The sequence below is a fragment of the Spermophilus citellus genome (genome assembly GCF_964194105.1).
Source record: "Spermophilus citellus genome assembly, chromosome: 15".
NCBI classification, from domain to species: domain Eukaryota; kingdom Metazoa; phylum Chordata; class Mammalia; order Rodentia; family Sciuridae; genus Spermophilus; species Spermophilus citellus.
Window position 1 is genome coordinate 56,835,527 of NC_138195.1, and position 61,411 is coordinate 56,896,937.

Genomic DNA, 61,411 nt, shown 5'->3' on the forward strand with positions numbered 1-61,411 from the left:
GAAAAGTGGGTGTTTGTTGGTCTCCACATTCAGAAACGGATGTTCCCAACCTTTCCAGAAGTAACACCTTTCCTTTGTTGGGAGACCTTCTGGAGAGGATAAAGTTTAAATCCCTTGAAAACTCTCTTTTTACCTCTCTCATACTCACAGCACAGCTCCTGATGGAAAAGTCTAGTGGGGCAGAGGGAAAGTATTTATTTTAACTAAAAATAAACATATTCCCTTATATTCTTGTTTCTGAATTTTCTCCACTATAAGTCAGCACTTCCCATGTAATCAGCAGGTAAAGAATAAGGAAACAACAATCTATAAAAAAAAAAGTTATGATGTGATATTCAACACTAGAATTCAGGATTTGAGCCTTTTTATCTCTCCTATATTCTAGACCTTAGAGGCTGTGGATTTACAATTTAACACTACCTACAGGTTTTACTTATCTACATCCCCCACATCTCTATCTCCTCTATCCTTTCTCCAAATTAATGGTGTAATTATCTGCCCAATTTCACTCAATTCAGAAAAGAGAAATTACCAAGGGTACCTCCCTCACTCTTATCAACTATATTCTATCAGTCATTAAAATCCTGTAAATTTAACCTCAGCAACATTATCTCTGTCATAAGCCTTCCCTCTGTCCCTCTATTGTCTTATTTCCAGACTTCATCACCTTTTGCTGGAATTATTACAATACCAAATCGGGGAGTCAAAGAAACCTCTCTCCACACACAGTGCCACTGAGCTATCTTCCCAATAATGGGTCCAGCTTCTATCCCTACTTCAAAATATTTCATGCCAGTGGTAACAGCCTCATACTTTAAAAAGGAAAATAGGAAATCAGAAATTTGTCTTCCCTTACAAAGAGAATAGCAATTTTGAAGGAATCCTGAGTCATAGACTTCAAGATTCTGTTTATTCAGATATTGTGTTGTAAATTCCTCCTTTTTGCTGATAACAGAAGCTCTAGGAAATGGAATATCACTAAAGGAGCTAAACAGAGATCCTAGTTGCTAACTAATCAAATCCGGTTAAGATCTAAAGTAAGATTAAATTGCTCATGCTGGATCCGTTCAGTACCTTCAGTGACAGATTTCTTTAGTGTTTGCCTGCCATTTTCCAGTAACAGATAAGAACTCTGTTATTGTGTAATTGTTTTATTAGCCACATTCAAAAAAAAAAAAGCAAAACTTTATGTTTGTTAGTAATACAGGGTTAGGAGATGATCATAAATCACAATTAGCAATTGCTTAGTAGGTAATAAAATTTCTTGTTGTTAATGACCTTATCAATAGTATCACCCCTCTAGTGCTTTACCCTGCCTTTTCTTCATAGTACTTATCACCAGCTTAAAGTGTTGTATTTGTCTATTTTGTCTTCACCAGAAACTGAATGGCTTAAAGGCAAAGGCTTTGTTTCACCAAACAGGGGTACCCAATGCATCTTAATCAGTTGTACACATCTATAGCCCAGAGCCTGGTTCAAAGCAAGCTTCCAGTAAATATGTATTTAAGGTTAAGAGAGAGAAAGTAATAATAAAAAAGGAAGGGGGACTTCCCCCTAGAAACCAGAAATGGCTTTTACATAATGAATTACTCTCAATGAAAGCATCTTAATAGTCATCGGAAAAACCCTGGAAGGAGGAACAGTCACTTGTATATGCCCTATTACACGGGTACAGACTGAAACTTTTAAGTGCTGTCTCAAGGCAATTTAAAACAAGAGAAAAAACTTCGAGACTCAACAATCTTAACTCTTTACGTCAGACCCAAGAAATGGTTTGGCTCCTGTCAGAAATTACCACATTTGGCATGATTATTTCTCTCACAATAAAAGCACAAGAGGCGGCATTAGGATAGAACAGAGTGAATGAATCATTTTCGACTGTAACATTACACTCGGTTTTTTAAATATTTGTATCAGCTACGAGGATAAAGGTTGGAACAAAATAGAAAGCACCACTACCAAGACCAAATATGGCCGAGAGGGCTTCCCAGCCCGCACCCAAAATGGACGCTGACTGTGACGTTTCCAACCACAATCCTCCACTGGTCCCGCCCCACCAACCGGAACCCCGGCTCCCCACTATGCCCACCCTTCCTTCGTAGGCTTTCTCATGATTGGTTGTTTGTACTATTTACATCTTCTCCGGATGTGGCGTCACTCAGTGAGCCTCGGAGACTGCGCGCGCACAGGCAGTAGGGAGCGGGTGGAAGGCTAGGTGGTGGGGTGTGCACGTTTCGCAGGCCCGGAAGGGGAACTGCGTGGAGGAGGTGACCGGGAACTGAGGTACTTCTCCTTCGAACCGACTTGAGACCCTCTCAGCACTCTTTAAAGCCCGCTTTATGGGGCGTCTGGGCGGTACTGGGGGTGGTGCGGGCTGGAGGCGGCGGCTCCATTGGCTGTCACAGCTAGGCTGCGGGTCAGAGTCGCCGTCCTGTGGGTGACCTCCATGAATGAGCAGCAGCCTTGGGGTCCCCGACCAGCGTACAAAAGCCTCTCTTTCTGGTTGGTGCCGCTTGGCAACCAGGTGCCGAGTCATCCAGCCTCCGAGCCTCACTGCCGCGGCCTTGACAAATAACGGAGCGACCAACACGGGGGCGGGGTGTCGTAGAGTGTGCGCTCACTTTGGAAGGTCGGAGGTTTTCCGTCGGGTTAGACCGGGCGCCGGAGCTCGTGCCTTATGTAAGGGGCGGTGGTGGTTTATACAAAATTAGCTAAGGTATTTGTGTAAGAGGCCTAATACCTGTTCAAGGTCACTTTTAACTTGTGGTAGAAGCGGGATTCCCACTCTGGGTTGTTACAGGTCACCGAAGCCATCCTGCCCCAGTCAGTGGGCTGAGGAAGTTAAGGGTTGAGATGATGTAATGGCATGCAAGTACCAGAAGGTCTTGGTATTTTCCCAAAGGACAGATGTCCAGTGTTGTACACCATTCATAGGTCCAGTGGCAGTGATGGAGACATTCATCTGTTCTAAAGCAAGAGTTTTTACCTTTGGGGGGCGGGGGCTAGTTAAATCATATTACTAGTTCATTTCTAGAAGTAGACCCTCTAGAAGCAATGTAGGACCCAGGAGTCTACATTTTAAGATGCATCTTGACAGTTTCAAAGCGTGTAGTCCCAGGATCAGCTATGTGGTCTGAACACTGTTTTGGTCACGTTTTCTTACGTTGAAGATGAAGAAAATGAGACACAGAAGGATGGTCACTTGCCTCAGATTCACTACAGATGATTGGCAAAAATGGGCTAGTAGCCCAAGTTGGCTTACACTTCTCGTTGCATTCTTACCTGTCTGTCATAATCATCTTAGCATTGCAGAAAGACATTTACCTGATTTCTTATTGAACACTTTTCTGGTGTAATCTCCCTCAGAGCTAAGAGAATCAAAATTTTAGCATGCTTTTCTTTGAAATCACCATTGTAACATGAGGAAAACCTGAGTAACTGAGTTTGCTTTTAAAGATTAATTGCCCTTATTGTAGTTGTAGAAAGGCATAAGTAATAAAGTCAAAATTACATATTTTAAAAGTTATCACAGACTTTAATCATGTTAAAAATAGTAACATCCATTTTGACTTACAAATAACTTCTCAGAGTCATACATCCTATTATTGGTCAAATTGGAATTAAAATCTAATTTAGTGGTCCATCCCAAACTGGGTTCTGTGGGATAGATTTCTTAAATTAGAAGAGGCAGGCAGAGGCCTCCTCATTGAAAATTAGAGAAGTTGCTTTATTCCATATTTTTTGCCCTACTAAAAGATAAGTTATTCCTTCTATCCTCTTTCTCTTCCATGTCCTTCCCTTAATTAATGGATTTTGTTTGGGGTTTTCTGTTTTTTGTTTGTTTGTCTTTATAACTAGCAGTTAGATCTGCTTGGTAAACCTGGTGTGTCACCATGCTGGCTGCAAGGTTTGTGTGTCTCCGGACACTACCTTCCAGGGTTTTCCATCCAGCTTTCACCAAGGCCTCCCCTGTTGTGAAGAATTCCATCACTAAGAATCAATGGCTTTTAACACCCAGCAGGGTAAGGTTAATTTGAATGTTTTCCTATTGTCTTTTTCTGTTTTTTTAGTGTTTGGCTTCTCTTGATGTCCTGAGATTGGTTTGGGTTGGTTTGTTTGGGGAGATTTTTTGCTGCTTTTAATGGTTTACAAGTAACGATTTACTAAAAATAATTAATAGTAATAGCCAGCAGGTGGTGCACTCCTGTAATTCCAGCAACTGGAGAGGCTGTGGTAGGAGGATCATAAGTTTGAGGCCAGCCTAGCAATTTGGCAAGGCCCTGTTTCAAAGTGAAAAAGGATGCGGGATGGGGCGGGGTCGTGTAGCTCAATGGTAGAGTGCCTGCCTGATATGCACAAGGCCCTGGTTTTAATCTCCACATGGCAAAAAAAAAAAAAAAAAAAAAAAAAGGACTGAGGATGTAATTCAGTAACAGAGTGCCCTTGGGTTCATTCCCTATTACCAAACAAAAGCGAATAAAAAAAACAGTAATGTCTCTAATTAGATGGTTTTCCCCATCAATTTTCTTTCGTCCTGGTTCTTTTTTATTATGTATGAAAAAGGGCTCCTATAGCTTTTCTTTGATTTACATCTCTTGGGGTTTCTCACTCAGAAAATTGAGAGTAAATAGTAAGGGATCAGTAGTTACATGGTGGGTGCAACAAGGAAATTTTGAGTGGTGCCTATAACCAAATGCTTAAGAACCCGGAGATATTTTCAGTGAGCCAATGTTATCTTCTTTTTTTTTTTTTTTTTTTTTTTTTTTTTTGTAATTGTAGATGGACAGAATGCTTTTGTTTGTTTATTTTTATGTGGTGCTAAGGATGGAACACAGGGCCTCACACATGCTAGGCAAGCTCTCTGCCACTGAGCTACAGCCTCTGCCCTCCAGTGAGCCAATGTCTTATTAATAAGTTAGTAAAGATACTATTTAAGCTCTTATTCAGAGACTGATGAAATCTATCAGGTTAGAAGCCCATTTTCTTTTACAACAGAGTGCTCCCCTAGTAATCAAGTGAGTAGGAATGTAAGTTTTGAACTGTGAGGTAATTAAGGAGAATACACAGTAGCTAGAAAGTCAATTTTTCCATCTTGGAGTAACTGTTCCAGCATTGCAAAAAAGCCAAAACAGAAACAGTAGTCATAGCTTCCCTTGACTTCATATTCAGGAGAAAGACTTTTTTTTCCTTGAACCGATTTTTCAGATAACAGAATATAGCTAATGATTTATTTGTATTTTTTAAAATACTACTAGATTCTCATCTTGAGATTTATAATAATTCTAGGTATATAAATAAAATATGTAATTTATGAAAGGAAATAATTCTGAAACTCAAACCAAGAAGTGTATAATAAATTAGTGAATCACCATGAAGAGGAAGCACAGTTTGCTCCATATTTAATTTGGTTGAATATTATTGACATTACATTATAGAGAGTATCAAATTTCTTTTAACTATAGAGTTTTCTAGTGTAAAGAGAGCCTCTATTTTATTATTAAACATACTGTTTGGGTATGGATAATATATCTTTGTGTATATATATATATATCAGGAGTATGCCACCAGGACAAGAACTGGGATCCGCCGTGGGAAAACTGGCCAAGAACTCAAAGACGCTGCAATGGAACCATCAGCAGAAAAAATATTTAAAAGTAGGTAGTAGTTTTTAGTTTTTAACCTGAAGTATATGATGTTTTAAGAAGTCCACGAATAGCTTTCTAAAAATATCTACAAACCTGTATATATGTGCATTTTCTGAAAGAAAGGTCATATTTCTGTCAAGGATCTGATGATCCAAAACACATTAATACTTTGCATTGGATTCAGTGGTTCCAGGTTACATGTATTTCTTCCAGTAAAAATTTTACTTCTACCTTTTTTTTTTTTTTTTTTTTTAGGAAGAAATATAAAAGATTATTAATATGCCATAATTTTAAAGGTATAGTCTGTTAAGGAAGTTCATTTAACATTATATAGAATCTTCATTTGAGCATATAATGTTAAGAATATAGCACCAAAACATACATATTCGGAAAAGCCTAGCTATCTAAGAAGGGACCTCAAACTGCCCATTTGGGACCTTTCAGAAATGCATTACCTTAAATAAAGTCACTTCAGTTCACAGTTTGGATTTCAGCTTTGCTAATTCCATAACTAGATTGTTAATCTTCCCAGTGCTAAATAGTCTTATAAAACGGCAGTGTATTACAATGGGAAAAAGCCCTAGTCAATTACTAGGTTGATCCTAGAGAACAAAAAATAATTCTATAGCAACAGCATAGTAACGTTCTTAGTAAACAAATTTAAATTGAAGGGAAAGATACTCTTTATGAGCATCTTTGTCCATTGAGATAGAGTTGACAAGTTAATTGTTGGTACTCTTAACAAGAGCATCCTCTCCCTTGACTGTACTGCATAAACACTGATTACATTTTTTTTTTTCCTTTGGTTCTCTTTCTAGATGCCATGTAAGCTTTATCTTTGCTAATACTACTTTAGGACACAGTATAGATGATTATTTATAAATATTTTCTTTTTATCTTTTACTGTCTAAAAATTCCATGAGAACATACCCCCCCCCCCCAACTCCTTTTAATAAAGTGTTTCACAGAGTCATCTCCACAGCGGTAAACATACTGGCAGACCCCACCAAAATACTGTTGGAATGAGGTTGAAGGCTAATAAAATCTGCCTCCTCCCATTTCTAAATAGGAAAAAGCTTTTTCCCATTTCTAAATATGTTGGTCTCAAATTTCAAGTTCTCCTGCCTCAACCTCCCAAGTAGCTAGGATTGCAGATGTGAGCTGTAGCACCTAGCTCATCCTCCCCCCCCCCCCTTTTTTTTTTTTTAGTGATTATTACACCTTTGTTTCAGGGTGTTCTTCAGTATGGTCTCCTGACCTTGAGAACATTTCTATATGTCCACACAAGATAATTCTAGCTATTATGAAGAAATACAGTATATCATTGATGCCCCCCTAATAAATGTCAAGAAGGCTTTACCTCCAGCACTTTAGTGTAGTTGAGACATGACAGTATTAACTTATATTTTCTCCTGTGTTCTGCAGTTGATCAGATGGGAAGGTGGTTTGTTGCTGGAGGAGCTGCTGTTGGTCTTGGAGCATTGTGCTACTATGGCTTGGGAATGTCTAATGAGATTGGAGCTATTGAAAAGGCTGTGTGAGTAAATTTGTTCCCAGATGATCCCAGAAACCTTCCATAAAGATTCCAATTCTCATTCTTTAATCTTTAACCTTTAGATACTAGTGGAATGTTTTGTATCCAGTCTTCATCTATGTATATACATGAATAAAAATAGAATCACTTTTTGCTTTTTTGGCCTATATGTATTCAAATCCAAGTAAACATCTTTTACCAAGGCTGTACATGTTTAAGCAAAGAGAAAATATGTTGCTTTTTAGGTGTGCCAAAAGTTTGTTTTATATTATTTAATCTTTATAGTAACTTCAAGTTATACATAATTACTTTCCATGATAAATGAAGTGAATACAATTGAGAATTATTAAAGTGATTTATCCCAATGTCACTGAGCCAGTGAATGATTCAACCAGAATTCATATCCCTAACTAACCATGTCATGTTTCTTACAGAATTTGGCCTCAGTATGTGAAGGATAGAATTCATTCTACCTATATGTACTTAGCAGGAAGTATTGGTTTAACTACTTTGTCTGCCTTGGCAGTGTCTAGAACACCTGCTCTTATGAACTTCATGATGAGAGGCTCTTGGGTGGTAAGTCAGCTTTTATTTTTCTTGTAAGTGTAAAGATCAAAAGATTAGATGAATCATACTGGGGTAGTAAATGGAAGTATACAGTTTTAGGAAAGTTGTAGTTCAAATGATTATATGACTTTTTAGTACAGCTGAGATTAATAAGGAAATACATTCTTAGCTGCTATTCTTTGTTGAGTATAAAGCATTCTGTGCTATTAAGAGTAGGATAGTGCTGCCACTGTTATTCCTAAGCTTCTTGGCCTTATGTAAGATTTTATGTTCATTGAATATTTCTTGAACGCTTGGATTTTTATACACACCAAAATAAGATTTCAGATGGGGGCCTCTTCACACTATTTAGTGTACGCTGAACTGGACTCCATGGTATGGGATATGTAATAAAAAGTAGAAAGCACAAAAGTTAATAGAAGGACTGTTTCTATCTTGGACTCTTAGAGCAGTTCTGTGAAAGAGACATTTCATCAGGGCTATTGAAGGTTAACATATTTATTTGATTTTTAGAAAAAGGTAAGTGTAATCCAGCTTTACCAAACAACTTGAATAAAGAAGAGATAGGAAAATCTAATTTGAAAAGGGGCTTACAATCCCAGTAAGAGTAAAGTTTCATGTGTTTAAGGTGTGGAGTGTAAAGAAGACATGGTTAGAAAGAGTACGTTTGATTTCTAAGCTAAGGTGATTACCTAAGCCATTGAAGGCCATTAAAGAGACTAAAAAAGCAAAAATATGGTTTGTATTTGAATGTTCAGATTGATGTGGAAGAGACATGAAACAGGTATACCAACTGTGCCTTTATAACCTCTGAAACGTAGGATAACAACCTTAACTACAACAGTAAATGAAACTAAGGGAAGAGGTGAGAGAGATTATGTAGTACTTAACCAGTTCCCTCCGTCAGGAACCCAAATCCATCTAACTTTCAGATTTGTGGTAGTTCCATTATATTCTACTTTCTAAGAAGAGAACTATCTATGGTATCATTACCATTTGGACACTTAACATAGTCTAGGATCATGCATATCATGAAACTCTCAGCCTAGAGGTTCATGAATGCACAGTGAACGTGGTTATTCTCACCAGCAATGTCAGTTTGAATCAAAGGTGAATAATTTAAAACAATACTTTTGTAATAAAACACAAAATATTTAAATGTACATAAAATTTTAGGCCTTAAAATAAGCCTTAAAGAAGTTTTGAGCTGCAGCTGTACCCTCAATCCTCTTTGGTCAAAAGATTATTCTACTCTGCTTTCAAGTAAGTTAAGTAAAATCCTTGGGCAAATCAAACACAGGTGCTACAGTAATGAAGATGTAGCCTTTTGGAGATGAGATAAAGTGAGTTTGCCCCAAGTGCTTTGGAATAGAGAGGCATCTGGCACTGCTTTAGGGCAGTCAAAGTGCCTAATAGAAAAAACTCAAGATGAAAAGTTCAGAAACTCAGCCTTATAGCAAGGAGGTGTGCGTAGCCCAGTAGACACCAGTCAGTGTACCTGGAATGTAGAATGTAGAAAGGTAAAAGGCAAAAAATGAGACTGAATCATGAAGGACCTCTGAAGAAAATAAATGTAATTTTAGTAAATACCCTGAAAATGTTATGCATGGAGGCAGTGTGAAGTTTTTGGTAATTGTCTCTCCATCGGAAAATTTTCTTCATCAATTGGGGTTTTTTGGTCCTTTTGAAAAAAACAGCTGTTCTGCTTACCTGTACTTTATATCGTAGGCTGAAAATTCTGATGCCCTTGGGTTAGACAATACAGAAAAGGATACAGATAAGGAGGCCTGGTATGGCCCATGGGATTATAGGCATCTAAAAACATTTAGATTTTAGGAATAGTTGATCAAACAAAGCATATCTGCTGTCTGATTTTATCCAAAGACTGCATGTTTGCAATCTCTGCCTTAAGTTCCTTGAAAATGGACTCACTCTTATTCCTATCACACATGTTTCTTCTTATCATAACACAACATTTAAATGTTACGACCTTGGAAATTACCTAAGATAGGCAAAGAAAAGGAATGATGACAAATTCAGCCACAAACCTGCAGGTACAGAAATGTGGGGTCTTATATCTCATTGTTTTCCACATGTTATGACATTCACCTTCAGTTTTTCAGACTCTTTTAAAAATTATTTCAAGGAAATGTGACACACACATATATATGTGTGTGTGTGTGTGTGTGTGTGTGTGTGTATAAACAGACATGTATGTTGCATGGTAAATATATGCATTTATAAAGATAGACATGTATATTTCACATGCTATTTGTGTTATATTAGAATATATATTTTAATCAAAAATAATTATTCTGTGGTTTTTGAAAGGATTTTGTTAATTGTTAAAAGATGTTGGTGCCAGTCCATTCTCCACTTGTATACTTGAAGCTGCAGAACCTCATATATAGCAGGAGGAGGCACTTCTCCTAACTTAACCAAAACTGAAATAAACCATTGCCTTAATGTGCTTGGAAAATATAGAATGCCATTTATCCTTTATAAAAACTGGTTTATTAGAAGTGCCTAATTGTATTTGAAACTTATGGTGTCAGATATTTATAAACATCTTTATTTTTATTTAAAGATCTGGTGTTTCTTTGTTTGTGTGTTTTTTCTTCAATGTATTTTAGACAATTGGTGCGACCTTTGCAGCCATGATTGGAGCTGGAATGCTTGTACACTCCATATCATATGAGCAAAGCCCAGGCCCAAAACATCTTGCTTGGTTGCTACATTCTGGTATGTTCTGTTTTTAAATTGTTACTGAACAACCTTGAAAACTGTGCCCTTTTTAAGTGGCTCTTCACAGTTGTAAATGATTGTTTTAAATGTCAACACAACTAACATAAGTTAGTGAAATGGTATATGTGGAAAACAAAATTTTCTGTAGTCATTACTGGTTACATTATTGCTTAACCTTTGCTTTGAAAGGTTGTTTCTGATGCTAAGACTTTAAGCCACCCCAATATTAAATACGTTCCCTGTAGCAGTCTAGTATGTGCATAGATTTACCTTTGTGTATCTTATCCAGTGTCAGGAGGATTTCAAATCTGATACATGTCTTCTGAATCTGCTTTTGTCTGGTATCTTTAGAAAAAGGGAAAAACTGAAGGTATGGAAAGTTGCTAAAATGTTTGTTGCCAATTACAAAACTGATGGGAATCCTAAGAGAAATGTCACAGGTCGAAAATTTTATCCAGTTATCTTTCCTAGAACAAAAGGTGTTTTTAAATTAGCCATCATCATGAAATACAGTATGCCCTATTACTTATTCATACCTTATTACTTGATCTAAAAGTCGTGCTCTTGCCCAAGAGACATGCTAGTTTTGAAAATTCAGCATGAAGATAGGTAGCACTTGCCTGTTCTATGTAAGATAAACTACATTTAACAAAAGGGTAACTTCTTCTCAGCGCTTGACTAATGCCTTATCCAGGACTTTTTTTCTCAATTAAGGAATTACATTTGCATCACCTTTGTTTTTTAAATTAATAATGCTTTCCACTATAATTTTTATGAAGATGTTTATAAATATCTGACACCTAAAATAATTTTTATAAGCTGTGATAGCATTCTCTAGTACACAAATAACAACACTGTCCTGTAAGTTCCTGTATTTTCCATTTTCCATCTTCCATCATAACACTCTTGCTCTTATTTTATTGTATTCCCTTTTGGCAGCACTAGTTTTCATTTTTGTTTTAAGCCTTTTTACTTTAATTCTTGAATCTATAATTTTGTAAAAAAAAAAACTGATAGTGGGTTTATATCCAAATAGTGAGCTACTTGGAATTTTTATAAAGTTACCCAAAATTTAGGTTAATGTTTGTTATAGGTTGTCACTGACTAGGAAATAATGTTAATATAATAATAGAATTTGGATAGCCACAGGTGTGGGTTGTGGAATTTGGAGGGTAGTATTATCTAAAGGGAAAGCTTTTTATAATATTGCTTAAAACAAAGGCACAATATTTTAAGATAGTACATTCAATATGGCATTTGTTCTTTGGTGGTTATTTAGTAAATACTTAACAAAAACTTGCTCTTCCTCCAGGTGTGATGGGTGCAATAGTAGCTCCTCTGACGATATTAGGAGGACCTCTCCTTATTAGAGCTGCATGGTACACAGCTGGCATTGTGGGAGGCCTCTCCACTGTGGCCATGTGTGCCCCCAGTGAGAAGTTTCTGAACATGGGAGCACCCCTGGGAGTAGGCCTGGGTCTCGTCTTTGTTTCCTCACTGGGTAAGCTGCTATGCTTTAACATTTTTAGTACTTGGTTCTTATGTCCTGAAATATGAAACACTCAAATATTATAATTAAGAGTCATTCTTTAAAAGTTGTTTTAAAAGTTTATGCGAATTTGGTTGGGTTTCATTGATATAAAAAAAATCTTATTGGTTTTATAAGATAAAATCTAAAATGGTTTAGAGAACATGAAAATTGCTCTGATACAGGAATCTTCCTATGATATGGGCAGGAGACCCATTGGAGGAATGAATGCCATGGATTTTTGAACAAGTATAAGTAACATTAGAACATATACTCACTTGTCTTATTAGTTGTTCAGTATACCAAAGATATTTGAGTAATTAAATTATTAGTCCAGTTATAAGAAATACGTTTTTTAACAAATCTTAATTTATTTTATTATTTTATTAATTAATCAATTTATTTATCTTTAAATTTTGGTTTCAGGATCTATGTTTCTTCCACCTACCACTGTGGCTGGTGCCACTCTGTACTCAGTGGCCATGTATGGTGGATTAGTTCTTTTCAGCATGTTCCTTCTGTATGATACTCAAAAAGTAATCAAGCGTGCAGAACTAGTACCAGCATATGGATATCAAAAATATGATCCCATCAATTCGTAAGTAGTCTTTACCATTGTTACTGTTATGGGGTTTTTTTGGGTTTTTGGGGGGTTTTTTGTCTGTTTTGTTTATGGCTTTGTTAGTTTCTTAGAGTTGTACCATAACGAAATATCACAAGCTGATGGCTTAAACAACAGAAATTTATTCCAGAGGCCAGAAGTATGAAATTAAGGTTGGTACCTTTTGAGGCCTCTGAGGGAGAATCTGTTCCATGCCTCTCTTAGAAGACAACCAGTCATATTTAGAGTAAAGGCCCATCCTAGTCCAGTATGGTCTCATCATAACTTATATCTTGGTTACATCTTCAAAGACCATATTTCCAAAAAAGGTCATGTTCGCAGGTACCAGGATTGGGCTTCAACATATCTTTTGACGAAACACAGTTCAGCCAACATCAATGACTTTATCAAATTTTACCATTTTATTTTTGTTGCAGTTTTATCTCCTGTCTCTTAATAAACTGTGTGTGTATCCAAAAAACTAATCATTTTGCAACTAAGTGTAATATCTATATACTCGTCCAATTCAAAGTATTTTACCTATTTTTGTTAGTTAGGCTTAGGGTGCAACAATGAGCTCTTCATCAGTTTTTTGGATAGTATATATTTGACAGACTTTAGAACTAAAGAAAAGGTAAGTATTAATCACATATTTTTGGAAAATAATCGACTTGGAATTTTTAAAGGATGAGTATCATTCTAAAAATTAGATATTCTTCAGCATACAAGTTGTATTTTGAAGATATTGAACTTTTGTTGACATTTAGTATTATATATTCTCTTTTTCCCCCTTTGGATTCTACCAAACTAGTTTATTTTATTTTTAAAATTTTTCTAGAATTTCATGAAGTCTGTCACATTCTTAAAGTAATTTGTTTTTCTGTATCTAAAAATAAAACAATGTAACGGTTTAAAAATTGTTGCTGTAAAGCTTACAGATTGGAGCAATTTTTCTTAGGGGATTAGGGTAGGTATGTTATATTTTAAAATGCTAGACTTGTGTCTAGCAAGTTTTTAAAATAAAGGTGTTTTTTTGGTTTTGTCTTGATTATTTCATTGTCTGTCACCCAGCCTATTTTGCAGTAAGCTGTACTCCTAGCAGATGGTCAGAGAATAGACTAACGGTTTTTAAAACGCCTATAATATTTTAAAAGATTGGTATATTACAAGGAAACCTTGTATTTCCTAATTTAGGGCTTCTGTAGTTGGCAATTAAACATCATATTTTTAACAAATTTCTATTTCATGTATTTAGAACAGATAATGAATATTGCTTTTTCTATTACATATTAAAAAAGCTTTAGAATTGCATCATTTATAATGGGCATAATTTTCTTTCCTAGGATGTTGGGAATCTACATGGATACACTAAATATATTTATGCGAGTTACAAGTATGCTAGCATCTGGAGGCAACAGAAAGAAGTGAAGTAACAGCTTCTGGCTTCGCTACTGAATCAGATGTCTTGCTTGTTTAACAGCACATATTTGTCACATAGTTTGTACAAGCAGCTTTCTGTGATGTTTAGAAGTTAGGAACATATGTTGTCAATATGTTTAAAATGTTCCAGTAATGTGATCCTTCAGGTTTGCTTTTTCTTCTAGAGAATAAATTCAATAGTTCTCTTTCAAATAAGCACATACATTTCCAATTTTCATTTTTAAAATACTATAACAAAATATGAAATCTAAGGTTTGTGTTATAAGAATTTAAGCTTTTAAGTTTATTAGGTTAAGTTAGCAAACTCATGTTTGCCTGTATATTTGGGGGGGATGCAGAATGTTGAAAATATGGGTTTTGGTATAGAGACCAGAGAGAAGTAAAAGGTCGTCTGCAGTCTTTTGTTGAATACTCATGTGTCTTAGCTATGTGATCATGGGAAGCCAGTAAGAGTCATCTAGGTGTTTGGAACAGTTGCTATTTTCCCATGTGTCTATGAAACAGAGGTGATTAAATCTGCTCTGCTTCTCATTGCTGTCTTTACATTGTGGATATAATGATTGGCTTCTCATTGTTAGGGCAATCCAGAGTGTTAATCATAAGGAGAAATCCTGATAGAATTATGTGAGTTTTACTTTTGAATCTTTTGTTTCAAGATAAAATATTTATTCATAACATGAAACTTGATGCTTTTTTTTTTAAGTACACAAAAGATGTGTTTATAATTGCTTATCTCTTCAAACTCAGGAGCCTTTTTCAGAAAAGTCTGTTGCTTACACTAGAGATTATGAAAGCAGTTTTCTCATAAAACTGATGGTTTCTTGCATTCCCTCTGAGACTAATAAGCATGTAACAAGCAAAGCAAAAGTAGTGTTTGTGAAACACATGAATCAGACGTATAGTAGGGAAAGTGCTTCGTTAGTGTCCACTAGCGGTTTTCTTTCTGTCCTGCATAAACCACTGCTTAGCTTTTTTGTGATTATAAGTTTTTTGATACAAGAGTTATTTTTGGAAGTCTTTAATGAATGGAAAGAAATATGTATGATTATTGAGATGATTGCTGTTTTTGAGAAATATTTATTACAGTAATCCAGAAATAACTATTTTAACCATCTCAAAGTATATAGGATGCTTATTTCTGAAATAATAAAGGTTTCAGCCAGAAGGTAATTGGTCTGCTTTTTCCAACTAAACCACACCATTTTAATAGGGATTTATTTGTTCAAAACAACAACTTAGGCGTTTGCTAATAGTACTTGTACCTCATCTGTCTCTATTTTGCTATCGCAGCTTCTTAACCCTTATTTCTTATGTGACTTGACAAGTTTCTTAACCTTTCTTTGTTTAGTTTTTCTCTGTTAAATGAAGGTAAAGCCTGCCTCACAGAGTTAAGGTTGTGCACACACTTGGTAAGCATTGTATAATTATTAATGGCTGATGCTAGTTTGTTAGTTTGGGAAACAAAAATTATAAATTATAAAAATTATAGATGCCAAATTTCCCTTTCCCCATCCAATATCAATGTAATTTTAAAGTGAAATATCAAAGGGCCTATTGTCTTTAGTCACATTTTAGAACGGAAGTTTACATCCTTATTTTAAAATCCAGATGGTTTAATTTCAACAATGATAGCAGGCAAAAATTGATGTAGAATGTATTTTTTTTTTGTTTTAATTTAGCGGCTTAGTATTTTATTACAGTACTTTTTGTAACTTTATCAAGACAGTGAAGACTATATAAAATAGAAAAGTGAGTGATATAAAATGTGATTATATATCATAGCTCTAAAATGATAACAGGAGTAAAGAAGCCAGATTTTTTTTTTAGTTAACATGCAGAGTTCATTTCCCCTCATCCACAGGGAAGAGTATATAGATCTGAAAATTGATAGGCTTTAGGCAGAAAAATAAAATTAGCATTTTACATTTTCAGACATGTCTTTTGAAGTGTTAAAGGATAACTGAGATCTGTGGTTTAAAAGTCACACAAAATATTTGGTTGCTTGAAGGGTGTCTAATGAGCATTCAGTGGGAAGACATGAGTGTGTAAGAGGGGAGGCTTATGAATAAAGTAACTGCCTTCTGAAGCATAGCAGCCCCACATAAACAGCCACAGTCCCGGCCACTGGATGAGTGTCTTGGCAGTGAGCACTATTAAAATGACATAAAGATTCAGAGGAAATTTTCACAAGAAAATACAAACAAGCTAGCCACGCCCAATTACCTATACACATGTTGACTAGGCCAGTTTCAGCAGGGCAGAATGCCTCCCAAACAGGAATTTACTGGTGGGCAGTAACCAGGTGGGATTTACTGTTAGAACACAGCTGGCCCTGCTGACCTTTGGGAAGGAAGTGTTGGAGACAGAAACAATGTAAGGTGGGGAATCTCATGCCCTAATAGAACACTGGTAATCTTCACCCGAGTCATCCTTGAGAGATCAACATTTATTAGGCACTCTATTAAGTAATAGTAAACCATGGAAAATAGCAACAAATGATTCCATGAATCAAGGCAGTCATTGAGAAACTACAAAAGGATTATTTGGAAAATTGCAACAGGACAGAGGAAGAGGCAAATGTGCCAAGAGCCCTTGGGAACATTATGTGTCAATATACAGCACAGAAGGGAAGGGTTGATGCTTGGGAAGGGGAATGGCGGCCAGGCCCTACGTGCAGCATGATAGGTCGTGTCCTGACCTACTTCACAGCTTACCCCCTCTAAAGGACCCTGACCAAATTCTGTTATTAATTGCTGATTCTGGTTTATTAGTTTGTTTCCCTAAATAAAAATTATAGATGCCAAATTTCCCTTTCCCCATCCAGTATCAATGTAATTTTAAAGTGAAATATCAAAGGGCCTATTGTCTTTAGTCACATTTTTAGAACCGAAGTTTACATCCTTATTTTAAAATTACCCCTTCCGAAGGACTCTGACTAAATTCTGTTTGTGCTTGAAAATGCCCTCCAAGACTGCTTATACATAAGCTCTAGTCGATTAGTGTCACCCGCAGAAATCACCTGCCTCATTTAAATAGAGCAGTCAAAACTGGAAAAATTATATTTTTCACTGTGGTAAATTGTCAGGGGAAACTCTGTCTTTGGTTAGAAAATGGAGAGTTGTGTATCTTTTTCAGTATAATATAGCTGCTGTTAAGTAAATTTTGTAAAAAAGGAAAGTACATATGGAGAGAAAGTCAAAAATCATTAAAACATTATAACATCTCAGATTTGCTGGGCAAGGTAGCACACACCTTTAATACCAGCAGCTCAGGAGGCTGAAGCAGGAGGATTGCAAGTTTAAAGCCAGCCTTGGCAGAAGCAAGACACTAAGCAACTCAGTGAGACCCTGTGTCTAAATAAAGTAAAAGACAAACTAGGGCTGGGGATGTGGCTCAGTGGTTGAGTGGCCCTGAGTTCAATCCCTGGTATCCCCACCACCACCACCAAAAGAAAAATTTCAGAGTTGAGCTTATGGAAAGATCCAGGAAAACAAAATGTTGCTCCACTGTGACACTGGACCCAGAGCCTTCAAGGCCCTACCCTTATTCCTCCAGGGGAATAGAAGTTTGCCAAAAAACTACATAGTTCAAGCTGCACTACACACCTCTACCGCCCCTGCCTGCTGCCCCCACACCTGCTGTGGGGATGAGAATAGGAAACAAAGCAACACTTCTGGGAAGCCTGCTGCCAAATAATACAGCATTAGAACAGTCACTGACAAAAAGGGTCCATTCCAAACCTTGCTATTGTCCAGCCCCAAGTGCTGGCAGAAGCAGAAAACCTTGGCACCCAAGCTCCTGTCTGCACACCCTCCCTTCTGCTGGGCTATTGCAATTGGTGCGCTTGTCCTCTCACCTTTCTCCATCCAATAATTGGATTGGCATCAATTATTCAGACCTGAATTTCAGTGTGTGCGCACACATGTGCCCCACACACTTTTCCTTTTAACTGTGACAAGGAAGTCATTCCCCACCAAAGAAGTATCAGATATCCTTGAGCACAAGTAGGTGGTTGAGTATTTTCTGGAGACAGGTTTTCATTGAAAAAGGGAGTGAGATCCAGCATTTCCACTTCTGGGTATATATCCTAAAAACTTGAAATCAGTATGTCAAAGAGGTATCTTCATACCTATATTCATTGCAACATTATTCACAAGCTAAATGTGTGTCAGTGGATGAAGGGATAAAGAAATTCACACATACAATGGCATATTACTTTGCCTTGAAAAAATCTGTCCTTGCAACAACATGGATGGCCCTAGAAGACATGTTAAAAGAAATAAGCCAGTCAACAAAAGACAAAAGTCATATGTCCTCTTATATGCAAGATCTAAATCAAACTCAGAAACAGAGAATAATGGTATTTATCAGGAACTGGGGAGAGGATAGATGAAGGCATTTTGATTAGGTTGCAGTTAGGAATATGTTAATTAGTTTGATTCAATCATTCCCTCACTGAACCTAATAATTACATACAATCACAATTTGTTGTAAAATAAAATACATTTTTAGCATATTATAAGAGAATTAATTCTTCAGAAAATGTAAATCTAAGTCAATGGTGACTAGAAAAGTTTTTTAAAAAATCAAAATATTTTTAAATCTTGAAATGGTATTGAATCTTGGATAGGAATTAAATAAAATATCACTATAGCATCTCGGGGTCAGAATGACTATTCAGCATGTTGAAGTCTTTTATCCTGAACTGTTATGATAATAAACATTCTGGGGTTGGCAAAAAGGGAGGGAAAATCTCGGCACCCTCCTTTCTGGAAATTGACCACATAATATTACAAAATAAATAAATTTCCCTACAGTCAACATTTTAGTATTCCAGTCTTGTCATCTAAAACATAGTAGCACTCTGGTTAGAGCCTGGGTCATGTGACTGAAAAAGCTGTGCTTTGCACAAGAATAGGGGAGGCAGGGAGACAAAAATTGTCTTATTACCAGCCAAAAACATGGGGTGGAGTAAGGGGGAAAAGCCCAAAAGCCCCAGAAGTAAAGGGTTATTTCTATCAGGGAGTCAAAGAATATGGCTTCACAGGTGCTCCAACACCAATATGGAGTGGCCACGGAAGAATGGAAAAGCCAATCAATGCTTTCTAGTCTCCCCACAAGCCTTTGCGATATAGTGGAAATCACGATGTTCCACCTGTAGGTGGCCACCAAGGCCAGGCAGAATAACCCCACAGCAAAGGCTATAGGTGGACAGGGTTAGGGGGAAGGGAGATGTGAATAACAGTGGGAAGATTTAAAGCTCCAGTGAAAGCAAAGGGGTCAGCAAGGGGCCAGATGCCTCATTCACCAGCCTTGACCACACAGCAGGATGCCCAGAGGCAAGCAAAACCCAGTAGATTGGAGGTTATGAGGAAGTTCAAATTAACTGTAAAAAGTAGAGGACAGTCTCCTCTTTCAGGGGGGTGTGGAGCACAATATGGGGTGGAGTGTAAGCTAAACATCCATGTTGTAGGTTATTTCCTGGAACTCAGGGGAGAACCACGGTTTTGTCATACACAGACCTGGCTGCAGTTCAGAAATTCCCAAGACCTTTTTTGCAAAGTGAAAGGAAACTTCATTTTCCTTAAGACAAAATAGAAGCTCCTGCCTCCCTCAAACAGGAAGGAAATTCAGTGAGAGGACAAGCAAAGGATAGTGTCCAGGACCTAGTCCCACCCTCCCTTCAGAGCCGATCTGCAGTTTGCCAGGCAAATAAAAGGAGAGTAAACTCTGGTCCATTATAGGATCCATAAAACACTTGGATGGAGAGTGTTTCACTCGAAACTGCAGTGTAGGACACGGGGCAAAAAATGCTCTAACCTTAAAGGGTGGGAACATTACAGGCAGCGTCCTCACTGGTCTTAGAAATGGCAAATTTGCCTTGAACTGTTTTCCTTCCTTGTAAAATCTCTAGAATTTTAAGTGCTTGTCTGGAGACTTCTTTCTCAGGCTGACAAATTTTCAAAATCATCCTTGGAAATCATTCAAAACGTCAAATTTGAGTAGCTTTTTGGTACCTAAACTGCATGTGCTTAAAACTAGCAGGTGTTCCCATTAAAATGCTTCTCATTTTCACCTCTCCCAGCTCGACATGAGATTCTGAATATTCTAAAAAGCCAGAGGTGTTTCTTCCTTTTTAAAAATAAGAAGTTGACAGCTATCTTTGAAATGTTAATCGCAGGTGAAAATCTGTGAACATCGATTGTCCCTGAGGAATGGGGTTGAGCATGGAATTTACACTTTATACTCGGTGTTCTTTAAATTAACGTGGGCCTGGATTGCTTCAGTAATTTTCTGTGAGCCTTTAGAAAGCAGAATTCTGACAAATGAGTCCCTTTTTCCACTGAAATGTACGGTCCCAGAGAAACCTGCAACTCTGTGACTGGTATGTGTGAGTGTATGTGGACTAGAACCCCTGAAGATAACTGATTTCTCCTGCCCTTAGTGGACAGTGCCCTTAGCATTCTGTTCTGTAAGGAGGAAAAAACCTGTGGTATGAACCCGAAGTCTATTTCCAATTCCATAGCTGAATGGCTGCCAAATACTAGGAAAGTTATCCAAATCCCAGTTTAGTTGGTCAGTAGGTTACAGACAAATCTCTTCACTTGCCTAAGAGTCCACTCCTAATTTATGTACTCCCCAAGAGATTAGAGTTCATGTTTAGGAGCTGGCCTTAAATTCTTGGCTGCCCCCTCTGCCAGCTGGACTGTTCCCTTCCCCTCTAATGATGGTTTGCCAAAAACAACAAGGGACTCTTCCAGTAGTACCTGTTACAACAGGTGACGATATAAGTGGCAGCCCAAGGTATGCGGCTACTCAGGGAACTCAGTGGCAGCACTCCCAAACAACCCCAGATAAAATATGAAATTAGTAAAATAGTAGTACTATCCTTAATGTGGATCATGGATATAGTCCTGATCTTAGAAAACACCATTAGGAAACTGGCAGTTTATTGCAATCTAAGAATAGAGTGTTGGCAGGCACATGCATCCTCAAGAGAAGTCCCACCTTCTGACTCTCTCTTCTTCCAACAGTGGCTGCCCCCAGTATCTCCTAGACACCAGCACTGGTTCTGTCCCTGGTAAATTCCCAGGTTCTTCCTGCTGGAACCCCCTGGCATGGCCACTGCACATTCAGCACAGCCATCAGAATTCAGATAACAGGCCACAAAGGGAATCAGGCTGGGGCAGGGGTGGGTAACTAACAAGGATGAGGTCTAGTTCGTAAGCTTAACTGCCCCAACCAGTTTCTTTGTGTGGATTGACTTTAAAGCTTTGCAAACATATAAAAGCATACCAGATGGCTGCCAAAATTGCCCCTAGCCATTGACTTGCCCGTTGAGCTGTTAAGCATGTGGATTATATTGCTTCTCTAATCTGCAGCAAATGAGGAGGAACAGGGAATAGAAGGGCCATAGATTAGGCTCCAACAGCAGGAAATCATCTGACTTGGCTGCCAGGAACCAGGGAGATCCTGGAGATTTGAACAGATGATGCCATCTTCCCACATGCTTTTCTAGTCTGGGAATCACCATCATTTCCTTAGTTAGAAGGACATGATTCTTAAGACAAAGGACAGATGGCCATCCCAAGCATAAACGCAAATATGTGTGTGCACTCATGCCAGCTATGTGTATGTCTTCACTTGCTGGCTTCCAGAAAGGAGCTCCTGCAGGCTGGCCCATCTTCTCTCCAGCCACACAAAATTTATATTGCTTCTTCAGCCTGGGACAGCCTCAGTTTACTGTTATTCCTCAGGGATCCTGCTGTCCATTCACCAGGCCCTGTATCACCATAGTCTCTGCATCTGGGGGAAAGAGCATGCTAAGAGGTAACAGTCACAGCTTATGTGACCACTGCTGTTCTAGGTGTCATTGATGATTCACAAGGAGGAAACTCAAGCTGGATCTGGAAGGACAGGCAGGAGCTGGTTCAGGAGTAGGGGCTAGAGTACAGCCCAGGCAGAGGCTTGGCAAAGTGCATAAGAGACACCCACTCACTGTATGTTATAGGTGCAGGGGCACCCGACTCTATCTTTTTAGGGGTCTGGAGGTACTGGGGATTCAACTCAGAGGAACTCAACCACTGAGCCACATCCCCATCCCTGTTTTGAATTTTATTTAGAGACAGGGTCTCACTGACTTGTTTAGTGCCTTGCTGTTGCTGAGGCTGGCTTTGAATTCACAATTCTCCTGCCTCAGCCTCTGGAGCACTGGAATTATAGGTATATGCTACCACACTGGCAGCACCCAACTTGCCCCTTAATGCCAGCGTCTTGCATATTCTCAGGCAACCATGCACCATTATTAAAGGGACATCCAGAGACCATTCCTGATGGAAAAGTAACTCAAAGCGTTCACACCATCAGTCTCTCCCCAGCTGAAAGATCCCTATACCTCCCCTTTTCATACCTTAGCCAATCCAACACCTCACCTCTAGCAGCCCACCATGACCTGACCCATCATGCTAGCCCGCCCCCATCCCACTTCCCACTCAATCTAGCCCATCTCTACAAAACTGCCTCCTCCCCAACTCCCTCACTGTACAATATCCCTCACTAGCCTTTGTCATGGACAGCACTTAGGATCCAGTGGCAGTCACCTGTCTGCATGGCTGCCTCCACCAAAGAAGTCACCTGAGGCCAGACACAGTGTCTCTGTGTCCCTGAGGCCCAAAATGTGGCCCAGCTGGAGGTACGTGTCCAGTGAATGGGTAACTACTGAGCCTCCTGCACCCATGGCCAACGTCCACATGCCAATCCTGGTTGGATGTTTCCCTCCTCCATGCCTTTCAGGCTAGCCCTATACCTGAAGTACCCTTTCATTTTATCACCATATGAAACAATTATCCAGCACCTGAATAATTTAACAATAGTGCAACTACTCCTTGGTTTTTTGTTTTTTTGTTTTTTGGTTGGGGGGTACTGGAAATGGAACTCAGAGGCATTCAGCCACTGAGCCACATCCCCAGCCCTATTTTGTATTTTATTTAGAAACAGGGTCTCACTAATTGCTTAGAGCCTCACTAAGTTGCTGCGGATGGCTTTGAACTCTCAATCTCTGCGCCCATTTTACAGCTGGATGCATACTCAGAGACATTCAATGACAAGTTCAAGGTCACACTGCTGATAAATGAAAGAGTAAGGATTCAAACCCAGGTTATTTGGCCATCCCTGAGGCATTGCAAAGGGTTTTATGGTCCTTATCCCAGCTTCATCTGAGGAATGAGCAGGAAGACATGCATATGATTATTCCAGATACTAAAAGTTAATGTTCAACCCTAGGAAGTGGCTCTCCCCTTATAGCAGGAGTTTCCTGCTCTGACCACTGAAACCAGATCAGGGAGCTCAGGGGGCTAGGCATTTACAGCTGTTTGTGTTACAGGTCACTAAATGCTCCTGACTTCTCAAAAAGCTGATAGTTTTCCTCTTGGGAGGAGCTGATTGTACTCTTCAGGACTTTCAGCGCTGCTGGTGCCCTGCTGGTGCCCTGCCCATTGGGAAACGCCTCTCCCTGTCACTCTCTATAAATGCCGTAGTGGCCCTGAGGGAAGTCTTCTGCAGCACAGCTCCGGCTGAAGACTTGAGACTCCAGTCACCTCACCATGAGGCTTCTAATACTTTCCAGCCTGTTCTGTATCCTGCTTCTCTGTTTCTCCATCTTCTCCTCAGAAGGTAGGGCTGCCCCCCTGGGGTGCTAGTACCTGAGCTACTACCTGTATTCTAGTTTCTAGGAAGTTTCCAAACAGGAACTGTTGGAGATCAGGCTTTGGCAGGCAGTCCTGCACAAGACAGGCTCTTGCTCCTGAATCCATGCAGTGCCTCTATCCACAGTTAGCACCAAACAGGTGGCTTTGGGGCTTCAGGACCTACAATCTTCATCAATAGCTCCAACTCCCCCAAAAGAGACAGCCTAGGTGAAGCATCGCGCTTACATGCAAGCCAAAGACCTCTCAGCTAGATTGCTGCACGTGAGTCCAACCTGTCTAGAAAATCTGGAGCCACTCTGTTGGATCTGTAGCATGGCTGGGACAGAGTAAATTACTGTTGAATGAATAATTAATTAGTTGACTATCTGAATTTGAACATCCCAAACATCTTGCACAGGCAGATGGGATGAGGGTATGTATGAAATGGGGATAGATATGGGGTACATTTATACATGTTCAGAAGTGGGGAGCATGGTCTTTCCACCCTTGTGGATGTGACTATTTAGCTCCCCTGCCTTTCTTCATTTAGATAGCTGAATATTTGGGGCTTTTTCTCTTTCCTAATACTCTAGAAACTACCAACTTTTTTTGTCTCAATGGTTATGGTTATTTCAACATTTATTAGAGCCAGGGATGTAGAAATATATAAAGGAGAGAAAAACACCCATGATTTCATGATTCAAGAATAACCATGTTCTGGCCACAAATGGTGGTGCACACATATAATCCCTGCAGATTGGGAGGCTGAGGCAGGAGGATTGAGAATTCAAAGCTAGCCTCAGCAACTTAGTGAAGCACTAAGCAACTCAGTGAGACCCTGTCTCTAAATAAAATACAAAATAGGAGGCTGGGGATGTGGCTCAGTGGTCGAGTGCCCCTGAATTCAATCCCCTGTATCAAAAAAAAAAAAAACAAAAGGTATAACCATTTCAATATTCTGTTTATTTCTTTTCAGTCTTATGTGCATTATTTAAAAAAATTGCTAATGTCTCTATATGGTCAATATTTTGTCTTATTGTATTATAAAACCTCACTGTTTATTAAGACTATATGTGATGTTACCTCACTGGGAAAAAGCTTAAACCTTTAAAATACAAAACTAAGAAATGTATGAATGAGCAAACATGAAAACTGTGGCTGAACCACAGTGGAGAAATAACAGAAAACATAGCTGATGGCATTTGTTATAAATGATGGCCTTCAAGCCTTCAACTTAAAATCCTATTTCTGACATAAGCAGAAATATATTTTTGGATATCTTAGAGGTCACCAATGCTACTCTAATGGCAACTCAATAAGGATGAATATATTTCTCCATAAAGCTTCCTATTATTCCATTTAGGACTATCTATGTCAGATCCCAAAATTGACATTATTTTCAATATATAATATAATATATAATATAATATTCTCATGTATAATTTGCCATCAAGTGAGTGAGATAGCACAAATTTATGTGCTCAGACATTTAGATGGTTCAAAATGTTGCACTGTAGTAAGTATATGTAAAAGAAAAAAAAATGTGTACATAAAATATTTCCTATACTTAGGATTCTTAGGCTAGATTGCCAGGGGAGACTGTGTGGAAGGGCATGGACATTTCTGGGCCACAGAATGGTTCTTCGGACAGGAAAATGAGGAGGACGTATTCTGAGGGCATAGTCATCTTCCAACATTGACTTTATTATTTCTGAAAACTAAAATACAACAAAGTGCACCCTTTCCCTCACATAGCCTGGCTCATCCTGGGTTTCCTGAACCTGGGTCTCCCTGCACAGAACCACCCCAGGGTACCCCCAAGTGCACTAAAGGAGTGTCTGTGCTTTTTTGTATCCACCCTCAGGGAAAAGGCATCCTGCCAAGTCCTGGAAACTCTGCTGCCACAGAGCTCCTGCTCTCAACCTGACAACCCAGAAAGGTAAGTGCTCACACCTGCTCCATCTGGGGATAGGGAATAGCTCCAGTGGGTCACGGAACAGGCCAGACACGTTGATCAGCCCCCACCTGAGCCTGGTGTGAGGCCCTGGTACAGAGGGGGCCACCAACAGGTATGATCTTGGCCTCCTAGAGCTTAGAGGGAACAAATTAACCATTTCAAACTGAACACATTCTATCAAGGAAAAGCAAGACACAATTAAGAAATGGCATGGGGGTGTACCTGTCCCTTGGATGGGAGGTGTCAGAGGAAGTGAGATTTATGAGACCCCATGAAAGGCCAGGAACCCTGCCTCAGACCATGGAGGTTGATGGTTCAGAAAGAGGCAGCAGGCATTGAAGGCCTGGAGTGGGCTAGAAGAAGACATAGAACACAAAAAGGAGCTGGGAGGTGGGGGGGAAAGGTGCTTATGGAATCTACACACCAAGAGTGCCTGACTGCAGCAATGTGGACCTGACGCACAGGCCAGCAGTGCAAGCCACCTGCGGGTGGATGGGGCATGCAGGTGCCAGGAGCTTCAGCCTGGAGGGGCACATTGCAGCCCCCAAAGATGCAGACTGCCAATATCCAGGCTCCATTCCTAGGCACCCAGATGGAGGCACCCAAATGGGCTCCGTGCTCAGGGTGAGGCCTGGAAGAGCAGATCTACCCCCATTCTAGGGCCCATGTTTTGACTCAATACCCTCCCCATAGAGTCCAAGGAGGCCCCAGCCCTTTTTGATTCTCTGAGGCTATAGTCCCTAAAGCCCATGACTAACACTAGAGCCTCATGCCTGTCTTAGCAACCAAGAGTCCCACCCACCCAAAGGGAAGCTCAGATATGGATAGGAGTGTGTGTGTGTGTGTGGGGGGGGTATGAGACAGGACAGCTCCAACCTCAGGCTACTTCTCTCCAGATGCTGACAACCTCTTCTTTCCAGCTGGCATCACACCCATCTGGGGCTGGGTAAAAATAATCAGTTCTCACACGCACACCTCGCACATTGCAAAACCGCAAAGAGAATGTGAGGCATCTGCCCAGGCAAGGTGAAGGGTGAGCACAGGCTCACTGTAACTCTGCTCCCCCAGGCCTGCTGGGGAGGAACACTTCTGTGAGTTGCAAACCTAGGCCCCTCTCACACCTCCCCAGCATGGGATGCTCAGAAGCTGTCAAGAATAGACCGTTGAGGGGTGGTGTTGTGCCCACTCACACACACACTTACACACTACACGTACAGAGGCACACAGACACATATACAAAAACACAGACATACATATTACACACACATATATGCACATTACATACACATGTACATGTGCCACACATTACACACCCAGATACACACAAACTCATACACACACACACACACACATATACATATACAAGTATACACAGTTCATAGGAAACATGGCCAGATTCACCCTTTGTGCACAGTACAAAAGTAGTCTCTTTGTTAATCATAGAACACTTTGGAAAAATAACCTAGGGCTGTGACTTTTAAGTTGAGACTGAATTTCTTCAGGTATATATTTAATTTCCACTGTAGAAACATATAAACAACTTTTAAACATATTTAAACATATTTCCAGGTCCTTACCATGTGATCGCATTTAAATCCTTGCTACCATCCTAGGGAGGTCTTGTCACCATTGTATAGATTGGAAAACTGTGAGGCCCAGTAGGAAACTGGGCAGAGCCAAAAGCCAGGCTCTGTGCACCTCTTTCCACTACAGTTACCTGTCTCTTCCTGGGAGGGAAAGTCTCCTGTAGCATGGGTTGGACGACACGGCACGCCAAGCTGGACCGCAGACTTCTTAGATGAAAAGTGCCATCCCGGTTGGGATCTCAGCTCCCCACCCACTAGATCCATGTCCTTGAGCAGGTCCCCAGCCTTGCTAAGCCTCAGTCACCTTCCCTGTGAAAAGGTATGATAAGTGAATCTGCATGGGGCTGCAGTGAGGAGTCAGTGGGGCACGTGGCATCAAGCCTGACTCCCCCCCAACCCCCACTGTTACCATGGAGTTAGGCTGGACCCTGCCTGCTTCCACTGGGGCAGGAGAGCGATGATTCCCATGCCAAACACCAAAGCTCACGCATTCTTGCCCAGGCTTGAGGGTTCCACCCATTATCTTCCGGGACCAACACTGGGATTGAGAGTAAATGAGGGAGAAAAATGAATCAGGGTGTTGTGTAACTGAGAGCAGGATTTTGGGGTGTGTCAGGTTCCTGGAATCTGGCCTCATGGAATCCAGCACATGGACATATGAAAGCGCCTGTGCCTCCATCTGCAGTCAAGAAATTAATACAGGGCTGCCAGCACCAGCTGTGACCCACACCTGGATGGCAGCTGCTCCTCATTCTAAAGCCTTCTCTGGGCACTACTTTATATCTAAGTGCTACATGAAACTCACAGCAGTGACGAGATATGGAAGGCCCAGGACTCTGGGTTAAGGCAAAAACCATCTCCAAAAATGAATGTGAAAAAAATGGTGGATTTGATGAATTGACTACATTTACCAATTTCCCGATAAATAGTCTTTCTTAAAGATTTACAAAGTTAGAGCAATCTATATAGCAGCATTGTCATAATATTTTTTAAAACGAAACATTCAATATACTAACTCTGTTGGCTTGAAGGGGCATCAGGCACTGGCCCTGAGATGGAAAGCTGTTCTGGTTTAAACTAGGGTCAACTGATGGCTGCTTAGGACCTGGGGGGCCCTGTGGCAAGACTTGAGAGATTTCCCAGATACTGGGAGTCCCATGCTCCTCTCTGCTTCAAAGTTCAGCAAAATGATTCAACCCACAGTGGAAGACTCATGGTGGATGGGGTATAGAGAGATTCCTCTCCTACCATGCAGTTGTCTCTGTCTTTAGGAAGGACCTCAGACAGGAGGGACAAAGATTGCCCACTGAGAAACACATGTGGTGGCTTCAGGGTTTCAGCAACAGTGCCAGAATAGACATGAGGACCTAGAAGTAGAGACCTTGGAGGAGGTGGACAGAGCCCTCAGCCCCAGAGACCCACTAGAGGGACTGCAAATCTGTGGTCTTGCTTCCTGTAATGATGTCCATTAACGGTAACTGCCTTAAAAACACCCCCAACTTGAGTGACCCAAAGCAGTAAGTTGTTGTTATTTTCCATGCGACTGCAGGTCAGCTAAGCATTCCTTCTAGTCTCAGCTGGTCTTGTTCATTCTTCTAAGGTTTAGAGAGGCAGCTTTGTGGATGTTGGCTGGACTCCTTCATGTGTTTGTGAGGTGAATAGCTGTTAGTTTAGGAGAGTCTTGTTGTAACAACTGGATTTGCTTCCATATGGTCTTTCTTCATTCAGACTAGCCCAGACTGTTCACAAGAAGGCTACAGGGATCCACCATTTGGGAATGGGAACATGGAGGCTTCCTCAAGTGGAGGCTCAGAAATCACCCGCCTTCGTGTCCACCCCGTGCTATTGGCCAAAACAAGTCACAAGACCAGCCCAGATCTTAGGAACAGGGAAATAGATCCTATACCTTGATGGGAGAAGTTGCAAGAGAAGGGCGGAGAATGACCACCTATTCCCAATCAATCAATTGTGATGTTTATTGTAGAACCCAACAACGACACTTGGGATCTACAGGTGGGGACAGAGCACAGAGAGGGGGGCAGTGGTCAGGACATCATGGGCCATCAGAAATGCTGGTGGAAATACTCATGACAATGAGTGTCAATGGAAAAGAGTAAGTTATGTATGTTCATGATTATCACCACAGAAAGGTGAAAGTAATTTCAAGTAGGAAGTAAAAAAATGGAAAGAAAATCACACCAACGTTAGCACTTACTTATGATTAATACATGAGGTTGTGGATGAATTATGAGAATTAAACTTAATTTTACATAGCAAGTGCTTATATAGCAGTTACTAGTTGTCATATTTACATCTGCTAACACATCTAATCCTCACAATAATCCTAAAAGTCAGATGCTTTTACTATCCTTGTTTTCACCCATGAGGGATCAAAACCCAGATAAGTTATGTAACTTACTAAAGGTTTCACATCTAGTAAGTAAATGGTACAGCTGGGCTTTGAGTCCAAATAATTTAGCTCCAGATTCTGTTATTAACTTTCATACGACAGTGCATGTAATAGTAATCTGGAATCAAGAGAGAAAGAAGAATCTCATTACCATAACTTAAGAACATTTCTCATTCATGTTTTCTTTGTTATTATTATGCAAAAAAGATTTGCCTGGTTTTGTTTTTATTGTACTTCACTTTAAAAATCTTTAATATTAACCATAATAAGCATTTTTCTTTATGTTGCTACACATTTTTTATAACCTCGGGGTTTCTATCATCATGAGGTATCATCACTAATTATCCATAAATATCACAGGATACACAATTAGCAGCATTTTTTTCTGCTATTAAAAATAATATGAAGAATAGTTTAATGCAAGCAGTATTTCCTTTCTTGTGGATTGTCCTCCTGTAAATGAGACTGGTTTGCCAAATGATGCAGATGCAGCTCTGGAACCCATGTGGCCTAGCACTTGCTGCCTGGGAGGAGACAGTCTGGGGGGTCCAAGGGCTGCACATCCATGTGGCAAGCCCTCAGGCCACAGCCTTCACAAACAGGCCTCCTGGACCCAAGTCAACTCAAGTGTGCTCTGCCTGGGATAAGTCACCTTGTCTCCACCTTCTGCCAGTAAATCAGAGTTCCCCAGACTCCCCCAACATGACCGAAACCATCTGGGGTAGTCATGTTTGCCATGAAGGGCCCTTTCTGGGCCTCCCGCGAGGAGGGGAAGGTCTGATTCTTTGCTTTGATTTTTTTAAAAAAAGTTTTGTACTTGAGAATGAGTCTTAATTATGTTTTTCTCTTTCTTTCTCTCCCTGCCCTACCTTTGCTCCCCACTATCTGTCTTCCTGTCCTCATGCCTCTACCCATTGATTCTCCCCAGGAAACCGCATGAGGCTCTGCAGAGTGTGCAAGCTCAAGCCAATGTCACAGTCTTGGGTGGTGCCTGGGGCTCTCCCGCAGGTGTAGTGCTCCCAGAGCCAGGCTCCATACAGCTGAGATTCTTGTTCTCAGCACCAGAAACACCAGAACCCTTGGTTTGCCCCTCTTAGCAAGTGAGCAGTGATGTTGGAGAATGTAATCTAAGGCATCAAGGGCCCTGGGGAAGGTTCTGGAACTCCAGGTCCTGGTCCCAATCCTGCCACAGTCTGCAGAGCTATTGTGAGCCAGGCCCAACCCCCATGACTTCAACCCCAGGAGGTCCCTTTAGTGCAGATAGTTGAGGATTTCACCATGACCTGTGGCACCTAGGGTTCCAGAAGCTTCTAAGTCTACTAGAATTCAGCATAATAAGACCGAAGGGTGGTCAATGAGGACTGCAGAGACTCAGTCATCCTCAAATATACCCCAATCCTGGCATTTAGCCACCAGCATCCAGTGACCCCTGAAGGAACCACTCGCTAACTTTCAGACATGATTCTACTGGAAAGAAGACCCAAACTGATAACAAATAAACAAACAGCTAAAATCCATGACGCGTCTTTGTTTTTTTTTAGAAAGTTGGTGATAGGGCCTGAGACACATCATTCCACTAAAACAAAACCGTCCTAAAGAACATGCAGGCCACCTCTCTATCACAGAACAACTTAGGTTGTGGGCAATAGGGACAGTAACCAGGTTCAACACCCCAAGATGCAAAGCCCAGCCCTGCCCAGGATTTTTCATGCAACTTGAGCATTACAGTCTCTTTTTTTTTTTTTTTTTTTTTTTTTTTTTTTGTATAAATGGAGATCACAGGATCTTCTCAGAGGGCAAGCACACAGGAGTAATGTCGCTGCCTTCCCTGCTACAGTGATCACAAGGCTCAGAGCCATGGCTCACAGGGGACAGATGGCTCAGGTTTAAGAGGCTTATTTCTCAGTAAAGCTCCCTTCTAATCAGATTCTCCCAGCAAGGTGAGAAGCCCCATCCCCGCATCACCCACAGGCACGGAGGACACGACCAGCCCACCTGATGTGAGGGTGATGGGCACAGGTCCCAGGTGCAGAATGTGGGGATAGCGGTCCCCGAGCACATTACAAGTCTTTATCTTGTTAAGGCCAGGATTTTCCCATCCCTTTCATAGATGCTTCTGGGCTCACTCACTCACACATTCAGCACCCCACTTCTGGGGTTGGCAGTGACTCGGTGCTGGGTTCTCAAGCTCAGAGATAAAGAGGGTCCTTTAACATCAGATAGGCAATCACCACTCCACAAAACTGTGAGCACCAGTGGAAAAATTGCAGGCTGGGTGCAAGAGGGGAGCGAAAAGATGGGAAGCTGACACATGAATTGAGTTAGTGGGACGGAGAATCCAGCTAGACGAAGAAGCATGCATGTATGAGGTCTGTGTTGGGGGATGAGGAAGATGTGATGTGTGTTTACTGGGAGGGTATGTGTGCATGTGATACGGTGCATGCACTCTGTGTGGTGTGTTGTGTGGTGTAGATGTATGGTCTACACGTTTGTTGTGTAATGTATGTGGTGGGTATATAATGCATGGTGTGGTGTTTGTGTGTGTGGAGTGAAGAGTGTGTGTGTGTGTGTGTGTGTGTGTGTGTGTGTGTGTGTGTGTGTACTTGTGGCCTATGGGTTGGGTAGGAGCACACCAAGGGCTGGGCAGAAAGACTTGAGCGTTGGAGCAGAATTCAGCAACTGGACAACAATAGGGGGCTGAAGGGGAAGTGGAGGATCCAGCCTGGGACATGTAGAATGACAGGCCATCGGGGACCTGGGGTTTTCTCTCGAGAACAACAAAGAACTAGAAAAGTGTGTGAGCAGGAGAGAACACAGGTAAAGGAGATTGAATGAATTGGAGAGGATAAGGCACGGGGGGAAGGCGAGGGTGTCTCTGAACATGGTGGGGTGGCCTTGGTGATGCATTAGCTGGGTGGCTGTGGGGATGAGTCAGACCCTCACCAGGCACTCCCTCCTTGGTAAGGCAGCTGCCCCACCTACCAGCAGTGGGAGCTGGTGGTCCCTGTACCCTTGTCCTTCCTTCTTCTCTTCTCTCCATGCCCACCCCTCCCTCCAGAAAAGAGGTAAAGAAAACACACACACACACACACACACACACACACACACACACATACACATGACTTAACGAATGTGCTTGAGTCAACTAAGAGAACCAACCCAGATGCCCTTCAATAGATGAATGGATTTTAAAAATATGGCATTTATACACCATGGAGTATTATGCAGCACTAAAAAATGACAAAATCATGGAATTTGCAGGGAAATGGATGGCACTAGAGCAGATTATGCTTAGTGAAGCTAGCCAATCCCTAAAAAACAAATACCAAATCTCTTCTTTGATATAATGAGAGCAACTAAGAACAGAGCAGGGAGGAAGAGCAGGAAGAAAAGATTAACATTAAACAGAGACATGAGGTGGGAGGGAAAGGGAGAAAAAAGGGAAACTGCATGGAAATGGAGGGAGACCCTCATTGCTATAAAAAATTACATATAAGAGGTTGTGAGGGGAATGGGATAATAAACAAGGAGGGAAATGAATTACAGTAGATGGGGTAGAGAGAGAAGATGGGAGGGGAGGGGAGGGGGGATAGTAGAGGATAGGAAAGGTAGCAGAATACAACAGTCACTAATAGGGCATTATGTAAAAATGTGGATGTGTAACCGATGCGATTCTGCAATCTGTATTTGGGGTAAAAATGGGAGTTCATAACCCACTTGAATCTAATGTATGAAAGATGATATGTCATGAGCTTTGTAATGTTTTGAACAACCAATAAAAAAAAGTTAAAAAAAAAGAAAGTTTGCTCCACCTGGAGCTCCCTGCTATGATGTTCTGCATCACCAAAAAAAAAAAAAAAAAAAAAAAATGACTCAAAAGTGAGCCTCTCCCAGAAACAGGCAGAGTGAGGAAACACCAGTCCTGGAGCGTCAGCCTCTTTGGTAATTTTGTGTGTGGGTATTTGTTAATGCACACAAGTAAAAAGAAGACACAGCCTGGCCCTTGGGGGAAGAGGACACTTTCTCTTGAGGACAAGAACTGCCATGCCATGGCTCAGGGATGCTCACAGAGAAAGGGCACAAGGAAGAGGCCAGCTCCCAGGGACAGCTGACTTTCAGAGCAGCTGTGGGGAAAAGGGAACTCTCATACGTGGTTGGAAGGACTGAAAACTGGCAAATTGGTGCAACCCCCCCCCGGAAAGCAGTATAGAGATTCCTCAGAAAATTAGGAATAAAACCACCATTTGACCCAGTTTTCGCACTCCTCAGCATATATCCAAATGATTTACAGTCAACATACTACAGTGACGCAGTCACATCAGTGTTTATAGCTGCTCAGTTCCCAATAGCTAAGTTATGGGACCAACCTAGGTGCCCTTCAACAGATGAACAGATAAAGAAATGTTTGTTTATATACACAATGGAATATTACTCAGCCATAAAGAAGAATGACTTTATGACATTTACAAGTAAATGGATGAATCTGGACACATAGTGTCCATCACTTCATGCTAAGTGAAATAAGCCAGTCCCCAAAAACCAAAGGTCAACTATTTTTGCTGATATGTGGAAACTAAACTACAATAAAATAGGGAAGGTGAAGAAGGAAAGTTTAGTATATTAGACAAAGGGGAATAAAAGAAAGGGAGGGGATAGGAATAGGAAAGATAGTAGAATAAATTTAACATAATTTTCCTAGATACACGTGTGAAATTCTTAAGTGAATCCCACCATTGTGCCCACCCACAAGAATGGGGTCCTAACTAGAATAAGAATCATTCCATGCTTGTATAATTCTATCAAAATGGATTCTGCTGTCATGTATAACTAAGAAAAACCAAAAAATAAATAAAAGCAGTGACTTGAAGGGGAGCCGAGGACCCTATACTTGCCCCATGTCTCCCTGTCCCCTCTGTCCTTTGCCCGAGCAGTAGAAAAACTTAGTTCTCAAAAGATATATTGAGTATCCAGGGAAGTCTTGTGCATAAGACTCTTCAAACATGGGGAGGAATCCTACACATCTGTAAATGACTTTAAACCAGTAAAGCTGGAGTTCTTATGTTGTCCCGATGGACTCCTCGAGGAATCTAGACATGTTCACAGGATACAGTGGGTAAAAGTACACAGTCTCCATGGCAACAGAATGAGTCCATGGTCCTTTAAGTGGGAAAGGGGCATCTGGGGTAGTTGGTTGGTTTCCAAGATAGATTTGAGGTTCCAACGGTGCCTGTTTAAGCATCTACTGTGTGACATTGGGGGAGATCAGGAGGCTTCCAGAACCTCAGGTTTCCCACCTGTAAAGTGAGGCTAAGACTGCTCATCACAACTCCCAGCTCATTCTGGGCAAATGATCAGGTAAGCCGCCTCCCAGAGCCCTGTAGAGACCACGCTCCAGCTGGCTAACATTCACACAGTGACTCCACTTACTGGGAACACCTAGGATATGGGTAGGTCCAGCGGTCTAGTTGGGTCTCCCTGACAGTGGCGAAAACTTGCCAGTTTATTAGCAGCCTGGAAGTATGAAGACAGCTTAGAGGCAGCTAGCAGATACACCATCAACAGCTCCAACCCTGGAAATGGGCTTTTGGTGCACAACTGCCATGTAAATTCAATGAAACTGCACAAACCCTCAGATTTGCAAAGTGTTAACCAGAAAGATAGGAGGCATCAAGCTGTGAGATGTCCACACTGGGGAGTTCCTTTCCACATCAAAACACAACCTTTTTTTGCTTATTGCTTGTTCAGCTCAAAATTAAAATATTCCATGGATGTGAACAGTCATATGTGTGAGCCATAGTTTCTACCACTCCCTATTGTCTTGCACCCTGCCAGTTTCAAACATTTCCATTTCCTGCCTGGCTCAGAAGCATTACAACATATATCTCCTGGTTATTCTACTCTGACAATTTATGGAAGGATGGGAGAGCATGTCAAAGGCATGCAGAGGGTCAGTGGTTAACTAGAGCCAGGAACTAAAACTCCTGACATTCTTAGAAGGCTCTTCGTTCATTTATTTCCTCATTCATTAAAGAAGTGAATGATTACTCCTTAAGGACTGCTATGGCTTTGATAAGTGTTGTCCAAAGATCCATGTGTTAAAGGTGTGGTCCCCAGCCTGTGGCACTATTGGGAGGTGGTAGAGCTTTTAAGAGGTGTGGCCTAGTCTTTAGGTTATTGGAGGCATGATTTCAGAGGAGGACCCCAGTCCATTCTTTCTTCCTCTCTCTTTTACTTCCTATGCAGGAGTGGTGAGCCATTTTGTTCTACTACCAGCTTCTGTCATGATGTGCCTCCATAGACCCAGAGCAACAGGGCCAATGGATCATGGGCTAAAAGCTCTAAAACTGGGAGCCAAAACAAACCTTTACTGTTTATAAGTTGATTGCCTCCGATATTTGTTGCAGTAGTAGAAGGCTGACTCACACAAGAAGAACCCACTGTGTCCAGGGCCTCTGCCGAGAGTAAAGCAACCTATGAATTAAACACAACTTCTGTCTGAATGGTTCACAGCCCCCTGGAGGAGAAAACCAAGCAGATGATTACAATTCATTGTTCCAAGTGGTGACCAATTCTTCTTGGGGATGGGGGCATACTGGGGGAAGAAAACCCTCTGGAGAAACACATCTTCTTTGATGTGTTCCCTACCAGGCTCAGCCATGTAGCAGACTTAGCTAGCTAAGAAGACATCTACAGAATTAGGCAAAGTCTGTCTACCTGTGTGAATGTCATGTTCAAAGCACTACAACATTACAATCCAGAAGTCAGTCCATGAGCAAAATGATTACTGGGGCCACTAATCACTGAGTACCAGGAAACAGTGGCAGAGTACCTCAGTTAAGAGGATAGGCAGGGTCACAACAATGGGGAAGGGATCTCATCCTCATTCCAGAGGAAACTGAAACTGTCACCCTACATCTGGCCTAGGAACAAGAGGGACAGGCAGAGGCTGACAATCTGCCAGACGGTCTCCCAGACTACTGGGGCAGAGTCAGAGACACTGCAGCAAATGTTTACCTACCCTTGCCTCCTCCTCCATCTGTGTGGTTGAATAGCTACAGCAGGTGCTCACCATCTTCTCAGCACTAGGGGGAGCCTAGAGAGTACCTGGTCCAACTTCTACATGCAGATGTGCATGCAGATGCTGGGCTGAGTGTTCATACTTGGAGATAAGACAGGAACAAGTTTGTGATAAGACATGAACAAGTCTGCATGTGAATGGCATTATGTATGTTCATACAAATCGGTGTGAAAATGGTACTAGAACTCACATGTGTATGTTTGTGGACAGCTGTGAGTGTGTGTGCACACGTGGGCAACAGACTATGAGTTAGCACATTTAGGAAGATCAGATAAAAGCAAAGGTGTAAAAGTGCATTTATGCCTGGGTTGATGTGTTGGCAAACAGCTAGAACACGTGTGCATGCCCAGGCTGGCAGCTGACTCTGTAATTCTCACTTATCAATAACTGGACCAGTTGGCAAAGGAAGAGCTGTCAGAACCTGACCCAAAGATGACCTGATGGCACCACAGATAACATGTGGGAGGCCCAGGAGAGAGGGAGCTTCTCAGTTACCCTGCAGGGGTGGTAGGCAGGTAGAGGTAAGGGTGACTTGGGTACCTGGGGCTGCTCAGTGTCTGCAGGGTGAAGACCAAGTCTTATAATTCATGGCAGATGAGCCTTTCCCGCTACAGCAAACTGAGTCCTCCACATAGCTTCCAGCCCCACTCCAACCCCCACACTCTCCCAACCCCCACCCCCCCACCCCCGTGCACAATGTCAAGATCAAGATCCGTGACAAAAACTACCATGAAGCATTGCTGCTTTTCCATGTTTTTAGGTGCTCTGAGGACAGCGCCAGATCTAAGGTGGCCACCCCATCTCAGGTTTACCCCAGACTTTCCTGATTTTAGCATGGAAATTAGTGCATCCCTGGAAACGCTTCAGTTACAGGCAAACTGGGACAGCTAGTCACTCTAGAAGATCTGAGCTTATACAATTGAGACAGAGGCAATTTCTTCAAGGAAAAGACTATAAAGTACAAATATGGAAGGGATATGTGAGTGAGGGAGCTCAGAGTCTAAAGTTTCCTTAACTTCATGGCCATCTACATCAGCCATGGAAAGAGTTTCAACTTTGAAAGCAGTCCAACTGGATATAAATCCAACCTCTGCTCACTGGCTGTGTGGACCTATGCAAGTGATTTACTCTTTCTGAGCTTTAAGTTTTTCTTCTGTAAAGTAGGGACAATGATACCAGGAGGACTGTGTAGGTTAAATAAGGTAATAGGGGTGAGGATGAACACACACATATTTGCATACATACTCATACACACACAGTTGGCATGTGACCTATCTTCTCTATTCCTCTCTGGTATAAGTCTGTTAACTAAGTGAACTGAGGACAGAGAATCAAAGGTCCCAAAGAACCCTATAGTGAAGAGATAGTGGACAGGACACAAGGAGAGTGGGCTCTTCTTTGCGTATGACAAGATGGCTTCTGGAAACTTTGGTTCTGCCTCCAGCCAGCCTCTGTCTTCTCATCTCCATATAAGACTTGAGGAACACTGACCTTGGCCTTGTCCCAGCATTTTGTGATTGAAAGATGCAGAAAGGTCTCTACAATTTCTAGAGCAGCTTTTCAAAATGCCCAGCCTGAGAGGATCCAACAAGATGAATGAATTGGGCCTGAAAATTTGAATGTCCTAGAACCATTATTTCATCTTCTCCCTCCTTCTCTCTGAGTCCCGACCCTTGCTAATAGTTAATCAAGGTGGCCTGGCATAGGAGATGGGGGATGCTCTGCTCCCTTAAAGGCCCTTGGAGGTAGGGGGTCTCCTCTACCTGAAATCACACTGTCCGAAGGGCATCCTGGAATGTAACCTGGCTTGAAGTGGCTGCCCTGTGCCCTCCTTTCTAACTCAGAAATGACACAGCCATGAGAAGGGAGATAGGCTAAGTTTCCAAACACACTTCTGTGTCAGAGCAGGACAATGAGAGAGCTCAGGGAACTTTACTAGAAACTGGGGAAGTTCCTGCCTTACCTGCTTCAGGTAAGGTATCAATCAGCCAGGTATCAATCAGTCAGGGTCCCAAAGCAGTGCCTTGCTTTGCCTCAATATCCTGCAGGTCTGGGGAGCTCCCCCTACCTGGGCAGTTCACACTTGAGTTGGCCAGCTATATGCCAGTCTACCTCAAGATGGGGTTTGAAATTGCCTGCAAACTATTTGCCTTTCCTCGGCCAGCTTGAAGAGTGAGTTAGCTGCTCCTCTGTGGTCACCAGACTGTGCTCTAGGGATGAGAGTGAGTCTGCTGCCCACAACACACAACACATGTGATGAGACCCTCATTCCTGGGATCCCAGAAAGGAGGCCCTGATAACCCTTCACCACCTGTTCCCCATCTTTTGGTCTCACCTTCAAAGCCTTTAGGAATGTGGTTCCTGGGACCTATTTAGATTGCTAAGTCAATGCCTCCCCAAACCTCTCCATCTCTTTCTGCTCTCACTTCTCCTCCAGATATCCCTTTAGACCAAGTCTGGGCTTTTCCCCTGCCCACTGTTTAGTCTTCAAGAATGCTCAAGAAGTCCTGAATTCCCTGAAACTCACAGAAGAAGTTCATGAAAAAGGAAAACTGGGGTGGAGCCCTAGCCCTACCAGGTCTTGGGGACCCAGGGAAGCCCCAATTTTCCAACAGCCTTTTCAGGGCAACCAGGGGAAAGACACTCCTTTCCCTCCATAATGCCCTGTCTCTGCACTTCGAGGCTCCTGAGCGCCAGGCTTAAGCAAAGGGGGCGTGGTGGAGGGAGGACAGTCCTGTCAGCCCTCCTTCAGGCACCTAGGAGCAGGTCCCTCAGGTCCTACTAATTGGTCTCATAAGGCGGCGGGCAGGAGTGCTCTAGCTGCACAGATCCGAGCCCTGTCATCCGCTTAGCGCCCTCGCACCACCCGGCACTCCCGCCCCGCGCCCCCTCCCGCCGCTACCGCCGCAGCCGCAGCCACCCCCATTGTCGTCTCCGCTCTCCTCGCGGATCCAGGGCATGCTTGATGCTCCTGCTCCCGGCCTCGGCGGCGGTGAAGCTCACTACCCACCCGCGGAGACATGAGGCGCAGGCCGCGGGCCGTCCTGGCGCTGGGGCTGCTGCCCTTCTGCCTGGGTGAGTGGCTGCTGGGCCCCTCCGGCCGCCGTGGGTGACAGGGAGAATGGGGGACAGCGCGACTTGGGTGGACTCAGGGACATCGTCCACTTCCAGAGTGAGACTCGGGCTGCGGGACGGGGGCGGGAGAAGTCCTTCCAGCTGTCTGGCCCGGCCAGATCTTGGGCGCTCCTGGGGCGCTTCTCCAGAGGAGTGGACCCAGAGCCCCGCGGTGTGGGGCTAGACCCTTGCTGCTCTCCCTTCCTCGGACGCAGGGTGGGAGATTGACTAACTACTTCGATGGCTTGGAGGCGCAAGGGAAGGTATCCTGCCTCGCAGTATGACCTTGTCGGGGCACTGCCCCTCTCTGAGAAAGAGTTTTCAGTCCTCCCTTTGATGGGATTGGGCGCCACCTCGCTCCTAAACGCCCGGATAACGTGGTGTCTTGGAGACGCTGGAGCGCAGTGGGAGCCCATTGGAGTTGCAGGGGTAGGGGTGCACTGTCCGGCGCGCCCAGCGGGGACCCTCGGTGCGCAGAAGTAGGAGAGACAGAGCGCTCTTCTTCGCACTAGTGGGGGTCTGGCCAATGACCACGCTGGTGCGAAGCTCTCCCGGGGTGTCTGGGGGATCTTTCCTTTCTTCTTTCTAGTCCAGGCCAACTTTGCCCCCCATTTCTTTGACAACGGAGTGGGCAGCACCAATGGAAACATGGCCCTATTCAGCCTCCCAGAGGACACCCCTGTGGGTAAGTAGCCCTAGCTTCAGCCCACCCCCACCCCCACCCCAGGTCTCCCAGAGAGTATGTTGCATTCCCCTGGATGCAGAGACGCAACCGTGACTCCTCTGAGCCTACAGGGTGCCTAGCTCAAGGCTGCGCATGCCCCTGGGGGATTCCTTGTTTGTCCTCCAAGTTCCCCAGGGCAATGTCTGGAAAAGAGGTCACCGCTGCCATGGCGACCTAAGCCGGGACAGTCCATGAGACAGGGGGGCGGGGGGGGGGGGAGGCTGAAGACAGGGTAGGCCCCTGGGGGCAGTCAGTGGTCTGCAACTTGGCGATAAGGCACTGCTCCTTAGGGGCTTTGTGACCTTGAACATATATATTTACTTCCCTGAGCTTCAGCTCTCTAGACTTTAAAAGAGTCACCAAGTTCCAATCAGCTGAAATATAAAGAGATAGAGAGGAGTAAGAAGAAAGGGTCTCAGCCCCTCTTCCTTACTCTATCAGCGTTGGTATTCCTAAAGAAAAGGAGGAGCAAGTTAAGCAGCACCTACCTTCAGAAATCCCTGAAGTCTTCCAGGTGACTTCCTGCCTTCAGTACTGCTCCCTTGTCTCCTTGCTTCCCCCACCCCAGGGATAACCCTCCCCCTCCTCCCAAGTCTTGGCTCCAGAGAGAGAAGTCATTTTAGACAGAGGGAAATAGTCACTAGAGTCAACTAGGCACAGCAGACCTGAACCTCCTCCATAATCTGTCTTACAGATTACAGTCAGCAAAGTGGCTGATAATAAGATCTGACAGTTGTGAAGAATAAAGATAAAAAGTGGGAAGAAGCCAGGAGGGGTGAGGCCAGTCAGGAGCTTCCAGTTCAGGGCAGCACCTTAGGTGCTGAATTGAACATTCATTCTATAAACATTTGCATCCTTGGTTCTGAGCAACTGCCACTTTCAGGATAAATTGGGTCCCAGGTTCTAGGTTTCCCTCACTGTGCTCTTTCCAGGTACCCATGTGTACACACTGAATGGGACAGACCCAGAGGGAGACCGGGTCTCCTATCACATCAGCTTTGACCCCAGCACCAGAAGCGTCTTTTCTGTTGACCCCAATTTTGGAAACATCACTCTGGTTGAAGAGCTGGACAGAGAGGTATGGGGATGTGTGGGAAGCCCTTTAGGGCTGCTGCCTGCTAGAGCATGCCAGTATGTGTCAGATCCTCTCTGCAGAGCAGGGGACCAAAGGGGTTGAGGGTGGTGATGCTGAGGCTGCCCAAGAACAGCAGCTCTGCCTCTGGGCTGCTTTCCATTACAGAGGAGACTTTGATCTCAAGGAGGGTGGGGGGGGGGTGTCCTTTCAAAAGCAACTGCCAGCCCTGCTAATCTTTTGAGCAATTAAAAAGACATATTTGGCTGGGTGTGGTGGCACACACCTGTAATCCCAGCACCTCAGGAGGCTGAGGCAGGAGGGTTTCAATTTCAAAGCCACCCTCAGCAACTTTTCAAAATAAAAAATAAAAAGCCCTGGGGATGTGGCTCAATGGTTAAGCACCCCTGAGTTTAATCCCTGATACCAAAAAAAAAGAAAGAAAGAAAGGAAGGAAGGAAGGAAGGAAGGAAGGAAGGAAGGAAGGAAGGAAGAAAAAAGAAAAGAAAGAAAAAGAAAGGTGAAATGTTTGCACTTTGAGGTTTCTGAAAGAAATTTCCTGCATTGGTCTTTCCTGCAGTGGTCTTTGAAGCCAGTCCTTAGACAGATCCTATAAGCCATAGGGAAGCTCAGCAGATCAGGACTGGAAAGAGTGGTTGAGAGAATGTCTGAGTTTGGAAAACCTCCTTCCTTCTGCATACATCTGAAACTACCAATGACAGGGCAGGGGATTCTTTTCTCTTTAAAGACCCGACACCAGGCAAGGTGCAGTAATCCCAGTAATTCAGAACAGAAGCATTATAAATTCAAAGCCAGCTTTTTTTTTTTTTTTTAAGGGCTGTAGATGTAGCTCAGTGATAGAGTGCCCCTTGGTTCAATCCCCAGGACCATAAATAAATAAATAAATAACCCCACAGCAGGCTGGTCAGCCTAGTTGGCCACATAACTAGACCTCAGCTGTGGGGCTGCTGCCAGTTCTGCTTCAATGACAGAATCCACTAGCCTCAGGCAGGATAGAGAAAGGGAAAAAAGGACTCAGTGACTACTGTGGAAACAGCACTCCTGGCACCCACAGGGATCTGGTGACCTTATAGAGGTTCACACAATGTCCTGGGAGCTCTTGAGACAACATGGGCATAGACCACTGCAGATCTCTGGGATATGGAGAGGTGCAGAGAGATAAGGGAGAGGTAAAGGAAAAGAAAAGAAAGGATGTCCTCTTCTTCCAGCTGAGTTGGCCTCTCCTCCCACTCGAGCAGGAGAGCATTTCCTGTTGGGGCCCCATCAGTTGCTCTGGGTCTATGAGAACCCCTGATACATAAATCCCCCAAATCTCAAGCCTGGCAAGAGGCAGCTTTCAGCCACACCGGGTGCACTGCCACCACCAGGCCCTGCTCCAGGGCTTCCTCAACATGCCCAGGCCTCCTCTGATGGTCCAAGAAAAGCTCCGCTAGCCCCAGCATCCCCAAGGCATGTCAGAGTCCCAGACACTCACTCAGTTCCTGTGCTTCACAGAGGGAGGATGAGATTGAAGTCATCATCAGCATTTCTGACGGCCTAAACCTGGTGAGTGCGCTCCTGAGCTGCCCTAGCAACATGTAGCGTTTGGGCCTGAGAAGGGCATGGTTCCTCCCCTAGCCCACTTGAGGGTTCCTGTAAATCCAATCCAGGGTCCAACAAGACCTGCCCAAACTGCCCAGAGCAGAGAGCTGAAGTGAGGTGTGAAAGAAAGAAGCAAGGTGGAGAGAACTGAGAGCAAGTTCTCTCCACTGACCTTCTATGGGTCTAATCCACATTCCATAGCAACTCCTCAACCCTGCGCCCCTATCTGCTCCACTTGCTGGAGCTGAACTAAACACTGACCACCCAGGAGTTCTTCTCATCTGCCTCACACCCACTGGCTCCCCCAGCCACCCCAATCCACACCCAAAGTGCCAACAGAGACATAGCTGTGAAATGTAGATCTGAACACCCCTCCCCCAACCTTTGCTTTGTAACTCTAAAAGCAAGTGCCAACAGCTGGCTCCCACCACCCTCAGGATGAAATCCAAGCTTCACTCAGACATGCGGGACCTCCCGTCAGGCACCATCTGCCTTGCTCAGCTTCTCTCTCTCATCCATGACTTAGCATCTCCTCTATTCTCTGAATTCACTATCTCAGTCCTCTTTGCCCTTGCACATATGGCCCCTTCTTCCCAGCCCACCACCCAATTCTACCTCTTTCCTCTGGCCAATCTGCTACAGGGATTAATATTCACTCCTCTGAGAAACCTCCCTACTATCCACCACCACAGCCCCAGCTAGCTGCGGCTTCCCAGGGCCTCTAGATGCAGTACACACAGTCCGAAGGGATGCATTTACACAGGCCATGGTGCACCTGGTGCACCATGCAGGGGAGAATATGCTGGTCTTTACCGCATATCCAAGCCACCATGGCCACTGCAAAATAATATGCCTCAGATTGTCTGCTGTCTCCAGAATGGAACACGGTGCTTGGCATTAATAAGATTTGTTGCATGAATAAATAAAAGAAGAAAGGAAGGGAGAGAAGGAGAGAGAAAGAAGAGATGGGTAGGAACATATACCTGGGGGTATTAGAGGCCACCATCCTTTTAGCCCCCAGAAAGTCTCACTGCCCTGACTCCTGATCACTCTGCCCTTTCTCAGGTGGCAGAAAAAGTCGTGATCCTAGTGACAGATGCCAATGACGAGGCACCCAGGTTCATCCAAGAGCCTTATGTCGTCCTGGTTCCTGAGGTAAGAGGAGCCACTGGACGGGGAAGACACCCCTCCTCAGGCCCACAGCCTGCCCACTGGAGCTGCTGTATGCTCTGGCCCAGGGAACCAGGGCCAGGAGTGCAGAGCACCTGTCCTTCCCTTCACTTGCTGCCCTCTAGAGAGCCCACGCCTCTGTGTCCTCCCCTACCTCTGCCTCCCTGCCCTCCCACATTAGGTTTTATTCCAAAAGAATGTCTAATTATCATTATAATTAATGCATGTTAATTGTAGAAATGTGTAACTTATAGAAAAGTAGGAGGGAATAGTTTTGAAAATCACGCTCAACCCCTCCAGCCTGAGAACTTGTTACATTTTGGTGTATATTCTTTTAATTTTTGTGTGATGATAGGGTTTTTTTTTCATTTTTTGTTGGACATAATTGTGAATATAGTAAACAAATGCTATCAATATCTTATTTTGCACTTTATTTATGCCCTAGAAATTTTCCTCATTAATTGAAAAGTTATCATTTTGAAAGCTTCCACCAAGTGAACAATCCATCTTCATTAACTCGTTTCTTTATGCTTGGATATTAAAAATTTATATTTTTGATATTATAAGAAATATCAACCTCTGAGCATACAGGATTTCTTTTCTTTAATTAAGATTATTTCCTTAAAGGGCTGTGGGTATATCTCAGTGTTAGAGTGCTTGCCTAGCATGCTCAAGGCCCTTGGTTCCATTCCCAGCCACAGAAAGAGAGAAGGCAGGAAGGAAGGGAGAGAGGAAGGAGGGAGGAGGAGAGAAAAGTTATTTTCTTAAGATAGAACCCCAAGATTTGAAGTTACTGGGTCAAAAGCCCTACAACATACAGAAGAGTTTGTCTCCCTGACCCTTGTCAACACCAAAAATTCTCAAAGTTTAAAATCAAAGTCAGCAAGAGAAATCAATTTCATTCTTGTTCTAAAGTCTGTGTGTGGGGTCCCTGGTGATCCTAAGTATGTCCATGTTTGTAAACCGTGTCCTCATTTGCAGATTGCAGTTTCATATTTAAACCCCTCATCTACTTGGGATCTTGGTCCTTTCTTCTGCTTTCTCATTGGGCACCCCAGTCCCTTGCCATGTCTTTCTCTCTCCCATTCCTCCCCATCTTTCCTGCATTCAGTTCAACATGTCTCCTCTATCTCTGTCCTTCCCCCATTGGGTGCTTGCATACTTCATTGCCACCTCTTCAGCCCCTCAGTCCCCTGATCTCACCACTTCCCTATGCCTCTGGCCCCTGACCCTTCCCTATGGCTGTGGCTCCTCAGGACACACCTGCTGGAAGCAGCATCTTCAAGGTTCATGCAGTGGACAAGGACGCTGGCTCTGGAGGGAGTGTCACCTACTTCCTGCAGGTAAGGTGGGATGCATAGGATGCACCCAGGGTTCTGGGGTAGAGGGGACACTTGGACATCCTCCCTTCAATCATCAGGAACCTTAGACCAGTGCCCTCTACTGTTCCCAAAGAGCATACACAAGTCTGGGACAGACAGGTCGGGACCTGAGAGGGAGAGCAGGCTTCTTCCTGACTTCCCCATCGTAACTGCCTCTGAGTTGGCCTGTTCCAACTCACTCCTATGGAGATCCTGTGACCCTCAGCCCTCGACTCCCCCAGAATCTTCCCCAGGATAAGCCTCAGACACTCTGTACTCACACAGGGTAGGAGAAGCCTATCTGGGACTACAATGGTCCATAGAAAAAAGGGCAGAGGGAACAACTCTCAGAATAAGAGCTACTATGCCCTGACCCCCACCCTTGTCCATCGGTGCTGCCCTGACAAAGGCAGGGACCCCTCCCCTGTAACCCCCACCCCTATCTGTTCTCCTAAAAGTCAACTACCTCTCTGACATGGCTGCTGTTTCCATGCCATTTCCTCTTCTCTGCATCTGGTCACCCACCGTGACAATTTTCATTGTACAGCTTGGTACAGGTTCTGAAGAAACACACCTTCAACTCCACAGGTATTGGAGAGATCCCCCACTTACCACTATGTACTTTCAACACGTTACCTGAATTTTCTAGCTCAGTTCCCTCACATGTAAAATGGGAAAGATAAAAACATATCTTCACTGAACAACTGTGAGGATTAAATGTGCACAAAACTCCAATCACGGCACCTGGCACTTAATACCTAACCCTGTGGCCTCCTGAGCACCCCCACCAGAGGTTAGTGCTCCTGCTGGCCTCCTCCAGACTGCTCATCATCCCTTGTTGCTCCCAGCAGGAGCTGCCCTGGACAGGCACAGCCCTTACACGTGGTTTCAAGGTCCCCAAGGCTCCCTCCTTCACCATGACACGGAAGCTCCAATGCCCTCTCAGTCAGAGTACCATCCGCACGTTTCTACCTGCTGGTACCTTCAGGCCAAAGGCTGAACCCCATGTTTTCCAGCTGAGCAGAGAGAAAAGCTAAGGCCCTGCTTGGAGAGAACATTCTGGTTTTGACGAAAATTGTGGGAGAGAAAGTCCTAAGCACAGTCTATGAGGGTATCCTGGGGGCCAAGAGGGCTGGGCGCCCTCAAGTTGGAACCTCAGCCCCCAAACCAGAGTTCCTTTGACAAGGGCCTATGAGAACCCTTCAGAGTGAACATTCCTGGGAAGCCTGGGGTTCTTCCTCAGGTCCAGTGCCTCCCTGATTCTTACAGAACCTGCACTCCACCACATTTGCCCTGGATCGCCACAGCGGAGTGCTGCGCCTGCAGGCCAGAGCCACTCTGGACTATGAGAAGTCCCAGACTCATCTTGTCACTGTGATTGCCAAGGTAACAGAGAGTGAGAAACAGAGGAGCATCTAGTCTGTCCTGAACTGTCCTGGAACACAGTGAGGTTGTGCAGCAGGAGGGCAGTTTGCAGAGCAGGAGGCATAACGGGAATTAAGGAGGGAGGAGAGGCAGCTACTTCAAATCTTTTGTCAGGACTTATTCTCTGGGGAGCCTGGTGCCTATGGCATGGAGAGGCCATATGCCCTTCCAGGGGAGAGGATATGACCCTTCAAGACTGATGGCCAGGATCAGCTAGGTAGGACCAAGTGATCCCCTCACACCCTTCACAACCTGGCCTCTGGGACCTTCCATCTGTCTGGCCAGGCTTGCTCACCCCACTCCTCCTCTTCATGTGAGCAGTTACTCTCTCTGAGCCTCTGTTTCCTCACCTGCCTGCCCCAGAAGTTAGTAACTAAGTTCTTCACATTTCTGAAGTGCATGGTGTGGGAGCCAGGAATCAGTAGGGCTCAACCAAGCCTCTTCCCCCTGAGAGCAAAAGCTATCCCTCTAGGCCTAGAAGTTTCTTTTGCAGGAAGCCCTTTACAGGTCACATATTGGCTAGAGGTCATCCCACTACAGCCTCCATCAGGAATTCCAAGTAGGGCCCACCTACTGGTTCCTCTGTGGGGGCTCAACTCACTGCACACTTCTGTTAGGCTTGCTCAGGATAAGGAAACAACCCCCATGTGCCCCTATGGCACCCAACTCAGGCTGGACCTGTCATCGCTACTCAGGTGTTCCAGGCTTGGTTTTGGGCTGGGAATGAGAATTTAGCCCTGACCTCCTCCTCCTCTGGCACTTGCTCACATAAGGTCCTGGAAAAAGAACCACTCCTGTATCCAGAGGACCCTAGTACACACCAGATCCTGGTTGAAAACCTTTATGCATCATCTCATTTAATCTCCCCAACATCCTTGTGAAAGGAGAAGTAACTGCATTGACACAGGAGCAAACAGAAGCTCAGAGAGGGCAGATGGTCCCGCAGCCAGTAGATGGCAGGTGCCAGACTCCTATAGAGTCTATCCCACTCCTGAGCCCATCTTGTCTTTATTCTCCTTCTGTGGTCCTGGTTTTTCCCCAGGATGGCGGGGGCAAGCTTCGAGGGGCCGACATCGTGTTTTCAGCCACCACCACTGTCACAGTCAATGTGGAGGACGTTCAGGACATGCCTCCTGTCTTCGTGGGCACACCCTACTATGGCTACGTGTATGAAGACACCCTGCCGGTGAGTGGCTATGCCCCTCAGCCAGTGTCTCCTCCAGATGTTTCATTCCCTGTCCCCTTGTGATTTCTTGGGGCCCCATGCTGAGGATGGCTGGACTCACCCTGCTCCCTGGGAACACCCCCTTCATACAGAGGCTGGCTCTGGACTAGGCTCAGCCCATGAACCAGGAGGAAGAAGCCCATGCCAGTGTGGAGCATGCTTCTGGGCACTGAGGCTATGCCAGGCAGTCCTACATTGATGCAAGTTTACGCCAGCCTGGCTGCAAATGTTAGCCCCCAGAAAGATCAGAGAGAGAGGATGGCGAGTGGCCAACAGTCTTGTTTGAGGTGGGTCCTTTCTTATACCTTTGAAGGATGAGGTTTCCTTTGTGCCTCCACAGCCCCAAGCATATAGCCTAGGGACCCTCCAACCAGCATTTCTTCCATCATCTGCTGTGTGAATCACGGTGACCCTTGTGAGGCATCCAACCCAGGTCCAGCTGGAAGGCCAATCTCTACCTCCTTCGCACATAGTCAAATCTCTGCCCCTGGTGCTTCGGCTATTGTTCTTGTGTTCTGGTCTGTGGGTGAATCCCCAGTGGTCAGTTTCTCCAGGCTGGCTTGTGAGACTCAGCCTCCCTGCCACACCAGGAACCTTACTATCCTTTGAGTACCCCAACCCATCTTACTACATCATTTGATGCCCCTCCTCCTCAGTTCAGCTCCGGCACTGCCGCACATTTGGTGTAAGATGTGGGCATCTCCCCTCTGCTCCCACAGCATGCACGGCACACCCCACCTTGAGCTCATCCATTCTTGGAGTACATCCATGTATTTAAGTGCCTCCCAGCTGTACTATGGGCTCCATGCAGGCAGAGCAGTCCAGAGCCAGACCTCCTTAGCCACAGTGGATGCAACAACTCTGTGCAATTATTTTGCCTTCTCAACTTTCACTTTCCCCTTTCCCTGATTGTTCCCAACTCCATGAAACAAAGAAACTGAGAACATAGAGCTGGAGACAAGCACAGAGAACGGGAGGGAGAAATACTGGCTGCCCTTAGTGCAGGCTGCAAGATGGGTTGGGAGAGCCCCAGACCCACATGCTGAAGAGCTAAGGGCAGAGAGAGGTGTTGAGGGTCAAGGCTTGGGGTTGGCTATGGAGGGAAGGCAGCAGCTGAACCCAGTTCAGATGTAGCCCTGAGTAGCCAGGCAAGAGGGTAGGTCCCAAGTAAGGTACTTAGAAAGGGGCAAGGTCAAACTGGACTTTTTCCTCTCAGTAACCCATCTCTAGGGGCCATAGGATAAAGTAAAAAGTGTGAGATGTTGCATTTAAGGTGATCTTGGGATCCACCTCTCTCATCTCTCCCTCATGCACCTCTAGAGTAGAGTGAGGGCAAAAGATGGAGGGGGCAGCAGGGTGAGGCCAGAGAGTGGGGGACAGCAGAGTGAGGCTGAGTGTGGCCTAGGGGACTGGAGTCAGTCTGGAGGCCTGAGGGTCTCTGGGCAGCCCATGCTATAACCTTGTGGGCCAGGAAGAAGGGAGGCTCAGGCTGTCCCTCCATCCCTGGGAGGTCAGTGAGTGCTGGAAGTCCCCTGCAGAGTAGGGCAGCTTCACAGTTCAGGGCTACCCAGAGGCCTGGTTCTTTTCCTGTGTGGGGGTGGCACTTCCCTTCTGTGATGGGGCAGTTTCTGGGGAGGGGGAACCCCCAGTATCACCATTAGCCTCAAGCAACTTCTTCTGTTCCCCAGGGCTCAGAGGTGCTGACAGTGGTGGCCATGGATGGAGATCGGGGCAAACCCAACCACATTGTCTACAGCCTCGTGAACGGTAAGTCTAGTCTAGCTTTGGAGCTACAGCTCTGACTCTTTTGGTGACCACAGAAAACTTCCTCTACCTCTCTGGGTTCTGGTTCCCTACCTATTGAGGTCTGAGGGTCTCTAGGCAGCCCATGCTATAACCTTGTGGGCCAGGACAAAATGTGATAGAGAAGGCCATCTGGGCCCTTCAGGAGGTAACAAATGTGCTGCAGTCTAGCAACAGCAGGAACAGTAGTGGGGTCCTGAGAGCCACACAGTCCCCACTGATTCTCATTCCCTTCACCCTGAACACACCTTTGTGAATGGCGATAAGTGGCAACTTTTCTTTTGTGTATGTGTGGGGGGAGGTGCTGGAGTTCGGAACCCAGGGGCACTTTACCATTGAGTCACATCCCCAGACCTTTTCATTTTTAATTTAATCATATTTTGTTTTTGTTTTGTTCTGTTCTGTTTTTTGAGACAGGTTCTCACTACGTTGCTTAGAGTCTCGCTAAATTGCTGAGGTTGGCTTCAAACTTGTAATCCTCCTGCCTCAGGGTCACTGGGATTATAGGCATGTGCCACTGTACCTGGAGAGTGGCAACATTTCTTATACTCTTGGAATTTCTGTACTTTTTTTCTCATTCTTTTAAATATTTGACTAGAGCATATAGTTGAATTGAATAAATAAGCACAGTGATGATATGGTATGACCCTAGTACTAGCCCTACATATGGATGAGGAAACGGAGGCTCAGAGCAGCTAAACTGGCACCCAAGTCCCTACCTCTGGATTTAAACCCAGGTCTTTTAACTCTGCAGTGTGCTCTTTCCACACCTGGGCAGCAGCTGAACAGGCTGCAGTGTTCCTGAGGTGGTCTCTGCAGCCCACAGGAGGCCAGGTCATCACACCTGGAGTCAGATTCCAGATGTGCACATGTCTTTACACTCTCACCCAGAGACTACCACCTCCCACACCCTGTCCTAGGACACATCTGATACACACTTGCCTTCCAGCACCTCACACATGCATGAACATTTCCACCATCCCAGACAGGCTCCTTCCCCCAGGCGCACAGACATTGGGCACCTTCCTGCCTTTTCCCAGTCACAGGGCACGGCCCAGCCTCTGTTCTTGCTTCTCCCTCTGCGGCTCCCCACCATCTCCTTGTTCTTTCCTCTTTCTCTCTCTCCACACCCTCAGTTTCTTCCCCTCTTTCCTTCTCTCTCCTCTTCCTTACCTCCCTCTGTCTTTATCTCCTTTTTGTTCCCTTGCTCTGTCTCACACACACACACACACACACACACACACACACACACACACACGCTCACTCTCGCTCTCTCTCTCTCTCTCTCTCTCTCTCTCTCTCTCTCTCACACACACACATACACACACAGTATCATGCATAGGAGAAGGGATACAGTATGGAACCTGAGAGCCAGACAGAAGTGAGTTCAAGCCCAGGTCTGCACTTGCTGTGTAAGCTTAGATAAGTTAACTTGGCCCCTATGAGACTCAGTTTCCTCATTGGCAAGACACAGATGAAAACAGTTTTGCAGTCTACAAGGAAACCTCCAATTAGCTAATGCTTGAGAAGCGAGTGGCATGACTCTCCTACACCCCCCTGTGGCCCTGTGCTGAACTGCAAGGGACTTCTCTGACAGGTAGTGACGGAGACTTTGAAATTAATGAGACATCTGGAGCCATTTCGGTCATGCAGAGCCCTGCCCAGCTCCGGAAGGAAGTGTATGAGCTGCATGTACAGGTAACCCCCTCTAGCTTTGCCAGTCCTGCCCACTCTCCAGCCCTGGAGGGCTACCAAGGCAATGAGATCCAGGCCCTCCTTGATCCCTGGGACTCAGTCTGGGGAGGGAGCTAGATGTTTGCTACCTTGGGCACCTATACCAGGTTTTAGCTCGTGTGTGTTTAGCTCGCGCGCGCGCGCGCACACACACGCATGCACACACAACAGGAATTATGAAAAAATAGGAAGAAATAAGACTGAAGCAGCAATGCCTCCAGCACCAGTAAGACCCAGCAGGTGGAGACTGATGGAGGAAACCATGGTGGGTGAGGGTAAGTGAAAATATTACAAGCCACAAAATCCCTGGAAGCCCAGGCTGGGGACAATAACACATGATATGGTAAGGAATCAACAAGGAGTCAATTGAGACTGGAGCAGAGTTCACAGGAAGCATGCAGAAGAAGGAAAGTAGGAATCCCAGGTTGGGAACCAGAGCATCAGGGGCCTGAATGTGAGGTATGGGTTTTCTCTAAAGCAGGGCATGTGACTTGTGCAGCCACACAGAAACTGTGTTTAGGAGGGTGCCACACTAAACTTAATTCTCTGCTGTTTACTATCTTCAAAGTTCCAATAACCTATGATGTTTTATTGGATCTTCCCAAGAACATGAAGAGCCACTGAAAGGTTTTGATAGTCTCGTGTTGGAAAGCTCATTGTGGCTACTTGGTAACCAGTTGGGTTCCAAAATTTGGAGTGTGGGATCCTCTCTTAGGATGGGAATTCAGAGTGTGTGTCTGTGTATGAAAGGAGTAAACCCAGGACTCTGGATCCTGGCTCCAGTGCTAGCCAAGCATTTAAGAACTCAATTAGGATCTGAAGAGAACTGAACAGGACACAGAAACACCATTCAAGGTGTCAGCAGAAGAGGACCTGTAGAGGTAAAGGGAGGTGAGAAGGCAGAAAGGGACAAATTGCAAAATACAAAGTGGTCAGATGAAACCTGGATGCTACTACCATCAGGAGCATGGGAGAGGCTACAAGTTAATTAGGAAGGAAATGAGTCTGGGTGCCTGGACCTGGCATGCAGGTTTGGAACTCAGAGAAGAGAGTGTCCATATCCACTGTGAAAGGCACAGGAAGGAATGGGAGCACCCAGAATGGCTGTGGGAAGAGAGGAGCAGTTGGCTAAGTCCACATCCCAGGAGCATCAAGGGAGGCACAGGTGAAGGAAACCCAGGAGGCATCAGAGAGGTTGAGGAGAACTTGCCAAGAGCAGAATCACATTTTCCAAGGGAATGGAGCCCTTGGGAAGGTGCAAAGGTGATAGCGTGGAGTGCAGCACGGAAGGCAGTGTGAAGTATCTAAATGTGGGACAGGTGAGAAACGAGTGGGAGTAGGAAATGGAAACAGCAGGCACAGGCATCTGAGAAGGGAGAGGGTTAGGAGAGCAGCCAGGCTGTGAAGGAGTCATTTTAGGAGAGTGTCCTTGTAGAACCAGAGCATCCTGATAGAAAAGGGAAAGGAGGCCCTGGAATATATTTGCTCAGATATTTGCCACATTATTAATGAGATACTATGGACCCTCAGCCCTGGTTTTTCAGCCTTTATTAGTTATCCAATGCTTCATGACAAATTACCCCAAACCCAGAGGCATAAAACAACATACATCCATACTCTCAGTTGGTGTAGGTCAGGGGTCCAGGTTCTGTTTGACTAGGTCCTGGGTTACAAGGTCACTTTCATGGCTATAGTCAGATTGTCAACCAAGACTGGGGTCTCATCTGGAGGCTGGAATGTAGAAGGATTGTCTTCCTAGCTCACATGGTTATTGACACTACTTAGTTCCTTGATGACTCTTAGCTAGGGGTCACCCATTGTCTCATGGGCCTCTCTCCAACATAGTTGCCTCCTTCATCAAAGCCATCAAGGGAGATTCTGCTAGTAAGAGAAGTTACAATCTCATGTAATCTAACCATGAAGTGATAGCCCATCATCTTTGTCGTATGCTGTCAGTCAGAAACAAATTGCTAGGTCAGACTACACTTAAAGAAAAGGGATTATACAGGACCATTGGGGCCAACAAGAGTCCATCTGCTACAAAGCCATAGCCACCTCTCCCCACCCCAGGTGACAGAGATCAGCTCTGCAGGAAGCCCAGCTGCCCAGGCCATCGTCCCTGTCACCATCAGGATTGTGGACCTCAACAACCATCCACCAACATTCTATGGAGAGAGTGGGCCTCAGAACAAGTTTGAGCTGTCCATGTATGAACATCCGCCCCAGGGGGAGATCCTGCGGGGCCTCAAGATCACCGTCAATGACTCTGACCAGGTGCGTGGTCTTGCTCTCAAAACTAACTGGCTCTGTGTCAACTGTCACTGTCTATGTAGCAGGGGCCAGGCAGATCACAAAGTGAATGAAACCAAAGGTTATAATCAAGAGGGAGCAGAGGGACAATGCCAATCAAAGATTATCTTCTCAGCATAAAGGAATTCAGAATCAATTAAAAATGAAAAGCCACAGAGATAAAGAAAATTATGTCATTTGCAAGAAAATGGATGGAACTGTAGAACATCATGTTAAGTGAAATAATCCAGGCTCAGAATATCAAGTGTCAAATGTTTTCTCTTATATGTAGATGCTAGAGAGAAAAGGGGCGGGAGGAGAGAGATCTCATAAAAATAGAAGGGAGATCTGTAGAAGAAAGGATGTGGATCAGGGAGGGAGGAGGAAAGGGCAAGGAGAGGGCAAAGGAGAGGACACTAAGGAATGAATTTGATCAAATTATGTTGAGATAAAACAAAAAAATATGCTGTGTACATGTACAACTATGCCATAGTGAATCCCATTATTATATATAGTTATAATGTACCAATAATTATTTTTTAAAAAAGCAAAAGCCAGTCAAACAAAACTCCCTGCATCTGACCCTCCAAACAGGTGTTTGCAAATATGTCCTTCCACCCCCCCCCCATGCCCAGCACAGAAACTGGGTCTTATGTGTTTGTATCTTGCTTAATCCTTATAACCTGCTAAATCTTTCTGATCCTTGATCAATGCACCTTTAGAAAGAAAGATGACTCACCTTTCAGGGATAAGGGCATTTCCCTTAGCACCTGAATATGATATGTTTCTGTTCTCATTTATCTTCCCTGTTTCCTCTTTCCACGCTCCATTGCCCAGGGAGCCAATGCCAAATTCAACCTGCGGCTGGTGGGACCCAGAGGCCTCTTCCGAGTGGTCCCACAGACGGTCCTAAATGAAGCCCAAGTCACCATTATTGTGGAGAATTCAGAAGCCATTGACTTTGAAAACTCTCAGGTGTTAACCTTTAAGGTAGGTGATGTTTTGCACTGTCTTGAATGGGGAGTGTAATGGGGCGCTCACCCCATTATTGATTTATCCCTGAGGGGACTCCTATCACCCCTGTCCTTTCTGGTCCTAGTCTTTTTCTCTCTGGCCCTCTGCTCCTCCTGCTGACATGGGGAGAAGGTGCTAGGTCTGGTTGGGGAGAAGAGTGGCGTACAGACAGCCTCCTACAGACTGTTCAAGGCCTCAGCTTTACTGAGCTCCCAGCTCCTAAACCACAACTAGGCCCAGGAATGCAAGGGGTAGAGAGTCAGAGAAAACTACCACTAAGATTTGGCCTGTTAGTAGAAAGAGAGAAACCGTTTGATATTCAAGATGTTTTCTCATGTGTCTTTGACATCTGTCATTTATTCTGATAACCTGAATATATAATGGAATATGTAATGGAATAAAAGACTTCTAGAAATTACCATATCCATACCATATTAGCTGAAGAGGGAAAAATACTTTTTTAATGTCACTTAAAATTAAGTAAAATTATAAATGTATACAAATAATCAATATTACATATTAACTTATATGTTAGTAAAAATCAACAATAAATACTACATTGATATTATTTAAGTCATCATTACACTTATACACACATACACACCTATAGCCCAACATCATGTTTAAAAATGAAATACTAAAAGAATTCTATGAACTCTGGAACAAAACATGAATGCCTGCCATCACCACTATTATAAATAATAGCATGATTTTTGGAATAACATTGTTCCTGAATAAAGAAAAGCAATAAGAGTCATAAATATTAGAAAGAAGAAGCAAAAATTCATATTATTTGTAAGGGATATAATTGTTTCTTTAGAAAATTTAAGAGAAATGATTTAAAAACCATTAGAAAAATAGCAAAATTGCTGACATGTGCGATTACAAGTTGATACCCCCAATCAAATAGAGAGAGAATATATAAAGGAATAAAAGACTTCTAGAAATTACCATAACAAGAAACGTGTAGTATTTAAATGATGAAAAACGCAAAAATTTCATAAAGGGATATAAAGAAGGCAAGATATGTAAAGATGTACCTTGTTTTAAAAATGCAAGTTCTCGGGGGCTGGGGATGTGGCTCAAGCGGTAGTGCACTCGCCTGGTATGCGGCCCGGGTTCAATCCTCAGTACCACATACAAACAAAGATGTTGTGTCCGCCAAAAACTAATAAATAAATAAATATTAAAATTCTAAAAAAAAAATGCAAGTTCTCCTTAGACTGATATAGAATTCACTATCTCCCCAACTAACTCTGACTTAGAATTTCCTTTGGAGAGGAGGTAAGAAAACTTATCCTGGTTTTTATTTGGAGAAATAAAGAATAGTCAGAAAATTTGGAACTAGAAAGGAATATATATGCAGATCAGTAGAACAAAAAACTGGCTCAAATATAAACAGGAGCTGTCTATGAGGGAGGAATGAGGAGAGATCTTACAGATGGTGGCAGGAATAACCTCTTGGAAGCGGAGAGTAAGAACAGACACAAGGCAAGGGGTGCTGGACCAGTTCTGGGGGGCAGGTGGTGGGAGGGCCCTGGGCAGGTGACTGTCCATCCAGACAAGTCCTCAGTTTTTCTTCCTCTTTCAGCTCCTGGCCATTGAAGTGAATACTCCAGAGAAGTTCAGTTCCACGGCAGATATTGTGATCCAGCTCCTGGACACCAATGATAATGTCCCCAAGTTCACTTCTCACTACTATGTTGCCAGGATCCCTGAGAATGCCCCAGGGGGCTCCAACGTGGTGGTTGTCACAGTAAGTTGGGGACTGGCCCCAGGACTTGGGGTGGGGAAAGGGGCCTTGTAAGTGAGACAAATTCAGGTTCCAGTTTAAATCACAAAGCCCACAGTCATTAGCTGTGACTTTGAGCTGCTTGCCCTCTTTAGCCTCTGTTCCTTCACTGGTCTGTGTTGCGGACATATGCACAGGTTATGGGACCATCTGGTTCCCTTCCTCATGTATAAAGGAGGAATAAATGACTTGAAGATCTGAACCTTTTGGTTCCTCCAACACTTGAGACCTCCCTGGAAGAAAACTAGAGCCCTCAGGCAGTCTCCCGCCTCCTGGTGAGTTCCTCTTCAGCTGAGCAAACTCCAGGCCCCCTTGCATTGCCATTGAAAGCAACCCTTGCTTAGGGAGCTGTCAACATGTCCTGACCTCAGGACAGGTGCCACTGGGAGTTTTCTCTCTTCCAGGCTGTGGATCCAGACACAGGACCCTGGGGCAAAGTCAAATACTCCATCTATGGGACTGGGGCCGACCTGTAAGTAGATCCAGAACCCAGACATAGCCTCAGGCAAGGGATTTATTTGGCATTGGGAGGAGGTATTTTTGCTGAAGGCAGGAAGAACCTGGAAGCCATGGGAGCCTGGGTTGCGGGACAGTGAGCCTTCCAGAGTGTGCAAGGTGGGTGGTGATGAATAGTGGGAAATAGTACAGAGCCCAAGTCAGAGATTTCTGAGGACTTAATAAGCAAGGTGCTTAGGAGAAAAGAAGGTCATGGTCACTGCTAGAGCTAAGGCAGGAGGCTTTCTGAGCTAGGCAAGCAGTACTGGGCTTGGGGAGGGAGCAGGGCATAGGAGGAGAGCTGTAATTCGGGGTTGTTAAGCTCCTCCTCTCCCATTAGACTGCAAGGATGGAACCTGAGCAGGCAGGATTTCTAGGAGAAGCTTCATAATGCCTCACTGCTGCTTCCTGGAGGCAGCTCATCTGCTTATCATTGCATGCATGGATGTGTGTGCATATGTGTGTATGTGCACATGTTTGCATGAGTGGGTGCGTGTGCCACAAGCACATATGTACACACATTCATGCATGTGCATACCTGTGCCTGTTCTTTATGTGCCTGCCAGGTTCCTGATACACCCATCCACTGGGCTTATCTATACCCAGCCCTGGGCCAGCCTGGATGCTGAAGCCACTGCTAGATACAACTTTTATGTGAAGGCTGAGGACATGGAGGGCAGGTACAGCCTGGCTGAAGTATTCATCACTTTATTGGACGTCAATGACCACTATCCCCAATTTGGAAAAAGCATCCAGGAGAAGACGATGGTCCTAGGGTCCCCAGTGAAAATTGAGGTGAGTTTTGAGGCAGCTGAGCTCCCCTAAAAGCCTGGTTCTAGCAACTGAGAGAGACACTGGAGCATAACAATTTAGTTTAAAATAAAAGGTAATGGATTCCTACTAGGGGCAATGGAGGTGTTTTACGTAACCACATCTCCACCTTATCCCAGAAAAATCCTCTGAGAAAGAAGACATTACAAATGGAAAACAGGAAGATCTAATGGGCTAAGTGTTTGTCTTCCCTGAGTTCACATAGCTGGTCTGCCTGCCTTCAGAGCAGTGCTCTGTCAAATATGCTTCACTGTCTTCCCAACGGAGAAAAAGTATGAACTCTGAAACCCAATAGAATTGACCTCGGATCCCAATTCCCCTCCTTCCATTTCTACCTTTGGGCAAGTCACTTAGTATCCAAGCTTTCAGTTTTTCATCTATAATATAGATTCACCAATACCTACTTCTTAGACTTGTTCTGGCAATGGAACCATACAGGACCTAGCATAGCCCCTCACTCACAGCAGTGCATACCTTCTATTTTTTTTCCCAGCTTAATCCATCTCAATTAAAATCAACCATTTACAAGCTAAATATTCATGCTGGTTTATCCAGCATAGAAAGGTATCTTCCCCAGGCCCGGCTCTATCCGTCCCTCTCTGTGCACAGGCCATAGATCAGGATGCAGAGGAACCCAACAACCTGGTGGACTATTCCATCACCCATGCGGAGCCAGCCAATGTGTTTGAAATTGATGCACACACAGGAGAGATCAGGCTCAAGAATTCCATCCGCTCCCTCGATGCTCTGCACAACATCACACCTGGAGGGGACTGCACATGGTCTTTACAAGTGCAGGCCAAGGACCGAGGCTCCCCATCCTTCAGCACCACAGCCTTACTCAAGATTGACATCACAGACACTGAGGTGGGTACAAAGCACAGTAAGGAAAAGGTAGCAGAAGTCTAGCCCAGGCCTCTCTGACACAGGCAGAGGGAGGGGGATCATCTCCTGGCTTCCTCCAAAAGATGCTCATTGCTATCAAAGGCTCCCTAGGCCATCAAACCAATAGCCTTGGGAATCAGACAGAAATTCCAGTTTCAATACCTATAAATAGTGTGACTTCAGGCTTTTCAGGATTCTGTTACCTTTCCCTATAAAATGGAAATAATGATGCCTCCTCACATGAGTGTTGAAAAGTAAAAGTGAAATAATTATGTGTAGTTGTCTGGCAGAGAATCGTCGCTTTAGGGATTTTTGATACATTTATGTTAGTGAATTCCTCTGTAATCACAGACAAACAATATCCTATGCTTCAAGGACAGCGTCCAGCAAAACAGATGTTTTGAATCTAAAAGAGGTTGTTGGCATCATGTTCTGCCTGAGTGATTGTCCTAGAGAATGATTTGCACTACGTTCTCTCTCCCTATGTTCTTTTTCTGTAAAGAAGCCCATAGCACTTATTAGATTCTCAAATTCTCTTAAAATACATCAGGCTTGGCCTGGGATTGTAACTCAGTGGTAGAGTTCTTGCTTAGCAAGCATAAGGCCCTGGGTTCTATCCCCAGCATGGGGCTGTTGGGGGGGGGTGCTGATTCATCCCATCAGGCTTAAGGAAGTGCATGCCCCCACTCTGTCCTCCAGGGACCAGTGGGAACAGTTCAACTCAGGCAACGGCTTTCTCTTCCAGACACTGTCCCGAAGCCCCATGGCTGCCTTCCTGATACAAACCAAGGACAATCCCATGAAGGCCGTGGGTGTACTGGCCGGTATCATGGCCATTGTTGTGGCTATAACCGTCCTCATCTCCACTGCCACTTTCTGGCGTAACAAGAAGTCCAACAAGGTCCAGCCCGTGCGACGTGTATTCCGCAAGCGTTTCAGACCTGCACCCCGCACTGCCCGCACTGAGTGGCTCAAGTTCAGGAAGGACAAGTCTGCCACCAAGTTCATGCTAAAAGAGGATCCTACCAATGAGAACTGCAATAACAGCACAGGAAGCCCATTGCCCCCCACAGCTCCAGCTCTCCCTCCACCCCACAGAATGGTGCCCAACACAGTCACCTGCTGTACGGTGCCTACAGTCTCTGGATCCCTCACCCCAGAGAGATCCCAACAGTCACCTCAGTCTGAGGCCTTGGGAAGCCCCACCCAGTTGACTCTGGTCTCTGAGCTCAAGCAAAAGTTTGAGAAGAAAAATACAAACAAGGCTTACTTCTAGAGAATACCCTGTGGCTCCTTCTTCCCTTCCTACCCAACATAGCCACCCTGCTGATCTCAATGTGCTCCCCTTCCTCTGTTTCTGAAGGTCACCCCTGTTTTGTACCCCATACACAAGTCTCTGGATAGGGCCTTGGGCAAGCAATTTCTCAGGATGCATTTAGCAAATATGTCCCTGTGCCCCCAATCCTTGACATAGCCATGATGCTCCCCATTCTTCAGAGGCCAGGAACTGACAAGGAGCTAGCTCTATGCATCTTCTATTCACAGTTGCTTGGGTCCTGCTGGAATCTCATCATAGGGCCTTGGCTCTATGTGATTAAACCAACAAGAATCTGGATCCTGAAGCCCATAGCTAAGAGCTGGAGCAGGAAAAGGAGATCTAGTCCTGGCTGAGGCTGGAGGTCAGCAAACTTTACATTCCACAGGAGAGGAAATGCAGGCAAACAGGGGGAGAAGAGATACTGAAAACTCATCCTGGCTGCAGGGCTCTGCCTGAAGCCACTGAAACACTGAAGCATGGCATCCGGGTGAGATTGTAGACCACTGTTGTGCTCGTGTGGGACAAGGGACCTACAGGTATAAGATGGTTTTACCAAGAGTGAAGGCAGAAATGCCTGTCCAGGACTGCCCTGGTCCTAGAAGCTGGAGCCACACTGGGAGCTCTAAAAGTACCCAAAAGAAGGTTGGGACTCCTCTCTGAGAAGCTGCCCACCAGTCCTCTTCCAAGAGACAGTGTAGGGTGGTAGATAGATATCCGGGCTGAGATCTAAGGGATCTTCTGTTTTTATTCAACTTAGGGAAGCTGTTTTAACTCTCTGAT

At 44.1% G+C, this 61,411-nt stretch overlaps 3 protein-coding genes across 4 annotated transcripts; all 3 read left to right on the forward strand.

Moving 5' to 3' along the window:
- Positions 1-2,148: 2,148 nt before the first annotated feature.
- Positions 2,149-15,230, forward strand: GHITM (growth hormone inducible transmembrane protein). Of its 2 annotated transcripts, none has more exons than XM_081268691.1 (9): positions 2,149-2,283; positions 3,859-4,022; positions 5,555-5,654; positions 7,071-7,182; positions 7,614-7,755; positions 10,380-10,488; positions 11,804-11,992; positions 12,446-12,617; positions 13,964-15,230. In XM_081268691.1, the coding sequence occupies exons 2-9, from the start codon at positions 3,894-3,896 to the stop codon at positions 14,046-14,048; spliced, it is 1,038 nt and encodes a 345-aa protein (XP_081124817.1). In that variant the 5' UTR covers positions 2,149-2,283; positions 3,859-3,893; the 3' UTR covers positions 14,049-15,230. The 2 variants fall into 2 exon arrangements, with proteins under 2 accessions (XP_081124817.1, XP_081124818.1); XM_081268692.1 differs by having other exon boundaries at positions 2,153-2,283; positions 3,862-4,022.
- Positions 15,231-23,567: 8,337 nt separating this feature from the next.
- GPR15LG (G protein-coupled receptor 15 ligand) lies at positions 23,568-30,943 on the forward strand. Its single transcript, XM_081268370.1, has 3 exons — positions 23,568-23,732; positions 25,611-25,685; positions 30,628-30,943. Exons 1-3 carry the CDS (start codon positions 23,663-23,665, stop codon positions 30,711-30,713), a joined length of 231 nt encoding a protein of 76 aa, XP_081124496.1. The 5' UTR covers positions 23,568-23,662; the 3' UTR covers positions 30,714-30,943.
- Positions 30,944-39,797: 8,854 nt separating this feature from the next.
- On the forward strand, positions 39,798-60,589 carry CDHR1 (cadherin related family member 1; the record flags this gene model as incomplete). Its single annotated transcript, XM_081268384.1, has 17 exons — positions 39,798-39,852; positions 40,481-40,576; positions 41,548-41,693; positions 43,203-43,253; positions 44,355-44,444; positions 45,716-45,802; positions 47,090-47,206; positions 48,288-48,431; positions 50,159-50,237; positions 51,871-51,971; positions 54,078-54,281; positions 55,134-55,286; positions 56,902-57,066; positions 57,507-57,574; positions 58,164-58,392; positions 59,038-59,295; positions 60,059-60,589. 17 exons carry the CDS (start codon positions 39,798-39,800, stop codon positions 60,587-60,589), a joined length of 2,574 nt encoding a protein of 857 aa, XP_081124510.1.
- Between the last annotated feature and the right edge of the window lie 822 nt (positions 60,590-61,411).

What these genes read in the sequence shown, in the direction of transcription:
- GHITM (XM_081268691.1), top strand. Translation starts at nt 3,894, where the DNA reads ATGCTGGCTGCAAGGTTTGTGTGTCTCCGGACACTACCTTCCAGGGTT. An exon ending in GGCTTTTAACACCCAGCAGG is followed by an intron (nt 4,023 to 5,554) that starts GTAAGGTTAATT and finishes TATATATATCAG; the next exon opens with GAGTATGCCACCAGGACAAG. An exon ending in GGAGCTATTGAAAAGGCTGT is followed by an intron (nt 7,183 to 7,613) that starts GTGAGTAAATTT and finishes TGTTTCTTACAG; the next exon opens with AATTTGGCCTCAGTATGTGA.
- GPR15LG (XM_081268370.1), top strand. Translation starts at nt 23,663, where the DNA reads ATGAGGCTTCTAATACTTTCCAGCCTGTTCTGTATCCTGCTTCTCTGT. An exon ending in CTCCATCTTCTCCTCAGAAG is followed by an intron (nt 23,733 to 25,610) that starts GTAGGGCTGCCC and finishes ATCCACCCTCAG; the next exon opens with GGAAAAGGCATCCTGCCAAG. An exon ending in CAACCTGACAACCCAGAAAG is followed by an intron (nt 25,686 to 30,627) that starts GTAAGTGCTCAC and finishes GATTCTCCCCAG; the next exon opens with GAAACCGCATGAGGCTCTGC.